The sequence below is a fragment of the Manis pentadactyla genome, chromosome 8 (genome assembly GCF_030020395.1).
Source record: "Manis pentadactyla isolate mManPen7 chromosome 8, mManPen7.hap1, whole genome shotgun sequence".
Lineage (NCBI taxonomy): Eukaryota > Metazoa > Chordata > Mammalia > Pholidota > Manidae > Manis > Manis pentadactyla.
In genome coordinates this window covers 41,595,151-41,667,239 of record NC_080026.1, presented here as the reverse complement: position 1 = coordinate 41,667,239, position 72,089 = coordinate 41,595,151, and the positions used below count along the sequence as shown (strand labels likewise).

The 72,089-nt window shown below is 40.3% G+C and overlaps 1 pseudogene; it reads right to left on the bottom strand.

Moving 5' to 3' along the window:
* Positions 1–25,812: 25,812 nt before the first annotated feature.
* Positions 25,813–54,011, bottom strand: LOC118912992 (dystrobrevin beta-like; annotated as a pseudogene).
* Between the last annotated feature and the right edge of the window lie 18,078 nt (positions 54,012–72,089).

Genomic DNA, 72,089 nt, shown 5'->3' with positions numbered 1-72,089 from the left:
AATCAGACAGACCTGAGACAGAATCTCAGTTTTGCCAGTTACTGACTGTGTGATTTGGGGAAAAATTTATTAACCTTCGTGAGCTCTGATTTTCTTATTCACAAAAATGGGGATAATTTCTTTCTCAAAGATTTTGTTTGATGGTAAATGGATTAAAATATGAAGGCACCTTTCATGCTATCCAGCGCATCATAAACACCAAGTAAGTGGTAGGATTTTCCTTCTCCTGACTTTCCCAGTATAATTTCATACCATATAATGTGGTTGCATTTAAATATACACAGGTATTACCCTATGGAAAAACATCACACTCAACACAAATCTCCTCATACTTCTCCATTTCTGTACAATTTGAGTTAATATTAGTTATGATTTCAAGGTATTTTAAGAAATGGACAGAACAAAAGAGAAGAGAGTTTTAGGGAAAGTCTCAATTATCTAGAAAATTTAAGTTAACTGGAATCTCTCATGCCTTGAGCATTGCAGTAAATTAACTGAATATTTAGCATTATTTCAATATCATATCCTGTTTCTAGGCTTTGCACTAATGTTTTTGGTCATTTTCACTTCTTTTATCTTTTTGGTGATGTTATCGTCTTCAAATCCTAAATTCAACATCTGAGATTTATTTTTAGTGTAATAATTTTGGAGTTCTTTTTTTTTATTAAGGTATCATTAATATACACTCTTATAAAGGTTTCACGTGAAAAACGTTGTGGTTACCACAGTCACCCATATTATTAAGTACCCTCTCACTCCATTGCAGTCACTGTCCATCAGTGTACTAAGATGTCACAAAGTCACTACTTGTCTTCTCTGTGCTACACTGTTCCCTGTGACCACCGCACACCACGTGTGCCAGTCATAATGCCCTTCAATTCCTTTCTCCCTCCCTCCTCACCACCACCCTCCCCCACCCCTCCCCTTTTGTAACCACCAGTCCCTTCTTGGAGTCTGTGAGTCTGCTGCTGTTTTCTTCCTTCAGCATTTCTTTTGTTCTTATACTCCACAGATGAGTGAAATCATTTGGTATTTGTCTTTCTCCACTTGGCTTATTTCACTGAGCATAATACCCTCTAGCTCCATCCATGTTGTTGCAAATGGTAGGATTTGTTTTCTCCTTATGGCTGAATAATATTCCATTGTGTATATGTACCACATCTTCTTTATCCATTCATCTACTGATGGACACTTAGGTTGCTTCCATTTCTTGGCTATTGTAAATAGTGCTGCGATAAGCATAGGGGTGCACCTGTCTTTTTCAAACTGGAGTGCTGCATTCTTAGGGTAAATTCCTAGAAGTGGAATTCCTGGGTCAAATGGTATTTCTATTTTGAGCATTTTGAGGAACCTCCATACTGCTTTCCATAATGGTTGAACTAATTTACATTCCCACCAGCAGTGTAGGAGGGTTCCCCTTTCTCCACAACCTCGCCAACATTTGTTGTTGTTTGTCTTTTGGATGGTAGCCATCCTTACAGGTGTGAGATGATATCTCATTGTGGTTTTAATTTGCATTTCTCTGATGACAAGCGATGTGGAGCATCTTTTCATGTGTCTGTTGGCCATCTGAATTTCTTCTTTAGAGTACTGTCTATTCAGCTCCTCTGCCCATTTTTTAATTGGATTATTTGTTTTTTGTTTGTTGAGGTGTGTGAGGTCTTTATATATTTTGGATGTCAACGATTTGTCGGATCTGTCATTTATGAATATATTCTCCCATACTGTAGGATACCTTTTTGTTCTATTGATGGTGTCCTTTGCTGTACAGAAGCTTTTCAGCTTGATATAGTCCCATTTGTTCATTTTTGCATTTGTTTCCCTTGCCTGGGGAGATATGTTCAAGAAGAGGTCACTCATGTTTATGTCTAAGAGATTTTTGCCTGTGTTTTTTTCTAAGAGTTTTATGGTTTCATGACTTACATTCAAGTCTTTGATCCATTTCGAATTTACTTTTGTGTATGGGGTTAGACAGTGATCCAGTTTCATTCTCTTACATGTAGCTGTCCCGTTTTGCCAGCGCCATCTGTTGAAGAGACTGTCATTTCCCCATTGTATGTCCATGGCCCCTTTATCGAATATTAGTTGACCATATATGTTTGGGTTAATGTCTGCAGTCTCTATTCTGTTCCATTGGTCTGTGGCTCTGTTCTTGTGCCAGTACCAAATTGTCTTGATTACTGTGGCTTTGTAGTAGAACTTGAAGTTGGGGGTGAGATCCCCCCAACTTTATTATTCCTTCTCAGGATTGCTTTAGCTATTCGGGGTCTTTGGTGTTTCTATATGAATTTTTGAACTATTTGTACCAGTTCATTGAAGAAAGCTGTTGGTAATTTGATAGGGATTGCATCGAATCTGTATATTGCTTTTGGCAGGATGGCCATTTTGACGATATTAATTCTTCCTAGCCAAGAGCATGGGATGAGTTTCCATTTGTTAGTGACCTCTTTAATTTCTCTTAAGTGTGTCTTATAGTTTTCAGGGTATAGGTCTTTCACTTCCTTGGTTAGGTTTATTCCTAGATATTTTATTCTTTTTGATGCTATTGTGAATGGAATTGTCTTCCTGATTTCTCTTGCTATTAGTTTATTGTTAGTGTTGTTTATATAGGAAAGCCATGGATTTCTGTGTGTTAATTTTGTATCCTGCAACTTTGCTGAGTTCTGATATTAGCTCTAGTAGTTTTGGAGTGGTGTCTTTGGGTTTTTTTTATGTACAATATTATGTCATCTGCAAATAGTGACAGTTTAACTTCTTCTTTACCAATCTGGATTCCTTCTATTTCTTTGTTTTGTCTAATTGCCATGGCTAGGACCTCCAGTACTATGTTGAATAACAGTGGGGATTGTGGGCATCCCTGACTTCTTCCCGATCGCAGAGGAAAAGCTTTCAGCTTCTCGCTGTTCAGTATGATGTTGGCTGTGGGTTTATCATATATGGCCTTTATTATGTTGTGGTACTTATCCTCTCTACCCATTTTGTTGAGAGTTTTTATCATGAATGGATGTTGAATTTTATCGAATGCTTTTTCATCATCTATGGAGATGATCATGTGATTTATGTCTTTCTTTTTGTTGATGTGGTGGATGATGTTGATGGATTTTCGAATATTGTACCATCCTTTCATCCCTGGGATGAATCCCACGTGGTCATGGCGTATGATCCTCTCGATGTATTTTTGAATTCGGTTTGCTAATATTTTGTTGAGTATTTTTGCATCTACGTTCATCAAGGATATTGGTCTGTAGTTTTCTTTTTTGGTGGGGTCTTTGCCTGGTTTTGGTTTTAGGGTGATGTTGGCTTCACAGAATGAGTTTGGGAGTATTCCCTCCTCTTCTATTTTTTGGAAAACTTTAAGGAGAATGGGTATTATGTCTTCTCTGCATGTCTGATAAAATTCTGAGGTAAATCCATCTGGTCCGGGGGTTTTGTTCTTGGATAGTTTTTTGATTACCGCTTCAATTTCGTTGCTGGTAATTGGTCTGTTTAGATTTTCTGTTTCTTTCTGGGTCAGTCTTGGAAGGTTGTATTTTTCTAGGAAGTTGTCCATTTCTCCTAGGTTTCCCAGCTTGTTAGCATATAGGTTTTCATAGTACTCTCTAATAATTCTTTGTATTTCTTTGGTGTCCGTTGTGATTTTTCCTTTCTCATTTCTGATTCTGTTGATTTGTGTTGACTCTCTTTTCCTCTTAATAAGTCTGGCTAGAGGCTTATCTATTTTGTTTATTTTCTCGAAGAACCAGCTCTTGGTTTCATTGATTTTTTTCTATTGTTTTATTCTTCCCAATTTTATTTATTTCTTCTCTGATCTTTATTATGTCCCTCCTTCTGCTGACCTTAGGCCTCATTTGTTCTTCTTTTTCCAATTTCAATAATTGTGACATTAGACCATTCATTTGGGATTGTTCTTCCTTCTTTAAATATGCCTGGATTGCTATATACTTTCCTCTGAAGACTGCTTTTGCTGTGTCCCACAGTAGTTGGGGCTTTGTGTTGTTGTTGTCATTTGTTTCCATATATTGCTGGATCTCCATTTTGATTTGGTCATTGATCCATTGATTATTTAGGAGCGTGTTGTTAAGCCTCCATGTGTTTGTGAGCCTTTTTGCTTTCTTTGTACAGTTTATTTCTAGTTTTATGCCTTTGTGGTGTGAAAAGTTGGTTGGTAGGATTTCAATCTTTTGGAATTTACTGAGGCTCTTTTTGTGGCCTAGTATGTGGTCTATTCTGAAGAATGTTCCATGTGCACTTGAGAAGAATGTGTATCCTGTTGCTTTTCGATGTAGAGTTCTGTAGATGTCTATTAGGTCCATCTGTTCTAGTGTGTTGTTCGGTGCCTCTGTGTCCTTACTTATTTTCTGTCTGGTGGATCTGTCCTTTGGAGTGAGTGGTGTGTTGAAGTCTCCCAGAATGAATGCATTGCATTCTATTTCCTCCTTTAGTTCTGTTAGTATTTGTTTCACATATGTTGGTGCTCCTGTATTGGGTGCATATATGTTTATAATGGTTATATCCTCTTGTTGGACTGAGCCCTTTATCATTATGTAATGTTCTTCTTTATCTTTTGTTCCTTTCTTTATTTTGAAGTCTATTTTGTCTGATACTAGTATTGCAACACCTGCTTTTTTCTCTCTGTTGTTTGCCTGAAATATCTTTTTCCATCCCTTGACTTTAAGTCTGGGCATGTCTTTGGGTTTGAGGTGAGTCTCTTGTAAGCAGCATATGGATGGGTCTTGCTTTTTTATCCATTGTATTACTCTGTGTGTTTTGATTGGTGCATTCAGTCCATCTACATTTAGGGTGATTATTGAATGGTATGTACTTATTGCCATTGCAGGCTTAAAGTTTGTGGTTGCCAAATGTTCAAGGTTAGCTTCTTTACTATCTTACTGTCTAACTTAACTCACTTATTGAGCTATTATAAACACAGTCTTATGATTCTTTATTTCTCTCCCTTCTTATTCCTCCTACTCCCTTCTTCATATGTTGGGTGTTTTGTTCTGTGCTCTTTTTAGGAGGGCTCCCATCTAGAGCAGTCCCTCTAAGATACCCTGTAGAGGTGGTTTGTAGGAGGCAAATTCCCTCAACTTTTGCTTGTCTGGGAATTGTTTAATCCCTCCTTCATATTTAAATGATAATCGTGCTGGATACAGTAATCTTGGTTCGAGGCCCTTGTGTTTCATTGCATTAAGTATATCATGCCATTCTGTTCTGGCCTGTAGGGTTTCTGTTGAGAAGTCTGATGATAGCCTGATGGGTTTTCCTTTGTAGGTGACCTTTTTTTTCTCTCTGGCTCCCTTTAATACTTTGTCCTTGTCTTTGATCTTTGCCATTTTAATTATTATGTATCTTCGTGTTGCCCTCTTTGGATCCTTTGTCATGGGAGTTCTGTGTACCTCTGTAGTCTGAGAGGCCATTTCCTCCCCTAGTTTGGGGAAGTTTTCAGCAATTATTTCTTCAAAGACATTTTCTATCCCTCTTTCTGTTCTTCTTCTTCTGGTACCCCTATAATGCGGATATTGTTCCGTGTCCATTGGTCACTCAGTTCTCTTAAAATTCTTTCATTCCTGGAGATCCTTTTCTCTCTCTCTGCATCAGCTTCTCTGCGTTCCTGTTCTCTGTTTTCTAGTCCATTAATGGTCTCTTGCATCTCGTCCATTCTGTTTTGAAGTCCTTCCAGAGCTTGTTTTATTTCTGTATTCTCCCTCCTTAGTTCTTGCATATTTCTCTGCATGTCCATCAGCATGGTTATGGCTTTTGTTTTGAATTCTTTTTCAGGAAGACTGTTTAAATCTATCTCCCCAGGTTCCTTTTCTGGGGAAGATGTAGCAGATGTCGAAGCTGTCTGGGTTATTCTTGTCTGGATCAAATTTTTTTGCCTTTTCATGTTGATATGTGCAGTGGTGAGCTATTGGTTTTCTGTCAGCTGCGAGAGCTAAGGCTTTCCACTTGCTCCTGGCCTCTTTACTGGGACAACTCCGACCCCTAGTGGCTTGTGTTGGGCAATTGCGTGTAGACTGGGTCTCTGTGTCTGGCCCAGTCGGTATGGAGGAAGCTCCCTTGCTGTGGGCGTGGCCAGCCTCAGGCTGCTGCTCTGCTACCGCGGGGCCCGGGAGGGGTAATGGACGGGGGGCTGTTTGGCTATTTATCTCCGTGAGGGGTCTCAGAGCTGTTGCCCAGGGGGTTAGTGCGCCCGGAGTTCCCTGGAATTTCCAGCTGCTGGACTGTGACCCAGAATGGTTCCGTCCAGCTGTGGTGTCCCTGTCCCTTTAAGACTTTCAAAAAGCACTCGCTTTTCTTTGTTACAGGGGCGCCGGCTTCGGGACCTGCTCACAGGTCTTGCTGCCCTGTTTCCCTAGTTTCCAGCACCCCACGCATGCACTGTGTCTGCGCTGTGGTGCGGATGGCTAGGGCTGGGTGTTTAACAGTCCTGGGCTCCCTCTCCCTCCCGCTCTGACTCCTCTCTTCCCATGGGGAGTTGGGGTGAGGGGCACTTGGATTGCTCCGGGCCGGGGCTTGTATCTTACCCCTTTCACCAGGTGCTGAGTTCTCGCAGGTGTGGATGTAGTCTGGCTGTTGTCCTGTGTCTTCTGGTCTCTCTTTTAGGATTAGTTGTATTTGTTGTATTTTCAAAAATATATATGTTTTTGGGAGGAGATTCCCACTGTCCTACTCACGCCACCATCTTGACTCCACCTGTTCTATAACAGTCTAACTTAACTTGCTTATTATGCTATTATAAACACAATCTAATGATTCTTTTTTCCCCCCATTTACTTCCTCCATTCTTTACGTATTAGGTATCATATTCTGTACTCTTTGTGTATCCCTTGAATGTGTGGGTAGCTGATTTAATTTTGCATTTAGTTAGTAATTGATTGGTCTACTTCCTTTACTGTGGTTTTATGCTCTTTGGTGACAGCAATTTAGCCTTAGGAACACTTCCATCTGTAACAGTCCCTCCAAAATACACTTTAGAGATGGTTTGTGGAAGGTAAATTCCCTCAACTTTTGCTTATCTGGAAATTGTTTAATCCCTGCTTCAAATTTAAATTATAATCTTGCTGTTTAGAGTATTGTTAGTTCGAGGCCCTTCTGTTTCATTGCATTAAGTATATTATACCACTCCCTTCTGACCTGTAATGCTTCTGTTGGGAAGTCTGATGATAGCCTAATGGGTTTTCCTTTGTAGATGATCATTTTTTTCTCTCTGGCTGCTTGTAATACTCTGCCCTTATCCTTGATCTTTGCCATTCTAATTATTATGTATTTTGTTGTTGTCTTCCTTGGGTCCCTTGTGTTGGGAGTTTTGTGTCCCTCCATGGCTTGAGAGACTATTTCCTTCCCCAGATTGGGGAAGTTTTCAGAAATTACCTCCTCAAAGATACTTTCTATCCCTTTCTCTCTTTTTTCTCCTTCTGGTACCCCTGTAATGTGAATACTGTTCTGTTTGGATTGGTCACCCAATTCTTTTAATGTTCTTTCATTTTTAGAGATCCTTTTGTTCTCTGTGCCTCAGCTTCTTTGTATTCCTGTTCTCTAATTTCTATTCCATTTACCTTGTCCTCTACTTCATCTAATCTGCTTTTAAATCCCTCTACTATATGCTTTATTTTGGATACCATATTTTTTAAATTTTCTATCTCTTTCTTGAATTTCTCCCTAAGTTCTTGAATATTTTTCTGTTGCTCCATGAGCATGTTTATGATTTTTCTTTTTCAGGAAGATTGGTGAGTTTAGTTTCACTTGGCTTCTTTCTAGTGTTTTTGGGATTTTGGTTTGTACCAGGTTCTTTTGATGTTTCATATTTGTAGTAATATCTTGGTGTAGGCAGTGCCTTCTTATGTCCAGAAGTTCTACTCTTTAGAGCTGCTCAGCCCCTGGAGCAATGTTGGGGGTGGCCGGCAAGTGGTGCTGATGCCAAGGAGACAGCTCTTTCTTGCTTCCCAGTTGTAGTGCCTGCTTCTACTGTCAGGGGCACTGGGATGCATGTGCAAGGAGAAGCCTCTTGCAAATGCCCCAGTAGTTGCCATAGGTGGGGCTGCCCTCCAGCTGGCCTGGAGCAATGGCAGGGTCACAGGTGAGCAGCCTGAAGGGAAGAGCTCTTTCCTGCTTCCTGGATGCAGTACCAACCTCCACTGCCAGGGTCAGTGGGCCAAGTATGTAGGGAGGAAACTTTATGCTATGCCCTTGTAGCTGCTGTAGGCAGGGCTGCTCTCTGGCTTGACTGAAGCAATGGCGGGGGCAACAGGTGTTCAAGTTGGTGCTGGCCATGAGGAAGGAGTGGCAGGCTGCATATCATGGTGTGGGACCTCAGAGCTGCACTGCCAGCTAGGGGAATGGAATGCCTGAAGCTCCCAAAAGTTCCTAACCTGCTGGGCTGAGTATGCTGGGACCATTTTCTCCACCTGTGCTTTCTCCTGAGCAGCAAGTTCTATGCTATCCTTGCCCCTTTAGCAGTCCTTTCTCTTTTGGGAAGTCTCTCAGAGTGCCCACCTTTCTTTTGTCCCAGTGCAGCTGGTTGTGGGTGCCTGTTCTCCACAGTGGTTGGAATCTTAGTCTCTCCTGGTATTCCATTTGTCTTTGTTTTCCAACCCCACTCATCTCCAGGGCACCATGAAATGTAGGTTACTGCCTCCACAGCAGATCTCCAGGGCTGGGTGTTCAGCAGTCCTAGGCTTCCATTCCCTCCCCGCTTTGTTTCTCTTTCTCCTGCTGGTGAGGTGAGGTGGAGCAAGGTCTCGAGTCCCGCCAGATCACAGCTTTGTTACTTTATCCTTTTAGGTGAGGTCTGCTCTGTTTTCCAGGTGTAAGCAGTCTAGGCAGTCTGTCTCAGCCTTCTTTCCTGTTGCTTTTTCAGAATTAGTTTTATTTGCTATATTTTCATATTATATGTGGTTTGGGGATGAGGTTTCTGTCTCACCTCTCATGCTTCCATCTTCAAGCCCTCTAATTTTGGGGTTGAAGTGAAAAATTAGTGCTCAAAGTTTGAAAAAAAATTAATGTTCAAAGTGTGGAAAAAATTAGGTTGGCCATTTAAAAAATCTGAGAGGGTGGAAAAATGTTTCTATGTATTTCATATTTTTTTCCTGGGTTACTTAAGAAATTATTCTTAAGTTTTTTTTCTTTTAATGTGAAAATATCTAAAAGAACACACATAGATTTGCTTGAGAGAAATCCCTCCAGTCTGGGGAGAAATCACTCAAGTCCAAACCATATGTGATATGCAAAGTAGCATTTTGAATATTCATATTCTGATGTGAAAATCAGATCCTCGGAACAGTTAAGTCTCACAGAACGAATTGAAATGAAGAAGGCAGTGTGAATGTAACTTCCCTAATGCATAATACTGCAGTTCTATCTAGCATATTTTTTTCCTAGATTGGATTGCTGGAGAACAATCATGCTTACAGACATGACAAACATGCCCTCATTCTAATTATATAAGCCATTTTGGAGGGAAAACAAATTTTAGCTCAATATCTTTGTGAATGAATTTTAATTCTGGTAATATAACACTTTTATTTCTGTCCATTCCCCTTGCTTAGCTTATTTTTGCAACATCAGCATGTCACTTGTGTTCCTACTAATATTTGAGTCTTGGTTGGAATCATCTCTAAAATGAATTGGATGTTTGTTTGTATCCTGTAAATTCACTTCTTTCAAGCTCCTGTTGTTATGTCAAATACTTCTTTCTCTACTCTCATTTGTCTTGTTAGTATCTCTGTGTTCAGATTTGTCTCAGAACAATCTAAATTTTGTTCAGTTTCTTTTAGTAGAGGGAGAAAAAATTGGACAGCTGAACAGGAAGTATTTTACCTCACTCATAGAATTTATTTCACATCCTTATTTTGGCACACCTGCTTGGTCCATTTTAACATTATCCATCTCCATTTATGCTGTTAATGGATTTTCAATTGCAAATTATCCACAGAATATACATCAGAATACTTTGTACAGCTGTATGAATTGATTCATATGCCCATGATATTCAATCAGCCTTTGGCTTGTATCAACAAGTTTTCTAATGCATGGATTCTTTGCCCCTTTGGAAGCAATTAGCTAATAAGGAGTTTCAGCAGACTATTGGTTAATAGTGATTCCAGAGTATTCTCTGTGTACATAGAACTAGAGGACTATTTTAGCCCCTTCAAGGGTTATTACACTTGAGTAAGAGAATTAGAAGCTGGAGAACTTAGGAATTTTAAAAGGAAATCTTTATAAATATTTTGATGCTCATCAAATGAAAGAATGGATTCAGCAGACAAAATTAAGAGAATGTCAGTGATCTAGTTATTATTATGTGGTTAAAGACTAAATGTCAATTCCAAAGAGAAACTAAGAGCAGGTTCCTTTTCTCTAAACCAGTCTTACTCAAAATGTGTCAATGGACCATTGTGTGAACTTTTTATTCACACAATATGAGTCCAGAAATTGAGAGCATTTAGAATCTGTCACAATGATTTTTGTTGCTGTGACAAGCAAGTTCATGACCGGTGTACTTGTCTTATTGAGTAAGATATATACTAGTTTGGATGTTGCTCAGTTTACCTTGTGTGTATGTATTTATCTAGTCATATTTAGTAGGCTATGTGTCAGACCAAGGTGGATTTGAAATAAACGAAATCAGTCCTTATGCACAGAAAGTGTGAGAAGCAAGCACTTTAAGCAAGTTGGGGGTGCATTATTCAGTAAACAAAAGAACACTTTAATATGGATTTCCATCTCCATAGAAGTGGAGAAGGGAAAAGAATGGGGCTTGTGGTCCAGGGAAGGGATGGGGTTGTAGCTTTCACAAATTCAGACAGTTCATGACAAATCCTGATGATGGAGGGAAATGGGTTGGCATTGATTAGGCCTCCATGAGAATTACAATAGGTCAGTCAGCTCTGTTCAGTTAGAGAGGACCAGTAGTTCTGTCTGCAGGTTCTAGCATGTGTGATCGCAACTGCATAGGTCCTGAATTGCATCATGGAGAAAAGTTGCTGCAGCATGCTGCAGGGAGCTTTACTGTCCTGGGGCAACCTGAGTGTGGTCATCAATCTCCTCAAGAACAGAACACAGGCATTGGGGCAGTCTCATATATGTGTTAACTTACCAGTTCTTTCACTGTATATTGCTAAAAGCTAATCACTCTTCTTACAAGAAAGTGTTGTATTTTCACCTAAATTCTAACTGCCATGCAATAATAAATTTATCCTTTAAGGCTTAAAGTTAACACCTACAGGCTTCAGTTCAGTTAGGATAGAGTCTAATCACTAGGAAGTCTTGTACGAGTGACCTTACTGGATAATGTACAATTACATTTGCTTTCCTTTTTCTCTAGAAACTTTTTAGGATTTTCTTCTTTGGAAATTGCATCATGAAGCTGTTTAATTTTTGTCCTAGGGATAATGCATTTATACATAAAGTTTTTTTAATCCATTTTCCATTTATCCATTTTTTCCTTAAATGGTCTTTCCTACAAATTCTGTACTTTAAGATTCTACTTTGTTCCCAGAGATGTTGAATAGCTTGAATATTTGAGAAAGAAAATATTTTATAACCCTTATTTAAACACCTTAGCTGATCATGTGTGTCTCAAAATTTTACCCTAACATTATGTCTTAACTTTACCCATGAAAACTGTGGCTAATACTGTTAATTAGCATTCTCCAACCCACTATCAATCCCATTCTCCCTTGGTACTTCTCAATATAGAGGCTGGACATTGAAATACTCATTTACCCAAGCTTTCTTTGCTGCTATGGATGGCTGTGGACCCAGTTCTGCCCACAAACATACCTAGAGTTCTGCTGTGGGCATTTCTGGGGAATCATTTGCTTTTCTGATTAAAAAAATCAGTTGGCTAATGGTGACCTTTTGCTCTTCTTCTGCTGTAAGGACTTGATGGCAGGTGCTAGAGCAGTCGTCTTACATTCACGTGCTAGGGGAAGAGAAACACCTATTTGTTAAAATCATTGTGGCCCAATTTCTGTTACTTACAGATGATTGACTTCCTAATAACACAGAAGCCTTATCCTTTGAATAACATATTTAAAAATATGTTATTCAAATTTCTGTAGCGCTTTTCTCAGGTTTCATTCCAGAATGCCTACAGATATGGTAGAACATGCGGACCTGGCCGTGTTAGGCCTTAATGAGTATTTTAACTACAGACGATCTAAAAAGTACAGAAGCAAGTGTAATTTCTTCTTATTCTTTCAAGGCTGTAATACAAATATTTCTACTCTAGTACCTCTTTCCATTTTACCCTACTTCATTTTCATTGCATATATCTAAGGTTCTCTCCCACGTTTTCCCAACTTGCGATATCTAAGATTTGAGTTGAACTAAATCAGAATTATTATTGTCTTTGTAGAAATATACACAGAAGTAAAGCCATTTATATTAGAATTTCATATAAAGTGTATTTATATTTGATGAAAATTATTACACTTTTCAGAATTTCTTATTCCCATATTGGGACTTAAAAATCAGAGACAGCATTTGAAGCACAGCAGAATGATGTTCTGGAAGTTTCTCAATGCAGCAGAGTGGAAAATAAAACAAAAGGTGACAAAACTATTCTGAGAACTTGGTTGGTTCAGGCAACAGATTCAAGGTGGTTCAGTGACACTTCTTACATCATCCTGTGCTGATAAATGGCTTCTTTTCCCCTCTGCTCACGTGTGCTCTGTATGTTCACCCACTCTAGCACATGCTACACCATACTGTAATTTCTTTGTTCACATGTGCTTTTTCCTACTAGGCTCTGAGACCTTTGGGGAGCAGCAACTCTTTCCTTGCATCCCTAATGCCAGTAGGGAGCCCGACACTTCTGGGGTGTCAGATTTGAAGACAGATGAAAGGAAGAAGGGAACATATAAGAACATTACAACTAAAGAACTGTTTATCTGGAGTACACCTGGGTCCAGGGAATTCAGGAGGTAAGTCATGTAAGTACATTTGTCTGCAAAAAACATGCTTCTTTCCTTTAACTCCCTCCAGGGAATGATTGGACTCATGAATATTCATCTTGATTTCTTTTTTTGTGTGTAAATGATTATATGTAGTATAAAATAAAAGACTTGGACTTGTTATGAAGCTCTCCACGTTGGGCAGCTGGCCTCTCTTATTCTGTTCCCACCCCACCTTACTCTCACTCCTCCCTACCTTCTCCTTTCTGGGAGCCTTTCGCTCTTATATTACCCCCTGCCTAGGGGGCTGTCCAGATTGGAGTACCCTGAAGACAAAACTGCAAGGCCCATAGTGTTTCTCTTCTCTCTTCTCATCAAATTTAGCCAGATCCATCTTATATCTCTTTGTCCCTTGTTCTTTGTTGGGTTTAATCTCATAAACCACTGTGGTTTAGAGTGTTAATGCTTATCAGTCAGCAAGTCTCTCTATGTTATCATCTTTTGCACTTGGAAAATATCGTTCAATCCCTTAACGCAGAGGAAGGTGTGAAGGATGCTCTGGTGCACACACAGGCCCCCTCCTGCACTGAGGAGCTCGTTCCCCATGCTCAGTGAGGCTGATGTTGGCTCATGGATGCATCCTTCTCCAAGAGCCACAGAGGCCACCTCGCCACATTTGGAGACAACTCTGAAAGATCCTCCTAGATGCAAAGCTCCCCATGGGCTTGGCTAAGGTTTGTGTTCCTGATGTACTGCAGTTCAGTTCTGTCTGCTCAGCTGGTTTCCTCAGAGACTTTGTGGCTGTTCACACTCCTCAATAAAACCACTGCATGTGAATCTCTGATCTAAGACAATTGGTACCAGAAAACGTCCTAAGAAGCAGTCTCTCAAATGGGTTCTTGGAACTAGATCAGTCACTGGCTAGCTGGCAAGGAGGACCCCATCATGTGCAGTAGGTTTGATTGCTAAAACTGGGATGAAGTATCAGTGGAAAGGAATGTGCTAGCTGGTGCAATACCAAGTTTGGAAGACACAGGAGAAGTAGTGTCCAAGGAATATTGAAACAGGTGGCTTTTGCTAAATGCTATCAATGCATCAGAGAAAGACAGTGAAAGGCTAAGGTGATTAATCACCAATTTAGGGTCAAATGTGACAAGTCAGAAGGCCTCCTTGGTCACATAAAAGAGTCTATAAATCTTTTGCAGTTGGAGAGCAGACAAGACTTGAGTATCAGGCCTAGGGTAGTGGAATTCCAGAAAAGGTTGAAGTTCAAGCCTTGGCAAGTCTATGCCAAAATCAGGACCCTGGTTTGGGTAGAGTGGGATCCTGAGACTTGGAGCAGTGACATATGTATCAGTGTACTCAGGAAGCTTGAAATCTTCCCTATTCCTGCTCCCTTTGGCTTGCAGAGATGACACACACCTTCCTTGGCAAGACTAAGAAGCCTTCCCCTTTGCTTGAGGACAATGCAGAGGCCTCTGCCTGCAGGCTAACATGTGCTGACCTCATGATGAAACTCTATTTACCCACTTGGCCAGCAGACCAATCAATATTGTCAAAGCATGACATAAATCGGTCAGGGAGATGCCAGGTCTACTAAGGGAGAAAAGGGACTACGCCAAATGCACTGCAGGACCTGGTATTTCATACCTGCAGAGCTGGGATTGTGTTTATGGGCTTGGATCCCTAGGGTGCTGAATTCAGGGGTGATAAAACAAACTTGGCTAAGGAAGAATGGATGAAAAGGAGGGCAGGATGCTCCTGTACTGCAGGATTTAACTCTCCCATGACACAGAAAAGGATCCTGGAAGACTGTGCTAATAGATGCTGGGATGACTCTTGGAAGCTTAGAGGAAGCGATGGGAAGTGGAGAAAGTGGAGAAAACAGAACAGCTGTGGCAGGCAAAATAAGAGAGGATCAACAGGTGCAGGAAAAGTGAACATGTCAGCGTGGATATGCTATGAAAAGGAGGAAAGCTGGCTGTGTTTTTTAGGAAGACCTGCAGGACACTCCATTTCCAAGGCAATTTTTTCCAAAAAAAATTCTTGCCTAATACCCTGGTGAGAGGGGAATCAGCAGCACCAGGAACAGGTCAGGGCTAATGGTAGGAGTTGTTGCTACAGAACCAGGCTCCCTGATTGCAAAGGGGATGATCAGACCCCAAAATAATAGAGGCTGGGCAGTGACACTTAATAAGAAGCCAAGCAAAAGGTAAAATTGTAATGAGTGGCAGGGCTGAAATGGCAGCTCAGAACATGTCCTCCAGATAGTTCTAGAAATGTAAAACACCATGGTGTCCCTAGGGCCAAGAGGTACAAGCTGAAAATGAGGTCCTGCTGTACTTCAGCCCATTCAAAATTTTCCCTGAAAGACATCAGGCAATGGGAAAACTTTTCAGGGGCAAATATTTGGGTATTGCACCCACTAATCCACCTTGCTTGGAAATAGAGTTGGCCCTGGATGAGAGCATACATATACTCATAGACACTGGTGAATGAATGACTTGGCTAGTTGATGAGGGGTCTGGAATGAGGAAGATTAAAAGATTGGGAGTATGACAGCATGTAGATGGACTTATGGGAGTGGGCACAAGGTGGGATCCTTGTAAGCCATGTCAGTGCCCATCTGTGAACATCCATCATGGAAGAGGTGCCAACAGCCACAGAGAGAGAGTCTTAGCCAGTTCATGTCAGCCAGTCTCTGTCATTAGCAACCTAAATACAGGTACAGTGGCTCACAAATGAGTGCCATGATGATAGAGATAGAAGCTATGAATAAGGCCAGCAGCATGGGCTTCCTCTTACCCAGGCTGATCTACCCGCTTCTGCCAAGTGTTTGACTTTCCCACAACAGAGACAGATCCTGAACCTCTGGTGTAAAACCATCTCTTGGGGGAGCAACCAACCATTTGGTGGTTAATTGATTCTTTTGGACCCCTTTCATCCCATAAAGATAGTGATTTGTCTTGAGTGGGATCAATGTATATTCTGGGTATGTTTTTCTTTCCCTACCCAGTACCTCTGCCAGAAATAATAGCTTAGGATTTACAGTGTGCCATTCATTGACAAGGGATTCTTAATAATACCATCTAAGATGAAGGGATCCACATTCCAGCAAAGGAGGTGAAGCAGTGGGTACATGATCACGGGATCCTCTGCATTCTCATATAATAGAGTACACTACTAAAATGCTTCCAGCTTGATAGAATGAGGAAAAGGCCTTTGAGAGGTACAGTTGAGTATCAGCTCAGAGGACCCAGTATATACTCTAAATCAACAACTATCAGATAGATTACAAAGGTCTGTAAAACAAGGAGTCAAGGTAGCAATGGTAGTTTGGTTGGGGAGTCTGTGCTTCCTGCCTCCTCTAGGCTCAGCTCCCAGAGAGGGAATGCCTCCAGTAGGGGATATAGTAAGAGTCCCAGCAAGCTTTGGTCTTAAGGATGCTACCTGACTGCTTTGGGTTGCTGATGTCAAGAAGCCAGCAGGCAAGTGAGATAATCATTCATTATTTGGTCGAGATCATGGACCCTGATGGCCAGGAGAAGGCAGGGCTGCTGTTTCATCATGAGACCAGAGAAAAGAGTTTGTCACCCAGGTGATCCACTGGAGCATCTCTTGTCAAATTTGACATAAATGGATACATGGAGAGTTTGAGAAGGGCATAATGACTAGGGGCTCAGACCTCTCATGGATGGAGGTATCAGTCACCCCACTATGTAAGCCACCTGGACCAGTGAGGGGCTAACCAATAGAGATGGAAATCTAGGATGAGTCACAGAAAAGAGAGACAATGAGTATCATTTGTGGCCTTGAGAACAGGTGTAGCAGCAGGAAATGGGGTTCATCCTCAAAGTTTCCCCAGAAAATAGAACCAGCCTGAATCCTGAAAGAGCTGTTCCCAAGTAAGGTGAATTTGTAAGAGGCAGCAAGCAGATACAAATGTAGTGATGCACTTCCCAGATGTGTTCCCCCATATGCCCACTCCATGGTTCCTCAGCTGCTGAGAATGTCAGCTGTTGATGGCCCAAGCTGTGTCCTTCTCCTGGCATTGTCTTCACCTATTTGTAGCTGCCTAAGCCAAATTCATGCCCTTTGCAGGGGGCTGCCTGCATCTAATATTGGTTAATGCTGGGGTGCAAAGGCCTAGCCCTCCTACCTCAACTGGCAACAACTCTGAAGGGCTATACAGCTCCAGACCTCCCAGCAGAATCAGGCCTCTTGCAAATTTACATTATGGTTCAATGCCTTCCTTTGCCCAACCATGCCCTCATTCCCTTACAGGTGTTGTTACTGAACATACTCCCCCAAAACAACCTACATATAAATTTTTAACTCAGAATCTGTGTCTAGGGACGAGCTCTGACCTAGATCAAGTAGAAGTTTCCTTCAAATCTTACCATATATATTTGTGGTTGCTCTTCTTTGTCTTACATGGGGTAAGCCCTCACTTAGGAAAAGGTTTTTCTTAGAAGAATGGAAACGAAGTTCTAGGAGAGAAGACACCTCAGCAGGTAAACCAGACAAGAAACTGGTTTAATTCCTTAGCAAATAGATACTGTCTTGATGATTATTATATTACTTTGTGGCATCTAATGAAGTTGAGAGGGTGAAAGAATTAATGTTTATTTTAACAAAACCAATGACTCATACTTTGAATCAGTTAATATTAATTTAAATTAATAGATTATATAATAACTGGTGAGAAATCACAGTAAAATGAAAAGAAACTGACTTTGGAATCAGAGAAACAGGATTTAAATTTCAACTGGCCATTTACAAGATGTGTGTTGTATAAATCATCTTTTCTGAGACTTAGTTTTGCTAACCTCTAAAAATGAAATAATATGTATTTCAGGATTGTAAGAATTAAAGAAGATAATATCTAGAGTGTTTCTAGCTTTGTAGCTTTGTAGCCTTTAGGCAGGACACAAGAACTCATCCTTTTGTTCAACATTTAATTCAGCACAAATCTTTATTAAGCAACAAACATTTATTATGTGCCAGGTCCTCTGCTAGGTACTTGAGGTCAGCAGATGGATGATCACAGTCCCTATTTTGAAGAGCCTCACACTTCAGACTAAAAGGCATACAAATAAAGAAGAAGGTGATATTAAGATTGTCTAAGTCCACTGGGTGGCTATAAGGGAATACCATAGATCAGGAGGCTTATGATAAAAAAAATTTATTCCTCAGTTCTGGGGGCTGGGTGGTCCCAGATTAAGGCACAGGCAGATTTGGTGTCTGCTGAGAGCCCCCTCCTGGTTCACAGAAAGCTCCCGTCTCATGCTCTCACATGTAAATGGGGAAGGGGCTCTCTGGAGTCTCCTTTATAAAGATGACAACCTCATTCATGAAGATTCCACTCTCATGGCCTAATCCCCTCCCAATGGTCTCACCTCCAAATATCATCACACTGGGATTAGGTTTCAACATGTGAATTGGGGGGAGGAGCACCCACATTCAGTTTATAGCAGTTTGACCAGCTTGATGGATGGTAAAACTCTAGATCTTCCAATAATTTTTTAGCAGTAGGCAGAACTGGACTAAGGATGTGGTGTTCAGATAGGTTCCCCAGGAGCCCACCTGTGAGGTATTAAAACATCCCTGAGTGAGTTGGAGAAGATTGTATTTTCCAGATCTTCTCCCAGGGAGAGTGGGTTCTACCCACTTGAGTCCAGAGCTGAATTGCTGGAGTGGATAATGGGGAGAATGAGCATGACTACCCCAGACCTCGCGCCTGATGCCTCTGCTTCATGGTGGTCTCCAGCCTCCCTTTTGTCCATGCCACAGACATTTAAAAAATAGTTTTGAAGGAGCACTTATTTTTGAGCATGTCGGGGGTGCCGCATGTCTTAATCCAGGCCATTACATCATTTTCAGTAAAGAAATGGAGGGTTAGAAAGGTTACAGCTGGTTTGCAGGTGGCCAGAACCATGCCAGGGACTCACTCGTATCAGTCCCCAGCTCATTTCGTCATGCTCTCTCTCAACATTTAAAGGCATGACTGAAGTGCTGGAAAAACATGAGGCATGTGACAGTGACATAAACTCTTAGCATGGATTTTATTTAAACAACGTTTGTGGTGGTCATTTTGTTGTCATGGTTGCTCCAATCAGTGAGATGGATGGGGGGTCTCGGGGCTGCAGCTGTTTGTCTGATCGTTTAACTTTCAGGAGCAGATTTTATTAAAGTGTTCCTGTTGCTGAAAATGAATTACAAAGCTTTCTTTTTCTGTAGGAAATAAGAGTGCCCAGATGAGATTACATGGCTTCCTATGATATCTAAACAAGATTAGTTTGCTGAAGATCACATTAAAATCCCATTAAAGAGACGGTTCCGCTCCAGCCCCCTTTTCCTCAGGCAAGTTCTGAGCAAGTTGATGAAAACTGCTCAGGGATGACACACAGGCTTTGAGCTCCCTGCGGAGGTGTGGGGGTGGGAGGCACCATTGCCCAGCTCTTTTCATCGCAGGAATAGGATGTGAGTACGTGACCCGCCCATTGCTTACAGACGGCAGTTCCGACTCTAAGGAGGGGAGACTTTAAGGGAGGACATGGTGGTAATAAGGTGAAAGGATCAAGGGTTGGAGGCACTGAGGTCACCCCCAGGAAACCATTAATTCAATTGTTTTTTACTGTGACAGGGATGATAATATCAATGCTTAAGCATTTATGGCCTTCCCTCAAACCTGCTTCTGAGGAGGAGGGATACTTTGCTCTCAAGGCTTTTGTTGTGCAGACCTAAGTATCTAAGTGACTTTGGATTGGTGCTGAGAAAAGTTTGATTGATTTTCATTAGAAAGAGATGGGGCAATTCCTACAAGGCCCAACAGGCCAACAGGGTGGCTGGAGTTTTGAGAGGGCCAAGGAGAAGCCTGGGAGAGAAAAAGAAGGGGAATTGGGAGGGGCAGTGCGGTAGCTGGGCCTTCGGGGGAGTCCAGCAAATGATTGGATCTGCAATGTAATTATCCTTTTCATCTCTGCAAGGGGGTTCTTTGAAGATCTGAAGTGCTTTATAATGATTCTTTTGGGTATAGAACTGAGTCTCTGAAGGGCCATGATATAGCCAAGAAATGGCCAATTGCATTTGCTCATTAATACAATTATTAGATTTCCTTGAGTGCTATGTTCATTAGAGATACAGAGAAGATGGTAGAGACCACTTTGCTAAGGGGTTCATAGTGAAGTTATGGGGACATGTAAATGAATAAACACATTCATTACAATTCAGTAGAAGCGAGCACAGAGAGCAAAGGAGATATTAGGAGAGGTGCCTTACAGAGGAGTCCTGGGCCATGACAACTCAGAGGGTCCATCTGCCTAAGGCTCATAGGAACTTATTCTTGCATGTTTCCAATTGACTGAAGAAGCAACTTTTACTGTCCTGGTTCCTCCTCACATCCTGTGGAGGCTCAACAACCAAACTTACTATGACTTTATCTGCTGATGGGAGATGGTGACTTTTATCAAAAAATAAAAGTAAAAAGGACTGTCTGTAGCATCTGTTGTCCCTAATGATCTTTGTCTTGAGGACCTTCATGAGAACAGCACCAGTGAGCTTTGTCTTAGGTCATACTGGGGCACATATTTTACTGCTCAGTGAACTTCTTTATTAATACCAGCAGCTTTTGTTGTTATTACTAAGATGGGAAATGGTATCAGATTCAGTCATTTGGAATTCTTTGCCTTGTTTTCTCTTTTTATTTTGAAAAGAATATAACCTGCATTGTTAAGGGTTTTATTGAAACACTTCAGCCCTTATTTTTTATAGCTATATAAGCGTGACTTAATGAAATATAATACAAAGTAATAACAGATAGGATGGGTTAATTAAAAAACTAGCTCTTTAAAAGTACATATGTTCTTATAAAAAAAATAAAAGAACTCAAGCCACACACAAATAAAATCTATTAGTAAAAACACCAGTTTGGAAGGGGCACTGTTTTGGGGGAGAGGAGCAGTGGTTCCAATTGGGGTGGGGATGAATTTTCTTCTTTACATTTTCTTAAAGTTCCCAAATGGCTAACAATGAACATGTCCTATCACTCTGATAATCAGAGAAAAAGATAAGCAAATCTTGCTTAATATAAATTTGACACAAAGGGTCAACTGGACGATTAAGTGTGTCTGCTCTTTAAAAATTCTAGCTCATTACCAAACGTTTTTATTTCACTGATTTTTCATAGACTACTTTTAAGAGTTGAAATTAGGCCATAGATATTTGACTTTCATGTTCAATTAAGCAACAGTTAATGAAATGGTGGAAATATAGACTCACATCATGCATTTTCCAGTGTGGTGGTGATGGTGGGTATGATGAAAATGGCGGTGAAGATAGTCACTTCAAAAGGCTGCTGATCCTTGCAAAGTGAGATGGGGTCAGCTATAAACTTTATTTTAAAGATAATTAAATATAAATTTAGAGGTTTGATCAGAGATATTTATTATCTTCAAGGTCAACCACCAGAGATGGAAATGAACCAGAACTCAAGTCTTCAGACTTCTATTTAATTTCTCTGTTCACTACCTTAAGCTATTATTGTTATATTATTGTTAATGTTTCTTTGCCTGCCTGAAACTACATTGATTAGTTTTCACTGTGTTTGTTCCAGCCTTTACAGATTTTGATGTTTTTGCATGTGTATGCATGAATTCAGGTGGTTAATCCTACAAAATGAATTCCTCCTCCTGTTTTTTTTTCCCCCCTTGCGGGTAGCACCTGGTAGTACTAGTTTTCTTTTGTAGCTTTGATTTTTATCACTTTCAATGAAGACTGGGTTTTTGTATTTATTTTTAAGAAAACTTTATTTCAATCAGTTTGGTGGAAAAAAATAATCCAAAATCATAGCTCTGTGTCATCTCATTGAAACTGCTCTTTGAACTCTCCATTTTCAACTAATAGTGTGATTATGTAGACCTTATTTGGGTGCAGAACTCTGATCCGGTTTGTAGTATAGGGATGAGTGTGATATTTGTGTGATGTGGGATGTGAATGTCATCTATTTTAAGTCACAAAGGAGCTCTGAACAGGAAGGATAAACATAATCAAATGTATTCAGAGAACTTAAGGTTCCCAGATTTTGTTTTTGGAGAAACTGAAAAGAGGACTGATACAAAATTAATCAATTTTCTGTGGTGTAATTCAACCGAATAGGTCCTTAAGATTTGAGTAATAAAGTGTAAGCAGTTGAGATTGCAATCTTGACCTTGCTTTATCCTCATTAAAGATTTTGACTTTGGAAAGGATGCATGTCAGATATCTTCTGTTTTCATTAGTACCTCGCAGTTGTCACTAGATTGAATAATTTGTTTCATCCTTACTTTTCTTACTGTGTTTACCTTCAGGCAGATTAACTTTGGTTAGGTATTCTGTCCTTCCTGTGTTAAAATGGACAATTTTCTGTTATTTGTTTTATCTATGAAAATGAGTTTGACCCAAATGTAATGTATTATTGCCTTTTATTTATGGATAATTTAAACCTCAGTTTCAGAAAAAGAAAAGCCCAACCAGGTTAAATAAAGGCAAATCAATAATGAATAAATACTTTTAACAGTAAAAATATAATAAGCATTTTCTTTGGAATTGAAAAATATCTTGGTTGACTTCCCTACCAGTAAGGTGACAGACATAGTTCTTAATGCATCTATAGGTGTCACTGTTGAGATACACTATTGAATAAGCTATGTGCAGCTTTGAATCTAAAAAAGGGCTTCCAGGATGGATTTTCTACAGTGGTTTTGACTAACTCTGGTAATATTTTTTTCTGATATGAACATAGTTCTTAAGTTTGGTTTTCTGCCACAATTAAAGTAACTAATTGAACTAATTGAATGTTTACTCTTTGGGGTCAAGGGAATCACTTTGGACAAGAACATTTAGGTACAGAGTAGAGTAAAATATAGGACTTATTCCTTAAATTTTTCCTCAATATTTCTAGATTAGTAGTTTGGAGAAATTAATGTTTTCATGCTTCTTTTATTCCCCTTCCCACTGTCAGTGCACAACAACCAGGACCTTTGTTTATGTGAGACCTTCTGTGTGCAGGGGTTCACTCCAGATGGCATGTTTTCTTCATCAGAATGCTAACGAGGGAATAAAAACAGCGTTTAACTAATAGCCCCGATTTCAGAAAGGAGTTCCTAAATCAGAACCAGGGTGTATTTCAACATATTTGAAATCTAAGACTCTGACTTTATAAGAATTCTCCTCTTAACTTACTTGTTCATAAAATGATTTGATAACTTGGGAAAATCTTTTGGCAAGCTAAACCTTAGGAAACTGTTAAGGGATGATCTATGTTTCATGCATGTGGGTGTGATTCTGTTTCTTATTTTTTCAAGCTCCCGCCAGCAATATTTGAATTAAATTATTAATTAGTTACTGCTTTTCTACTGTGTACATTTCATTTTTCTAGAAGTTAGCAAAACAGAGAAATATCAGAAACAATCCTCACCTTCAATAATCTTCACATTTAATAGCAATAAGAGACAAAGGAGTGGACTGTAAGAAAGAAAGTGAAGTGATCAGTTGTGTAGAATATAAGGGGAAGAGCTGCCAAATTTGCTTGGGGATCTGAAAGTGTTTTAGAGAGAAGCTTGTGAGTCAAGCTGAATGCCGTTTACTGTGAGTGGTGGGAGAGATCAGGCCTTTTGAGGTAGATAGAGCATTACTATGAGGGAGGCAAGCAGGCACAAGACACCAGGTCTCTTAGGGAGCAGTGAGTAGTTAGATGTGGTGAAAGGATGAGGATGAGAATGAGGTGGGGAGGCAGTTCTCCTTTTCTATGGAATACGCTTAGCACCTCACTCTCTTAGAGGTTAGTGCCACAGAAGTGTTTTCTTTTATTTTTTCCAACAAACTTAGCTGCTCATATGCAACTCCTTCAAAACAGAGTAAGGTGAGTTTCTGGATGGATGGTTTCTATGTTAGAGGTGACAATTACTGTTGGGTTTGTTTTAGATAGTAGTTGTTTTGATTACTTATTGGTCTTGGCAGATGAGAAGATAAAATGGAAAGATTGTGTTGCTGGGTTTTCTGTGACTAATGTGATTAACTAAACTATTTCTGCCACAAATGGATATGAGGTGTCTTTCTTTACATTGAACATTAGTCTGTCCTTTGTAACTTATATAAAAATACCTGTTACTTATATAGTCCTTCCTGTGTGCCAGACACTGTTCTAAATACTTTATATATATCAACTCACTGACTTTTTCTAACTACCTACCCTGTGAAGTAGGTAATCTTTTCATTCCAATTTTGTACATAAAGAAATGAGGCACACAAGATTAGAAGACTGCCTCAAGGTCATACAAGTAAGAGGAGAAAGAGCTGGGATTTGAACCTGAGTAATATGGTTAAGGTTATCCATTATCTAGTAGTTGGATATTGTATATTAGCTTAATTGCACTATATAATAAGGGGCTTTCAGTAATTTTTATTTTTTGGGAATGAGGGACAAGTGTGAACCTTTAATTTGGGTGGATTTCTGGAACAGCATCTAAGGGAAATTCATGGCCAGAGAAAGTGGGATGATGTGACTGTTACCTCTCTGATCAATTCAGGAAGGCTCCCTGGATGAGTGATATATTTATTTTTGGAGGATGACTGAGACAAGCTCTGGAAAGAAAGCAAGAACTTTCTGTAATCATCTTAGAAATTAATTTTTAAGTAGTGGCTAGAAGTAATCCCAACTAGATGTATCAGACTAAAGAAGTTTGACAGAATGCACATAACACACTACAAATATTCCTATTCTATTTCATGTTTATGGATCAAGAAAAGAATCCTTGGGGCTGTACAGATTCAAAAAGACATCAGTCTTGCCCTCAGGGTTTACAGTGAAAACCATCAGACTTGAAATATTTTACTAGTTTCAAACGTTTGAGTGCTACATTATCACTTGCCCCTCTCTGCCTCTCTCCATTTTAAATTAGCACATACTCCCTGGGCAAGTGACACTCCAATATCAGTCACACTGATTTTGGTCAATGCTTTAGTCAGAGGAAAAGTAGAATGTACCTAATGTATTTTTTTCTCTTCAGCAGTTATACATCAGAAATGATATTCAGCAATTTTTATGTATGTGCAGTCAGCTGTTCCATTAGCTTTCCCTGTTAAGCTGAAATGTAGGATCAGGAGTTGAGGGGATGAGAAAGAAGTGCTAGGAAAATCCATTTAATTATAAATTCACCATTTGCAGTGTTGAGTATATATGCCTGCACAGTAAGTGATTTAAAAGTTCCTGGCATTTTCTGGGAGCCTGTTATGGACAGGAAGATGTTTCAGTGTGGAGGAAGTCGCTTTAGACTGGTCAGGCTCTAAATGAACCAGGCTCATCCCTCTGCATGTTTTAGATCATTTGATCTTCCCAGCTAATTTGGAGAGTAGATAGTATTTTACAGTTGAGGAATCTGAGACTTAGAGAGATTACATGACTAGCTCAAAGTCACACAGCTAGGAGAGGCACGAGACTAGAAACCTTGGGTGGCTCCAAAGTCATGCACTGTCTGTTTTGGATGATGCATGCCCATCAAAGCTAATACTGTACTGTTCTTACATCATCCCACTGGCTACTCTCACTAGTTGTCTTGTTATACTGCCTCCTTTCTAAGAGGCAAGACATCAAGATTACTCTGCTAGCTTTCCCCAGTAGTTTTGTTAAACACTTGACAACTGTACCTTTATCATTGAAATTTTCATTTAAATTCAATGTTGTGATTTGAACCTTCATTTTTACCCTCTTTCAAGAGAAGGTATGAAGAAGATGACATCAGTTTCCCCAACTTCAGAGCCCTTACAAGACATTCAACTAGCAGCCATCCATAGACAAGACAGTACTGTGAAATCCCAGAACCTGGGGAAGAGGCTGAAGCACCTTATTGGGTCACAGAGACTCAGAAGGACCTCATTAGAAGAGTAGGAGGAGCAATTTATCTTTGACAGCATCATTCCTCCCACAGACCAGCACACTGACACTGAGAGGGTCCCCATGTGACTCTGGATACTCCACTAGGAAGTGGGAAGCCAAGGGGGAACCCAGCTCCTCCAGCATTGTGAGACATTTCCCGTGGAGCTCACTGAGCTCTTGTCTAATGGGGATCATTGAAATCTGCAGGGATTGACATTCAGAGTCAGATAGGCACAGAGAAGGAAGGCAGGGCTTATTGGAACCAGCACCCAGATCTTGACAGACTGCATTCTTGCTTGCAGTAGTACCCTACCCAACCACAGAGCATAGTCCCCAGCCTCGCTCAATGTGGGATACTGTTAGAGAGCCTGTCCAACTAGAAGCCTAGGCAGTAACCTCACTCAACAGTGGGAACAGACAATGGCCTATATGATTGCAAAGCCCAGCCTGTGGCTCTGCCTGACCATGAGACCCTACCTGCCAGTCCATATGAACACAGAGTCCAGCTGTGACACTGTCTGGTCAGGGAGGGAGCACAGCCTAAGACTCTACCTGACAAGGAGTTTATGTGGCCCACTGCCCACAGACTTGACCAATTGTAGAATCCAACAATGGCACTGCCCTGCCAAGGAACATAGTCTGCAACCTCACCCAACCAGAGGTATTTGCAGAGCCCAGCTAGTCATCCCACCCGCTGAAGAGCACAGCTATCAGGTCCACCCTACCATGGAACCCAGCCAGCAGCACCTCCCCTGTCTCTAAGTGCAGGCAATGGCCTTGCCCAACTGGAGACCTCAATAGAGAGCCCTGCTGCTCAGAAACTCTCCCAGGTGACCTCTCTGGTACCCCAAGGTGAACTGATGGATGAAGGTCTTTCCCTGCTGATATGAGCCTGTAAAGTCTGAAAGAGGAGACTGCTTACTCATATGCACAGATACCAATGCAAGGAATTCAGGGTCACAAAGAATGAGGTAATGAATAAGGAGAATGAATTAGGGATTAAATCCCAACAAAGAAAAGCCCAGAACTGATGGTTTCACTAGTGAATTGTGACAAATATTTAAAGAATTAAAGCCAAACCTTTTCAAACTCTTCTAAGAAATTGAAGAGAAGGGAACATTCCCAAATTCATTTTACAAGGCCAGCTTTACTCTGATACCAAAGCCAGATATCTAAGGACAGTGCAAGAAAAGGCATCTATAGGCTAATATCACTGATGAATATAGAGGCAAATATCCTCAGCAAAATACTAGCAAACTGAATTCAATAGCACATTAAAAGGATCATACATCATGATCAAGTGGGATTCATCCTTGGGATGCAAGGATGGTCCAACATGTGCAGATAAATGTGATAACATTAATAGAGTGAAAGATAAAACCTTATGATCATCTCAATAAATGCAGAAAATACATTTGACAAAATTCAACATCTTTTCCTGATCAAAATTGTCAGTAAGTTGGGTATAGAAGGAATGTACCCTAACATTAAAAAGGCCATGTATGACAATTTCACAGCTAACAATGGTGAACAACTGATAGCTTTCACTCTAAAATCAATATCAAGAAGGGGCACCCACTTTCACCTTTCCTATTCAAAATAGTACTGGGTGTCTAGCCACAGCAGTTAGTCAAGGACAAGAAATAAAGTGTCCAAACTGAAAAGGAAGAAGTAAAATTGTATGTTAGCTGATGATATATACAGAAAATCCTAAAGACCCCTTCAAAAATCTGTTAGAACTAATAAACAAATTCAATAAAGTTGCAGGATACAACATCAACATACAAATATCAGTAGCATTTCTATACAATGAACTGCCTGACAAATAGATTAAACAATCCCATTTACAGCAGGATTAAAAACAATAAAATACTTGGGAATAAATTTAACCAATAAGGTGAAAGACCTATGCATAAAAAACTATAAGACATTGATGAAAGAAAGTGATGAAGACATAAATAAATAGAAAGATATCTCATGTTCATGGATCTGAAGAATTAATATTAAAAATTTCCATACTACACAAAGTCATCCATAGAGATAATGCAATCCCTATCAAGATTTCAATGACATTTTTTAAAGAAACAGGAAAAAATCCTAGAGTCCTTATGGGACCACAAAAGCTCTTCATAGCCAAGCAATCTTTAGAAAGAACAATTATGGAGGCAACAGGTCCCCTCCTTTCACACTATGCTACAAAGCTATAATAATTAAAACAGTATGGTACTGAATAAAAATAGACATAGAGGAATGGAACAGAATCAAGAGCACAGAAATACAATGCATACACAGTCCACTAATATTTGACAGGGGAACCAAGAACACTCAGTGGTGAAAAGATAGTCTTTTCAATAACTGGTGTTGGGAAAACTGAATATTCACATGCAGAATAATGAAATGGATCTTTATCTTACACCACTTACAAAAATTAACTCAAAATGGATTAAAGGTATAAACTAAGATCTGAAACCAAAAAAACTATTAGAGAAAAAGACAGAGAAAAGTCCCCTTGATATTGGTCTTGGCAATGATTATTTAGAACACCAAAAGCACAGGGAAGAAAAGTAAAAATAAACAAGTGGAACTACATTAAACTAAAAGACTTCTACACAACGAAAGAAGTGATCAGCAAAATGAAAAAAGCAACCTAGGAAGTGGAAGAAAATATTTGGAAATCATATCTGATAAGGTGTTAATATCCAAAGATATGCAAGGAACTCATTCAACTCAATAAAAAAAAAATCTGATTTAAAAATGGGTAAAGGACCTGAATAGATTTTTTTTTCCAAAGAAGATATACAAATGTCCAACAGGTACATGAAAAGACACTTAACATTGCTAATCATCAGGGAAATGAAAATCAAATCCTCAATGAGGTATCACCTCACACCTGTCAGAAGAGCTTTATCAAAAAGACAAGAGATAAGTGTTGACAAGGATGTAAAAGAAAGGTAATCCTTGGGCAATACTGGAAGGAATGTAAAGTGGTACAGTCTCTATGGAAAACAGTATAGAAGTTGTTAAAAAAATTAAAAATAAAGCTGCCATATAATCTCAAAATCCCACTTCTGGGTATATATCTAAAGGAAATTTGTTCATTTTCTTGAAGATAGCTGATTCTATTTTTATTACAGCATTTTTTTATAGTAACTAAAACAGAAACAATCTAAATGTCTGTCAACAGATGAATGGATAAAGAGAATGTGATATATATATATAATGTAATATTATTCAGCCATAAAAATGTAAGGGAATTCTGCCATTTGTGACAACATGGATGGACCTAGAGGGTATTATGCTGACTGAAATGAGTCAGGCAGAGAAAGACAAATAACTGTATGATCTCACTTACAGATGGAATCTAAAAAACTGAACTCATAGAAACAGAGAGTAAATTGGTAGTTGCTGGTTGATGGCTTGGGTAGGTGGTCAAAACATACAAACCTCTGGTTATAAGATGATAAGTTCTTGGGAGGTAATATACAGCATGGTGCTATAGTTAAGAGTACCATATTGTGTACTTGAAAGTTGCGAAGAGTAGATCTTAAAAATTCTCACCACACATACACAAATGGTAACTATGTGAGATGATGGATGTGTAACCTTATGGTGGTAATCCTTTGCAATACGTACATATGTCATATCATCACATTGGACACCTTAAACTTACACAGTATTATATGTTGTGTGTATGCACACACCCACACACATGTAAAATGGTAAAATGTCAGTTATATCTCTAAAGCTGGAGAATGGAAAAAAAAAAGAGCAAATGAGAACCTCTCCTTTGTCCTGGACATTGCCCCATGCTTTGTTCAAGGGTTGAAGGTGACATTTCCCAGATTCCTGAAAATGAAGGACTGCTTACATCAGGGAAGGCTGGTAGAGAATACACAGCTTTATAATCAATTAAAATAGTAGTGGGGATTGGTGGGCAGCCGTCTGAGACTGACAATGGCTCAGGACTTTTTAGCATTACAGAGACTAGACAGTGACCAGGTGACTTCCCCATCTAGCTGGTTTCTTCTGTGACGAGCAGAAGTCCCTCTGTTGCCATGAAGAGCTTGCATGGCATTGACCTATGACCCTTGAGGTTTATGGTATTTGGTTTTAATATCCTGTTTTTTTTTTCTGGTGATAGCATAGCAGTTAATCCCTGTTCCTATGTTGGGCATCAATAATTGTGCCTAAGTAATTTATAATTATCTGCTCATGCATTTAAAAGATATTGTTCAATCTTCGTCCTACAATCGAATGTGAAAAAAACCCACCATTAGCTGTATTGATTTCACAGATGAAACACTGGAATTAATATCAGTCTTGAAAAAGAATTGGCTAGCTTCAGAAGTTCCAACAACTTGTAATATAAGTGGTTCATTGATTTATTCAAGAGATTCAACAAATATCCATTGTGGACAGGGTGCTTCACTGGGCACTGCAGCTCAAAGTCAGGGGTGATTTGTTCCCACTGGGAAGAAGTGCTAGGTGAATCCACTGGATTCTGGTTTTTTAAAAAAATTATTTACATATTTCTTACTCTTGAATGGTCACTGGGAGATTTAAAAATCTCTGCAAGTGGACATTCGGGGCATAATTCCAACTTCTCATTGTGTTAGTGCTTGGCAGGTGACTAAAGAGTTCAAGAGAAATTCAGGATCAACAGAGATAAAAACCTAACAACCATGATCCTGAGTTTTGAAGGGCGAGTCCAACAGTTTCAGAAAGAGTAATATATATGTTCTAGAGTGTTCAGACATGGTGGTATAATTTCATGGAGGTTGGGAGTAATTTTGCCATTAACTAGCTGTGTGCTAAGGCAACGTCTTAATGCTGGGGCTTCGGTTTCCTTGTCAGAAGCAGCTGCTATTAGGAAAGGCCCTGGCCTCACATTTGCTTCCTGTCTCCTGGACCTGTCTCCTGTCTTCTGCCTTCCTTGAGGACCGATGAACCTGGTGTCCCTCTTTGTTCTCTGGCTCCCACCCATTCTCCCCCACCCAAGGGCATTCACTGCTCCAGCGATCATCCCCCCTCTCTTCCACTCAATCGGTTTTTTCCTTCTGGATTGCTCCCATGAGCCCACAGCCTGCTTTAATATCTCTCATCTTAATGACACTCTTTCTCCAATCTTCCCAGCTTCCCTTCTATTCTGCTTTACAGCACAGACCTCCTCAAAGTGTAGTCAACACTTCCTTAACTCCTCCTTTTTCTTGAAATAACTCAGAGCAGGTCTTTGTCCCTGGTGCTGCAGAGAGAGCTGCACTTGTCAAGGTCACCGATGCTGAAACTTGCCCCTGTCCAATCAATGCTCAGTTTTCTTTTTCATCTTAGTCAACCAGTTCCTAAGCATCATTTGAAATTGTCACTCCCAGCTTCCTTCTCATGACTTCTAGGACACCCTCTTCCCTAGATCCCTGCCTATCCTGTTGGCTCCCTCCTCACCTCTCCCAGAGTGCATCTCACTCCCCTTCTTGACCTTTGAAGGTGAGAAGGTCCCAGAGCTTAGTCCACCACCTTCTTGGTCTTCTTTTATGTCTCTTTTCATTCCCTGGGTGAGTGCATCACATTCCATGTGATAAAGAGCATACTCTGAAGAGTCCTTTAAAGCTTGGAGTCATTACTGACTATCCCTTTCTCACTCACCCCATATCCAATCCATTGGCAAGTGCAGATGGCTCCTACTCTTTGGCATATGTCTGGAACCTGACCAGCCTTTATTCCCGTTATCTGGGCCACCTGGCTCACTTCACCTTCATTCCTCACTGGGACTGCTGCAAAGATGTCCTAACTGGTCTCCTTGTTGCAACTCTTCGTCCTTCTATGTAGACTTATTCTCCCCATGGCTGCCCAAGAAATATTTCAAAAGGTAAATCTGATCATGTCACTCTCTTGCCTAGAACCTTCTAGTAATTTCCCACCACACTTAGAAAGAAATCCAATGCCTTACTGTGTTGTGTAAAGCTGTATATTATCTGTCCTCTGACTGCATAACTGATTTCAATTTCCATGTTCCTTGAACCTGCCGAGGTTCCAAGAACCCATAAGGGTTCTGGACCTGATGTCTTCTCCCTTTGGAGCGCCCTGACCATATATGAGTGTGTGGCTTGCTCTCACTTGGTGTAGATTTGTGCTTCAGTGTCACTCAATCAGAAAGATCTTCTGTGGTCCCTCTATGTGATACCACCCCTATTCCTGTCTATCCACTTACTCTGCTTTATTTTGCTCCCACACTAATCACTCAGACAACATATGTTTATTTGTTTATTGTCTGTCTCCCCCAGTAAGATAAGAGCTTCATGAGGTCAGGAACTTGACTTCACTCAACTTATCCCTATATCTTCAGCACTTAGAACTTTGCCTGGAACAGAGGAGACACAATAAATCTTGACAGAATTAATAGATGAGAGGTTTAATGAGTAATTGGCTTCAACAGACTTGGCTGGTAGAGAATGAGGTAACATATTTTGGATCATAATCTCTAGGACTGGGTAAATGGGTGGATAAAGGCTGACTCAGAGGCAGCCTTTCAGATTAACACTGATTCACAAATAATTATAATTGCTAAGATTATCCAGTGCTTACTATCTGCTGAATGTTCTACACATTAATTTTCACAACAAATCTATGGAGATAGTTCTGTTATTATCTCTATTTTACAGATGAAAAAACTGGTGCCTAGGGAGGTTAAGTAATCACTCAAAATCACACAGCTTCTAGGGTGGAGATTTGAACCCCCATGGCCTGACTCCAGAGGCTGTGATCTTAACCACTCTGCCATGTTGCATTCTTGGACTGAAAGTAAGTGGCTCACACAGGCAGAATCTCCAGAGGTTCTGATACTGCTGACATAGGAGTAGAGTGGTGGCTTCAAACTTGTTTCTCTAACCCACAGTAGAACCTTAACTGGATGCTTTTTTATTATAGAGCAGATATGATCAGGGCCATCTTGGCTGAATCAGGGTGGTGGCTGGGCCTTCCCTTCGTACACTGCATTGGGCCCTGACACATCTCTTTGGAATAACGGGACTCAAGATAGTCTCCATGCCATGAGGCAGTAACAGCATGGATTTGGAGTCAGATAGGCTGAATCATGGACCTGCCTCTTTCAGGCTCTGTGACCTTGGCAGAAATCTTTCTTCTGAATCTCAGTTTCCTCTTCTATAAAATAGACTTAATAACCCTGACCTTGCCCAGCTGTCATGAGTTTGGGTATTTATTTATGAAAAGTACAGTGCCTGGTGCATAGTAGGTACTCAAACAGTCATAGATATTATTATTTACAATAACAACCTTTGACAGGATTTTCAACATGGAATGAAAATTACTTAAGGTGCTCTTTTCTTTTTCCTTTGAGCCTGCTGCTCTGGTAGGGTGCTATTGCTCTCAGTTTTCCCCTGGTGGTCTGGTATTTCCTACTCTACCTGATCCGGATGGGCCCTTCCTGGATGGGAGTCCCTCTGCTGTTCTTGTCCCTTTTCCATGACAAGTTCAACCTAAAAGTCCTCTGAACTTTGTAATCACTGTCCTAGCATCCAGTGGTGCTCCCTGTAAGATAACTCAAATCTTAATCACATTCACTTATGTCTTATCTTCCCAACTTAAATATGTATTTGTCCCTGGTCCCTAGAGGGCAGTTAATAAATAGTTGTTAGACAATGAAGGTATGACCCTAAATAGTGCAATTATCATAGAACTTGCTTCCATTTATTGGTCACATGTTAGATCAGACTCCATTATTTATCTCAAGTTCTCACAACCAGGATGGTATCTGTTTATCTTCTTTATAAGATGGGTAAACTGATGCTGAGATATCAAGTGGGTTTCTAAAAATACTCCAGTAGTCTGTCAGACTCTGAGTCTATGGCTTGCCCCTCAGTCTAAATGGCAGAGAGAGTACCATCTCAGCTCTCATCTGCAGTACCTTGTTGGAGAGCTCTCTTGGTTAGATCAGTGTTTTTCAGAGTGTGGGTCCCTAACCGGAAGCAATGCAATCACCTGGGAACTTGCTGGGCATGTGACTCCCTGGCCCCACCCCTGGCCACTGACTCAGAAGGTGGGGTAGTGCTCTGTTCCTGTGCCTTGGCAAGCCCTCTGGGTGATTCCAGTGCTCAGATTTGAACTCCTAAGTTTATGTTTGTCTCCCAAGACTGCCATTCTCTCCTTCTTGGGCTCTAAGTTATCTTTTCTCTTATTTCTTTGTCCCATATATTAGAATTTTCTATGTTCCTCAAAGCCCAATATAAACCCTTCCACCTTCATGTAGCTTTCTCTGCTTACCCAGTCTACAAGGATCGCCTCCACTGATTGCATTTCCAGATGGTTTTCCTTTCCTGTGTGAATGTCCTCTGTCTCTGGGCTATCCTGGAAGCTTCTTGCTGTTTGTGCACTTATTTGTAGTCCTTGAAGTTCCTTGTACATAAGAAGTGCACAATAAATGCTTGTGGTGACTGATGGAACATTGAACCTAAATATTTTATTTCTGACTATCCATCACTTTGCATGCCTATGTGCAACATAAAAGAGCAAGAATTCTTCTGGTACCAAAGGGGAAATCTGTTTTTATTCTGTTATATTGCTTCTTGTCCCAGAAAGGATTTAAGGAGGCTTGAAATGCAGCAAAATAACAAATGTTAGAAATAAGAAAGAAAAAAAGGCAAAGCCAGGTTAGAGACATAAAATGGATCCAGGAGTGAGACTGATACAAAAAGTTACTATATAGTACCGTACACTCTCTGCAACCCCAAGATTTAGCACTTAACTTCCTTATCAGTGATTTGGAAAATAATGACTTTTAAGCCCCAAGCAGAAGTCAGAATAGATTTGCCTTTCATGAAGTCACTTAAAATTTCATGGTACTTCCCAGTTCCTTGCCCTGCATTTGGACTGGCTAAATAACCACAAGATGCCAAGAAGCCATCCTGAACCTTTCTGAAAGGCGATTCCAAGCATGATGGTCCTCAGCTCTGCAGATGGCAAGGTGACCATTACTGTGAACATATGCAGCAGGACATTTTACCTTCTCTACCTCTGAGGGGCTGAGAAACATCCCTAGGGAAGCTGCCAGAGGAGGCAGGGGGAGCTGGCCTCTGCAGAGCCGCTGCAGAGCAGAGGCATGGCCTCTGTCCTGGGTATTGTCTCCATTGTCAGCAGTAGCATTTATTAAAGTAACTGAGTGCCCATGTGTTTTAAAGCTATTTTTGGATGCTAGAGTAACAGAAACTCATTGGAACTGGCTGTGACAAAACTTCCAAAATGGGAATTTATTATGAGGATAAGGAGTGTTTTCAGGGAATGTGCAAAGAGTCTCAAGAATGGACTAGAACCAGATGATGGAGAACTGTAGGGAATACTTTCATTTGGTCCCTGTCATCTTTACTTCTGTTGCTGTGCAGCTGTTTCTTCATTAGTAAAAATGTTACAAATTCTAGTTACCAGAGGGAACTACAGATTCCACTTCATCCCAATTCCAGTGTCTTCAGGAGAGAACTCTGGGTTAATTGTCCACTCCTGGTCCACTAGATAGAAATGGATAGAAACATTGCCCAGTAATCTGTATAGAGAATTGACACCCTAACTTCTGGAGAAGTTCCAGGTCTTGAATTGAAATCATGACAGCATCTCCTATGGACAGTAATTTTCCCATATGTCACCTCATATTATTATTACTATGTTCCCATAGGTGTAGGGGGATGGAGTTCTATCTGTTTTATATACAGGGAAATAAAAGCCCAGAGAATCTAAGTGACTGTTTCTCAGTCACACAGCTGGGTACCAGGATGGATGGACTAGTCAAAAGCCCATTTTGGTCCTGTCTCTACTGCTCACTGGTTTGTCATGTGGACAAATCTAACCCATTCACACTTTTCTTATCTATGAAATAGATTAATTATTCCATCTGAAGCCAGCACACAGAGTGGAGTGGTTGTAAGAATCAAATGGGTGGATCCTGAATCTGATTGATCATTAGATTTACATAAAGAACTTAAAAAAATATACAGATCTCAGGACACCAGCCATGTATATTCTGATTCAATAGAGTTGTGGTAGGACCAAGTATTTGTATAAAAGTCTTCAGGAAATTGTGCTGATTGGTTTGGATTTGCCTTCAACAGCTTGAGAAACTGGTCCATCATTTGCCCAACCTGGTATGAATATATCATGAGCAAAGAGTCAGAACAATCTCCTCTGCATTAGGTCCTATACTAAACGCAAACTTCTTTCTCCTTCAATATTATTTAGAGAATTTACATGAGGAATAGTGGGGCCGAATGGGCACCCATTCTAGGAGAGGGCCATGTGTGTCTGTGTGAGCGTGTGTGTACATATGTGAGTGCATATGTGTCTGAGTGTACATGAGTGTGTATGAGTGTTTGTATATATGTGGGTGTGGATGTTTGTGTGTGCGTGTGTGGGTGTGTGTGTATGGGGAGAGGGCAACAGTGATGTGTCGAGGTGTATATTGCAAGACACGCTTCTGCCCTAGATTGAGGAAGCTGAATATTTCCTGAGTTCAAAAAGATAATGTATCTTAGCATTTGTGGTGTCTTTAGGGCAACCCATGCATTTTAGACATATTATGTGTGATTTCTCAAACAAACATGTGGTATAGGTATTATTATCTCCACGTTATAGAACAAGAAGCTGAAACAGTTTTTCTTTTGTCTGAAGTCAGACAGATAGAAAGTGGTGGAGCTGGGATTCAACTTTAGAGAATGGTTTGATTAGATTTAGAGAACTTTTCAAGTGACAAAGGTTAGGAAAGATACTCGAATAACCAGAGAATGTTGACAGGAAAGTCTTCACATCACCACTAGGGTCCCTAAGCAAACTGTTGAAGGTCACCTCTTTCTGCTATCACATATTTTACCTTTGCTTGGTCTGACGTTGGCTGTCTTGGGTACTAAATAATAATGGAGTGTTGTCAAATCAGGCTGACATTTTAGCCAGGGCAATAATAATATTAGTAGTAGTTGCCAAAGTAGTACTGATAGAGGTATCTGCCATTTAATGCTCACACCTTATGGATCAGGCACTGTATTGGAAGACATTCACTATTACAGACAGTGACTCTACAAAGTCGCTATTGCATTTTACAGATGAAACTGAGGCTCTGGGAAAGCTAAGTAAGTAGCCTGGGACCACGATGTTCACAAGTCCCAGAGCAAGGGCCCATTAGAACCCAGGTCTGCGCGGCTTTTGGCACGTAACGGTGTGGAGCTGCCTGTGTGTTCCTCAGCTTCCGCTGTCCCCTGGGTGATGGGACCTCGCTTAAGGAACTCACATCTGCTTCTCCCCACCTCAGCAAAACTCTCTCTTTCTTCCCTGGATGGTATTTTTGTTTCTTAATTCAGAAGGTGAAAGAGACATCAGCTCTCCTTATGTGGGCCCCTTTATAAGCAGAGAGTTTCAAAATGTAATAAGTGTCTCCTGGAGTTAGTCAAGGAAGTAATTAACACCAGGGCACAGAGGGCACCCTCAGCCTCCAACGCCTGGTGTCAGGAAAGTCGACTGTTCATCATTAGCACATGATTAAGGAGTTTATCATGGGAAGGCAGTACTTCTGCAGTGAATGCACTTAATTGCTTTTTATTTGAGGACTGATTTGGTTCTCATAGGGTCTAGAGAAGCTGGGGTAAGGGGCTGTCTGCAAAGGCAGGCACAGGAGGTCTCAGGTCTATATGGGGACAGGTGAAGGAGTAACAGAGACTGGAAGGATGGTGTCATATATCAAGAATAATGACACGGGGAGATAGTTATATCCACATTTTTGTCCAGGTGAACGCTGAAAATCAGAAAGAAAGTTATTTGCCCAAGGTTATATGCGTAGTAAGAAAGGAATAGTGTTTTGCTTTAGTCTGGCCCTGAGTTCAAACTGTTATTCCTTAACACTCTTGGCAGGACATTGAGGCAAAAATCAAGACTTGGGAGTAACCAGACTGCCATCAAAATGGAGACGGAACTGGAAGGGGAGAGGTCAGAAGGCTGCCCAAAGGAGAAAGGTAGGTGGCAGATTGCAGATTCTAAAGGTGGCCACACTGTATCTACTCCATCCCACCTGCTCTTCTTAAAATGTAATGTTGAACTTCACTATCTGGAGGCAGCGTCTATTTCCCTCCCCTTGAACCCTGGATTCCTCCCTCATTCTTTTAACATAATCTTGGGATCCCTGAGCCAATAGAGGAGTCTGACTACCCTAAGCCACCTTGTGATAAAAAGCCACATAGACATAAAAGTTCTTGAAAAGCTCCAGCTGTTTGCATCTTCCCAGCTCAGACACCAGACATGCGAGTAAGAGAGCTTCCAGAAGATAATCTGCTAGCGCCTTGAGACTGCCCCATCTGTTGTGGAGCAGAACAGGACAAGTTATCCTACTGAATCCAGCCCAGGTTGCAAATTTGCGAGTAAAATGAATGTAGTCATTGTTTAAGCTAGTAAAGTTTGGGGTAATTTATTACACAGTCATAGTCATTACTGAAGTAAATTCACCAAAAAATTGGTGAAGCATAATATTTAGAATCTAAGTTCATGAGATCTAAATATCTACCTAGGCATCTCTTTTATGCAGGCTCAAGTGCAGTCTTAAATGAGCCCAGAGGCCACACAATTTCTGGTATTTTTCTGAGGAGCATTCAGAAATGGCTGTCTTCCTGTGACCCCCAGGAGTCCTAGCAGTGTGTGGTTTCAGATCGCTCACATGGCAATGTATTGCAAGAGGAGGCCAGATGGCTTTAGATTGGGACACCTGGGGAAGCCTGGCAGAGCAGCTGAGATTTGAACTAAGTCCTGAAGTATTTTATTTGGCACAGCATCAAGCAAGGCACCCCAGTCAAGAGACTGATCCAGGCAAAGACATGGGGTGGGCAAGTATATGGTAAGCTTGTGGTCAAAGACCAACCCAGCCAGAGGGAAGGGTCCAAACTGGGGGAGAGGCCAGGAACAGCTTTGAAACATTAACCTACCTGAGAGGATTTCAAAAAAGGGCATTGAGGTCTGAGTCTACAGGAGAGGGAACAGACAAGATCTCCTGAAGAAGGAATATGAATTCCCTAACATTCATTCATTCACTCAACAAACATTCCCTAGGATTACAACATTCCCAGTGCCTGCTCTGAAATCCTGAGGGATACCATTTTATTTCTAGAAGTTAGAAGGAAAGGCAAGGAAAGGTCTGAGCTGACTGTAACTTCATTTAAGCCCTAGAGGGCACCCCTTCTGGGGTCTTCCAGATTCTTGCTCTTAAAATTAACTCCTCTTCCTCAAGCTCATTTAACCCCTCCTCCACAGCTTTAAATGCATATAGCATAACCAAAGCTAGTATCTTTTTCTCCTTCCTTTTACTGACATTCTTTTTGAACAAATGCATCTATTGATTTAACTACCTCTTCAAAAAAGCTTCTCTTAGCTCCCTTTAGTCCAATACCAAAACACTGACCTTCAGTTGCCTACATATTTACTATGGCAATATTGATCTTTAGTGATGTTCCTTCTCCCTGTTGCATTTGAGGATGTCATCCCATTTCTCCGAAGCAGCACCATTCCAAGTGGCCTTTCTTCATGCCTGCCAACTACAGGCTCTTGTCTTGTGCTTATCTGTTTCCCATGCTGCTTCTTTCTTCTCTTCCTGAATGCAAGTTTTCCAAGGTTTTTAAAAGACCTCTGCTCTCCCTTATACCTTCTCTACCCACAACCCATTCACACTCACAGCCTAACTATCATTGCTAAGTGAACAGTAAATGCCCATGATAATGACAACAGCCATGTTCCCTGCATACTGAGCATTAGTAGGTGCTGGGTACTATGCTGAGTACTTTATTCCCATTTAATAAGTCCCTGTGAGATGGTTGTTCTCATCATTTAACAGGTAAGCACACTGAAGTTCATGGAAGTTAAATAGCTGTGGCTAATCAGAACCCAGTGTTGACTGATTTTGAAGCCAGCACTCTTAATCCTGGGCCTGAAATGGCTCTTTTTTCTCCTGAGCACCCTCATATCAACTGTCACTGGTCATTTTCACCTGGATGGTTTCAGTCATTTCTAGCTTATTTGTTCACAACTAAATATTGCCTACTCAGAACTGCCTTGGGTCTCAAAATCAGAACTTATTCTAAACTTCTTAAACTTTCTTGTCAACCACCCTGCTATTTTTCTCAACAAAATGACTTTCCACACCAGCAGGACAAGGACAAGCAGACCACTTTGAGGAACAGTGATCACCAGCAGTGGGGGAGATGTGTGAAAAACTCTGTCCCCTCAGGAGTGATGGCCACCACATGAGTCTGGGAGTCAGAACATGGACTGCTGCACCAGAGGACATCTTTTGCTGCGCAGCTGTGCAGATGTGCTTCCAGTGGCTGCAACAGATGGTCGCAGTGTGCAGTGTGCAGATGTGATGATGGGCCTGTCTGATGCATACCGTTCTAGAGCAGACCAGAGGAGACTGGCCCGTCCATCAGCCCCAGACCATCAACTGTGGTATGCCAGAACTATGCCCAACCTCAGCAGTGATTTCATTCTAAGCTCCTTCTTTTAGAGATAAGGAAATAGGGGTTCAGAAAGGTGGGGTGTGACCTCCTCCATGATGTCTGTCCCAAACACTGTTAAAATGGCTGAATATTTCCTTCCCACACACCTTCCAGACTCTTCACCCTGTGTTTCTTTTCCTTTTCCCACAGCTAGTGTGACCATATAGCCCAGTGCGCTTAGGATAGCTCTGGTTTGTAACTGCTATTTCAGCGTAATTATTAACAGTGCCCCTTTTACTTTTCAGTATCCCAGTTGGAGGATAAATTATCTAGTAACCCTTGCCGTAGCTCCTAACATCTTCTAAACACCATACCATTTACTTGTTAATGTCTGATGCTCGCCTCCAGAATCGAAGGTCCATGTGTGCAGGGATCTCTGCTTTTTTGATTGCTGTATCCCTCATAATTAGAATAGTGAAATGACACAGCAAATAAAACTGATAGGTAGGCTTCTGACCTCCCCTGTTCCCTCCCTCCAGCTCTACCCACACACGTGGGGCTGGAGCATGGTGGGCTGAGAGATGAAATGAAGTAAGTGGAGTTCAGTCAAGCACAATGCCTGCATCTCCAAAATGCCAAGGAGTGAAGGACAGGATGCAATGTGTGGCTCCCATCTCTGTAAAACCCCTTTATTTTCCAACTCTGTGAGAGATGCAGAAGAAAGCAGGGATGGAGAGACAGAAAGAACAACCTTCTATAAAAACTGTATTTCTTCTTGCTCATTTTGCTCTTCCATCCCCTGGGTTCCTACGCAGTTCCCTTGCCCACCCTTGACCTTATATTTGCCCTCCAATTTAATAATTATACTTAATTTCCAAAGTTTGGAGTTATGTAGGGTCATCAGTCAGTTGTAGAGATAAAAAATAAAACAGATGCTTTAAAATCATCTTAAGCCCAAAGAAGATTGTAACTTATTAAACTGGTCTTTTAGGTTTTTTTAAAGGAAAAAAGCAAGAGTGAATCTCCACCCTCCTTCCCTCCCCACCTATCTCCAGAAGGCTGCAATCTGTCAGAGACAGAAGGAGTGGTTATTTTTGCCAGGAACATATTTTTGCTTTCATTCCACTCCTGCAGATCAAATGTGGGAATGTTGGAGGTTACCAGTGGTACAGCAGGCTTGTCGCCCCCCAACTGTGAGATCATACTTTTGCATTTAGAGTCAAATCATGGAAAGAATCGGAAAGGATTATACTGTCAGAGGTACAGGAAGAAAGTAAACAAATGTCTTATTAAACAGCCTCTGTGGAGCTTCCAGGTGCAGGCTGATTTCCTGTCAGGGGATGGAAGTAAAATCCCTGGCATTTTCTGGAGGACTCTGGACACTGAGGTTGCTCAGTTACCTGTTTGTACTCTTGTCAAGCAGGGCCGTGGTGTCCACATCACTGACACAAAGATGATGCATGTACAGCTCCGGCCTTCCTGTGTTTCTGGAGGTCCACAGTAGGGGGGTGGAGACGAGGCAGGGCAGCTTGAGGCCCCGAGGGGACAGTCACTAGGCCAACATCCAGCTGGAGGGATGAATGGACTCTGGGCCTCACAGCAGCTGCAGAACACCTTCTGCAAGGATGAGGCAGGGTTGGGAGCAGGGAGGAGAGTTTCTTTCTCAAGCTTGGTGTTTTATCAATTATGACCTGAATGCCATGTATGTTCTCTACCTTGTGCTTCTTCTAGAAAGCCCCTTTCTGCCCTTAGCTTGTCTGATTTTTTTCCTTCATGGTCCAGCTCAAAGCCCACCTTGTCCCAGTATACAGTGGCCTCTCCTTTATTGTTCTTTTGCTTATACAGCTTATTTGTTGATGATGACAGTTGGTGTTGGATTCTGGCCTGGAAGGGGATGTGGAGACCATTTTGGGTCAGCCTCTTCTCCTGCAGAGATGAAAGTCAAGAACCAAATAGATGAAATACTGTGTTAAAAATTACACAGCTGGATAGTGGTAGTGCAAGGGGTAATATGTAGGGTTTCTGTATTTCAGAAAGTTTTCCTTCATTAGGCCACTCTGAGCAATACTTAAAACGTGACAGTTTTTGATGATACAAACTTATTATAGACAGGGAGTGCCCTAGCTCTGTGAGGCTGTCTTGATGACATTAAATTATTTTGCCCTTTATTGCATTAAACTACTATATTTTTGTGTCTGTGTCTTTATTCCATCAAATTATCATAATCCTTGTGAAAACTGCCCATCATTCAGGTAGTTATACAGACACTTAGCGCCATGCAAGGAAGGTGCTACTTCCTCACATGTAATGGTTAGGATACTGCAGTGAGAAAGGAAAAAGAAACCAGACAAAGCAGCAGGAGCGGGGAAGAAGCCAGAGGGGCTGAGAGTTAGAGGTGAATGTCTGCAGGCCCAGGATGGGAAAGAGAGTGCCAAGTCTGATAGGCCATTTTAAAGGTTTTCATTCTTTTAATTTTTAGATGAACTGTTTTGACACAGGAGAAGTGACTTTGGGAATATGATCAGATTTGAATTTTTAAAACATTTCTCTGCTTTCAGTATGGAGGATTGGTCAGAGCAAAGCAAGAATGAATGCCAGACATCCTGGCAGTGTGCTCAGGGTGGGGACTGAAACAAGCCAGTGGTTCCTGTCAAGAGATATCTAGGCATTAGAACAGGCAGGAAGTGTGAAGGTTTAAGTGTAGAGTGTAAATGAAGTGTCAAGAATTACTCCTAGATTTTTAGTTTTTGCAACTCTTTGAATGATTCCTTGAAATGGAGAGCTGAGGAAAAGAACCAGGTTTCTGGGAAAAGAACATTGATTTGGTTTTGGATATGTTGAATTTAAGATGCTTGTGAGCTATTCCAGTAGAGATGTCAAGAAAAATGTGAATGAATGGGTCTGAAGCTTAGAGGAGACATTAGGAGATGTAGAGACATAATCTGGGTATCAAAAGTATACAGATGTCATTGAAAGCATTGCTAAGGTAATACAGCCAGTGAAGAAATTATGAAGGGAGCAGAGAAGACCTTGCACAGAGCCTCTGTCTTCTGGATTGAGGAGGATATGAATGAAACAGAGAGGTTGCCAGGAACATAAGAGAGGAACCTGGAGGAGATGGTGAGTGGAGCTGAGCGAAAGGGATGCCACCAGCTGGGCCTAATTCTTACATATTCCTGCCACCTAAGTTGCCAACTTATTTGAATCTATCCAAATATTCTGTCTTTTTTCCTGTTACAATAGATTAACTCTCCCTTCTCCTCACTAAGATAATTCCTTCCCTGTGCCTTGCACCACATTGCCTTTTGTTGGTCTCCGTTTGCTCCTGAAGTAGCAACAGTAGTGCCTACTGTTTTCCACTTACTGTGGTATCACTTCCATAAGCATACAAACATGACACAATACTTCCATTATTAAAAACAAAGTCCATTCTTGACCCACATTTATTTCCAGCTACTCCCATCCTTCCATTTTTCTCTTTTTGGGAAAATAAATACTTGATAGAGGTAGAGTCCTTGTTATACATTCTTTACCAAAATCTTTCACTTTACCTACTTTACTCCTCTTTGAACCCACACCAGTGAGATTTTCTCTCTGTTCCTCTACTGAAAGGCTCTTATCTAGGCTACACTTGACCTCTACTTTGGAAAATCCAAGTACATTCTCAGTTCTCATGTATTTGACTTGTCCTTTGGAAATACTTTCTGTTGAGGTCAGTCAGTAGTGAGTGCTTGATGAGGAAAGAAGGAAAATAAGAATAGAAAACTCTTTTAAGGAGTTTGGCTTTGAAGGAGAAAGAGACTGGGTAATACCAGAATGACATGTATAGCCAAGGTAGCTTATTGGTTAAGATGGATTAGAATTGGAGATGTTTAAATGTTGATGGAGAAGATTCAGTTTAGAGTAAGATGTTAATTATATCTGAAAGAGAGATAGCCAACAGTGGGATGTCCTGAGAAAGCGGGCATGCTGCCTGAGTATAGGTAGGGGGTTTGGTTGCTGAGAGGAGAAGGGGTGCAGATGTAGTCGGGGCTGGAAGTCCTTGTCTCAAGATTTCTTTCTTCTTTATGGAGTAGAGAACCGTGTCATCTTCTGAGGCTGAGAGGGTGAGTAGAGTGAAGCTTAGGGTATGAGGAAATTGGAGGTTTGTAATAGTCACTGAGGAGAGTGGGAGCTTGAGTTCACCAGAGCAGAGCAGCGGCTTGTCAGACAGTGTGGGGGCCCATTTGAGGTGAGTGACCAAGAATTGATAGAGACACTACTCCACTCTGTTATTTCTGGCAACATTCAACTGTTCTTGTAATGGTGTGCAGAAAATGGAGGAGATGATCCCTGTCAGTGAGAAGGCAAAAAAGTTAAGACATCTGGGTGCTATGTCAACTATTTTCATAGACTAGCCATCCATGGACTTGTTTAGAAAGAGGCACTGAGCTGTGGTGTCTCAAGAGCTAGGCTGGGATTGCTGCCATAGTTGTATTGGCATATATTCCTATTCTTCTGCTTTCTATTTCTCATCAGGTCTCAGCAAACCTGCAGATGACAGTGGTCAAGGAGTGGAGGTGGGTAAAATGAGCAAATGGCTTTTATTTCAAAGGAGAAAATGTAATTGTTTGGAAAGACAATGGGGAGAAAAATGTGAGACAAACAATAGCTTACCCAGACAAGAGAAAGCCCTGCCTTCAGCAGAAGCCAGGATGCAGTGGCAGTTCCCAAGGTCACAGCGAGAGTGTGTGCAAAGTGTGGTTAGAGTGGAGAGCTGGATAAGTCAAGGAGGTACCGAGTCTTCCTGGGGATGATGGTATGCACAGCAGAAAGATGGCCAGGTGGGCTTTCACTCCTCCACTCACCGAGGGAAAGAGAAATAAGTGGCCTTGTGCACATGGTCTCAGTAGTGTCTTTAGAAAGGGTGGTCACTGGATCCTACGGCTAGAGGCCTCAATGAACAAATCCTCAGATTATATCTATTTTTGCAGCTATGGTCTAAATGTACAGAATAGTTAGAGAAAGAATGAGATTTATGAGTTAAGAGAGTCAGACATAATGATAAAGAAAAAAGTCATGGTAATGGGGAAGATTTTTACGGGACTGATTTTCATGCATTTGTCACACAGGACCATGTTCAAGACAGTTCTGAAAACAAAGGTTATTTTTGCTAGTGTTACATATCTTATTCAAAATGTGAAAGTAGTTAATCTCAAACTATTCTATTTTTTTCTCATTACCACTGGGGAAAAATCTCAGTTTACTGCTTTGCAATATGAAAAGTGAGATGTTTAATTTCACAGCAAATATGTTTTCTATTTTCAGATAGTATTTTCTGAGGTAATTCTTTTGAGATTTCCTATTAAAGACTTTAAAACTATGTTGCAATATTTTTTCCACAACAAGTCATGAACTATGCTTCTTAAACTCTGGCCACATGTGGATGGAGTTGTGTTGAGGGATGGACTATCTCTGCTTTGCACAATAGGTATTGAATGTATAGGTTTTTTTGGTTCAGCGAGCTTGCCATTACACTAGACATCAGTCTATGGCATTTGGGAATATTAATGCACACAAAAGATTGATTCATTAGAGCACTATTTACCAGAATTGTTAGCATCTTTTCACATTTACAGAATAAATATAGTAACTATAATAATAAAAATAACTGACATTTGTACTGACTTTGGAGTTTCCAAATGCTATTGTGTATTATATTTTCTTTGATCCTCAGAAAACCTTGTGAGTTAAGAGGGATTATCTTAGTTTTAGAGCAATCTGAGTCATCTTCAATGACTTATGCTAAGTCGCATTGCTGATGAATAGTGGAGTGGGAATTCCATTTCACCTTTTAAGTCCCAACTTCTTTTCTGTTTTCCTTTAAAATATTACAGGGAGTAATTGGGTATAGTTTTAGCATTAAGCTTAAATATAACATTTTTGAAATTACTTTGATATGATGATATGGATAGTAAGTATTAGAACAAAATAGTCAATTATCCATTCTCTACTCTGCTAAGTCACAGAACACTTGCTCTGTTATCACATATGAGTTCAAGTCAGCTTTGTGATAGAAAAGCCACTAACGTGCCAGACTGTCTTGGGCAAGCAATTGGCCTTTGAATATTTACTCTTGACCAAGTGCTGGGAAAAAACCCACAAGAGGTTTTGGCTCCTTGTGGAAATTATTTATCTGAGGCAGGGCAGTTACCCAGCATATTAAGTGAATCAATGTTCTGATTAACATTTGGGGACAGGTTCAACTTGCTTATTGGTTCAACAAGGACCTTTATTTCCTTCATGTTTGGAGGAATAAAGATATTAACACCTAGCTGCCTTTAAACATAATTTGGTCATTTAAAAAAGTGAGACAGGTGAAGAAACAAAATAGTATAATACTCAAAGACACATATCACACACCATATACACGCACACTCTAACACTTACCCATACAAATAAACTACCACACATCTCACCCTTTACAACACACACAATCCTGCCCAGCAAATATATCTCCAGTATAATACTCTGTCAGCCCTGGTGTATAAACAGACACCCCTAGACAAGGACACACAGATGTATACACCTTCACAACACACCCATATTTTAAACGTATTCACTAACATGCAAAACCCCTAATGCTCACTCCCTTCCACCTGCTAATGTTGGATCACAAGCCTTGGGATGTGTTTCCCCCAAATCCCCACACTTGTATCATGACCACACTCACATGCAGCATATCTAATGATTAATACCAACAGCTGAAACACTGCTCTGCCTCGCCCCCCCATACACGGATGCAACATGTTTTTTAATTCCCATGTCTGAAGTCGTCTTCCTAGAAGCTGCTGATGTTTTTTAATTCATTTCATGTAACTAATTTTCTATTTTGCAAGGACAAATCTCACTTAATCTCTTCTAATTTAGAGGATGCTGTTATCAGGTAGGAAGGAAAAAAGTATAACTAAGTGAGTCTCCTCCGTTTTTCATTCATGAGTTCAGTCTGTGTTCCTCAGTAAGTAGATTAAGTGAAGGAGTTTAGGGGAGTCTTGAAGGACAAAGGGGACAGCAAAGGGTTTGCTCATTCTCTGTGGTGTGAACCATAAAGTACAGTATTTCTTTAGTGAGGCTCTTTTTTTAAAATTAGTTTTTGATGACTTCCAAAGAAGGTGTGTAATATATATGTATGGTATGAGCATAACAGTAATTCACCATCCAAGTTCTTTAGCATAACCAATACTAATTCTTTGCTTTCTCAAGTCATCTTTTTTTAACTCCTTTGGTAGAAGAACTTCAGGACATTTCATGTCTGATCACATAACCACTATAAGTTGTTTTTTGTCCTTTTAAGTCCTCAAATGTGGTATTATTTTATTTTTAATATTTTATAAGCTGCATTTGATTAGATTTATATACATGTTAAGCATCTTTTTTTTTTTTTTTCTTATGTCTCTGGTCATGTTCTTTATTCAGGAGCTTTTTAGGTCATGGAATTCTAAGTTTAGTGATTTTTCACTCACCTCTTTGAAGATATTATTCCACTTTTCTGGCTTCTGTTGTATGATCTTTGTATGATCCTTCTTTTTCCTCCATGGCTTTTTAAATGTCTTCTGCTTTGTCTGTCTTGATATTGTGTTTTCAGTTCAGCGTATCCAGTAAGTATTCAGATGTGGATTTCTTTATTTATCCTGCTGCGAATACAGTATGTTTCATGCTAATTAAGTTATCATCTCTTCAAATATTATCTCTTACCCATTTTCTCCTTTTCAGTAATCTAATTAGTTTGCTGTAAGACCATCTTATTCTGGTTTCCATATATCTTAATCCCTAGTTCCTCTGTTTCTGTTGTTTTCTTTTTTTATATATATATTATTTTAATTTTTTATTTTTACATAATTTCAGTCTTACAGAAAGGTTGTAAGATGACCAAAAAATTCCTATTTACGCTTAAGCCAGATTCCTCAAATGCTAACACTGCCGAAGAGATGCCACTAACCCTTAAATACCTCAGAATATATTTCTTAATAACCAGGGTGTTCTCTTACATAATTTAATACAAATATCAAAATCAGAAAATTAACATTCATGACAATATTATCTAGTCTATAAGATTTACTTAGATTTTTTTTCAGTTGCCCCAATAATGTCCTTTATAACAAAAGAAAATCCCGAAACATGAATTGTACTCCATTTTCCTATCTCTTTAGACTCCTGGAATCTGCAACAGTTCTTCATTCTTTTTCTGTCTTTCATGACATTGACATCTTTAACACACACAGGCCAGTTATTTTGTAGAGACCCTTCACTTGGGTTTGTTGGATGTTTCCACAAGAAGAGACCCAGGCTATACTTTCCTGACAGGAGCACCACAGCAGAGACATAGTACCTCTCCAGGCATCCTATCAGGAGGCAGGGAGAACAATTCATCTCTTTTGATGATGTGGGCTTTAATCACTTGGTTAATGTGGATCTGACAGATTTCTCTACTGAAAAGTTACTATGTTTCTTTTGTAATTAATAACCATCTTATGGGAAGATACTTGCAGAATATGTCAATCTCCTACTTCCATTAATCTTTTGCTCAGTTGTAATATACATTTTTTAAAATTCCCCGATTTCCAGAACTTTCTAAGTTTTAGCACGAAGCTCCTTTTATCTCATCTCGACCTGAATAAATGCTCCAGCCTCCATCCACTCTGCTCTGAGTCCTTCGAGGCAGTTAAAATCTCAGGAATGCACTCACATAACCTCTAGGGCAGGACCACAAACGGACTCCCACAAACGAAGAGGAAACCAAGGCTCTCCTTCTTCCACGTGAAAACAGCAGTGTCCCTTGAGGGGCTCTGAACTGGCAGCTGAAAATTGTACAGCATTCCTTGTCTCCAGTGCTCAGAAAACAATGATCCAGTGTTGTATAGAGTTTTATATCAAAATTCCTGTATTAATTTGTTTAAAGAACTCATTTAGGAGAGTAATATACGTCTGGCAGCAATAATATAAACTTTATCTTCAACATTTTTCTTTAAAATTTTAATAACTTGAAATATTTCAAATATTAGCATTTCTCAGCAGAGACTCCCCTTTCCCCCCCCAAAAAAATTTCAGGTGCACTTTTCATCCTCCCTTTTCTGCACCTCTCCCACTTAAAGTTCCTTTTCCTTCCCTACTTAGGACCTCTCTAGACTGGAAGCAATCTGATGAAATCTGGTAAAAGCTGGAAGGATGGATGAGCGCTCTTCTAGTCCTCGATTCTACAAAACTGTCCTTACCTGCTGTGGAAAACAGGTGCGGACTCAGTGCTCTGTGTAACCAAAAGATGGCCCTTCAAAGACAGCTGTTGGGAACTTCAGAACTGGTCAAACTTGCGAAATACTATTAAGCCATTGGAATCTGATGTCTGGGAGAGAACATATCTTAATTTGTCCAGCATTTTTGCACCACACATGGTTGCTAACACAGCTTTAACTAAAAATACTGTCAACTTGCCTCGGCCCTCACTGTCATACGCAGCAATCATAAAGTTGAGGAGGAGGCTGATGGACTGCTCCATGCTGATTTGGTGAGTAGAAGGAAGGCGCTTCTTCAGCTGGTAGTAGATGGACGAGATGACCGTTTCGAGGCGGGACACAATGATCTCAGTGGTATGGTCCAGTGTATTAAGGCCATTGTCTCGGAAGGCTTCAATCATGTTCCAGATATCAGCAAGATGGAGATTGCATCGTTTTTGTACAAATTGTAATTTGCAAGCTGTTCTGTAAATTGACAGACGTATCACCTCAAAATTCTGAGCACCTGCTTGTATCAGCTGTATCAAAGTCTCTAGGGGAAGAACTGGAATCTTCATTCTAGAAGGTGCATTTCTATGAACAGCTGCCTCTTCTCTGCCATGGTCTTCTGCTTGTTCCCGCTTGTTCCCACTTGCCTCAGTCATCTTCCCGGCAGGAGCTGGGGGCGTCGACAAGGTCTCCCAGCCCTGCAGTCTCCTCTGACGTGGCCCCGTGGCTCAGGTGGCGGTGGTCCTGCCCAGGCCCCGGAGCCGCCCCGGCCGCAAACGTTCTCAGGCTCCGGGCTCACGCCGCTTCCCCTCCCGGCGCATACAGAGAGCCCGCCCCTAGCGCGACGGTGCGAGGGCGCGAGGGCGTAGTCTGTTGTTTCCTTGATCAGTTAATTTACTATACTATTTTACTCTTCATTATATATAATCTGATATTTAACTCAAACTTTGATTTTTTTGAGCAACTTTTTTTTTTCATTTCGTGCTTGGTTATTTTTAATATTTTCTTAATTCTTCCTCATTTTTATGATTTCAATTTGTATTTCCTTGTGTTACAATCATAATTGTATTATGGCCTATATTTGGTAATTCCAGGATTTGAAGTCCTTAGAGATCTAAGCTTATAGTTTGTTTTTTTCTGTTGAGTGTTACTTATGGTTCACTTTCTTGTCTCTTTTGTGATGTTCGTACTGAATTGGTTTCATTTTAATTTCTGGGAATCCTCTAGGCCTAAATTGTAGATGATTTCCTTTAGAGAAGATTTGGTTTGGTTTCTGTTGAGGGATTCTCACAATTTGAGGTTCTTTGGCTTCCCCTGATGGTCTCTGGCTTTATTGTGAGCACTTCAGTCTCAGCATCCTCACTCTGCTGCTGTCCAAAGATAAGACCTCTAGATTTCAGTGTTGCTATTGACATTTGCTCTCAGAGCAACCCACCCTTAAATTTGCTGACTCTGTCTAGATCTATCTTCTGTTTTTCAGAAAGAGTAAGAGCTTTGGAGATTTACATTTCCTCCTGGAGGCCTAACAGTGCATTAAAAAGTATACTTTATATGGGACGTAGCTGTTTCAGTATAATAGTTCTTTATACTATGTTGCTTGAGACTTTGCCAAAAATGGAATTGCAAACTCTGATTTTAGTTGATAATCTGACCATTCTACTGACACTGAAAATTTCCCAGTAGGATCTCTGCTTATAAAAAGACTTTGATAAATATTTCAGGGGATATGACCATGGGAGTGTAGAGGCTGATGCAGGAAATAGGCCAGGCGTGCTTAAGAATATGTAGCCAACAAAGATAGAGTCATCTCTGCTGAAGATTGAGAACTGGTTTATACATGCAGCAGGGAGCACCTCATGTTCAGTTTGTGTTGGAGGTTGCTTTGCATTTTTATTGTTATGACATCATGATAACCTCTTTAATGAAGACTTCTCTGACTTCCCTCAAGCACTAATCTCCTGCCAGCCCCAACTCAGCCCAACTGCAACCTGTATCTCTCTGTGCATTTATTTGAAGTTTCTGGTGACTCAGTAAACTCCCTGAGTTCAGGGGGTATTTCACATGTTTGTCCCATCATCCTAGTACATGGCATAGTGCCTGGAAAACCACATTCACTGAATTAGTTAATTCTGTTTTGTAACCATTTATACTGTGAGTATGTAGACTGAGCCTTCTATATCTTTGTATTATTTCAACACATAGCACAGTCTTAAATAAGATGGGTATTGAAAAATAACTGATTGAGGTAGATGTTAAATAGATATGCCTTTGAATGCTGAATAACTATTGTTAAGTCCTTATACTTTTATTGAAGGCATTAATGCCTATAAGTAAATGAAAGGTCCAAGTACATGTGACCAGCTCATCCTGAACTTCCTGGGGAAGGTTCGTAGTGAGCCACTCATGTGCTGGTCTTTGTGCTTTGTACCACAGACAATTATTTTTCAAAATATAAGAGTAAGTAGAATTTAGGATTCTAAATTTCCTGTTCTTGCTTTTAATCATTATGGGTAATGTAAAGGTCATAAAAATTTATTTCTCCTTTTTATGAGTGTCTGAGGGATTGGCTGGAAGGGAACAAAAAGGAATGATGTGGGTACCTCCTGAGGAATCCTGTCTCTACCTGAATTAAGTCTAAAGGAGGCTGACCATGTGGTTTATCTGAGGGGAGCATGTAAGTTTAGAAAGAAATATACAACTGAGGTTATAGTTATTCGTTTAATCATTCAGGAAATGTTACAGACTTCCTTCTGGTGCTAGGCATGGAGGCCCACTAGATCCACAGCTTAGGTGAAACAAACCAAGCAACACAGTCCTTCAGTAAATTCTGAGACCATCAAAGACCTGTTTTTCCCACTCATGGAAATGCATTCACTTTCCTGCAGATGTGTAAATCACTTATTAACCTCCCTGATCACTTTGGATTAAGGAGGGTGCATGTGAGGAAGCCATCCTACAAATGATTTTTTATTATTTTACTATATTTTTTAATCCCTTGTTTGGGGTCATGTGTTTAAGACTTGCAGCCAATCTGTGCTTTTTTCTTTGTGTCACCTCGTTTCATGGTCATCCCTGCCATTTGCTGTGGATGAGAACCTCCACCTTGACCTTCTATAGCTGGATAAAGTTCATGTGAGGCTTACTATTTGAAACAATAAATTGCTTTCTTCTCTGAACTAAAGTATAGTGTTCTCTCTAATAAATGAAGCCTACCAATTCCCACCTATCTGAAATTGAAAAAGAAGGGGCATCAGATTACCCTTGAACTCCTGTTGAGAAGGATTCTAAAGGTGGACCTTACTGACTGTATCTCAAATCTTCAGAATATTCCATCAAGCGGTTTTCACAGGGCTGTTCTGTTGTCACAGATTTTTACTAGTTATAGTTTACAAAGGAACAGGTTTGGATCATGGAATATTCATGTGTTCTGTATTATCAGTCTTTTCCAGATTGGAGAAAAAAATGAGGCTGCTGGCTTTTTGAAGATTTAACTAAGGCAGAAAGATTTTACTTCCATCTAGGAGGAAAAAAACTACGTTGTCTTGCATTTAATGTCTGTATATCCAGATTTGAAACAGAGACACTTGTACTGGCTCAACACTGACATTTTCTTTCCAGATGGACTTGGTATCTATTTCAGAAAGATTTGTAGAACTGTCTGTCTTTTAAATTATGCCAGGCTCTGTGAGAAAGGCAAGAAAGGTTTGTTACATTGTCTCTGTCTTCTGAAGATTTTGTTTCTGGTTCTTGACAAAAGAAACAGAAAAAATCCAGAAATGGTGTGTGCTAAATGCTAATGTTACCTGGGTCCTAGTCATTTTGGAGTGCCTTCATTGGTATAGGTGGTAGTAAAGGGCCATAGGGCACATCTGTTCTGGAAAAAAACTGGCTGGCCTTGACAATAATCTTTCAAATTCTGTCTGATTTTAAAGAGGATCTGTCATGGCTCAGTTAGGGAAGCTATCTCAGAAGGGAACAAAGACTGCTTTCATTGAAGCTGTCATTTATGATGACCTGATTTGCTTCTGACAGAGCCCTCAGAACAACTGGGGGCAACGTGCTGAGGTGAGAAGTAAGAGCTCTTGTTTTTTATAACCACAAAGAGAAACTTTTTTTGTAGAAAAATTATAAAATTTAAGAAAGGAGAAAACTAATAAAAATCACATGAGATTGGACTAGCTAGTGATAAAAATTAACTTTTTGACTGTTTTGCATTTCTATTCTTAACAAAAATAGTTATGACTGAAACATATCTTTCATTGTTTATTTGGTTTCACCTTATTCATTATCTTTCTGGAAACACCAATTATCTGTAGTTTGTACCTGTTTTGTTTATTTCTTATGTATGTTCACTGATATCCTGCCATTTTCTGTAGCATTGTATAGCACACTTTTTTTTTTCTAATTCACCTTGAATTTCTGCAGTGGTATTATTTTTCTCCTTATTTTTCCACCTTAGTTCCTCATACTTCTTTTCACCCATTCTGTGCTCTCATTTTTGACCTTTTTTAAAATGAAGTCTTAATTCTCTTTAATTTATTTGAAAGTTCAAAGCAGTCATTTGCCTAAGATAGTCTTCATCCTTCAGAGAAAGCTCTTTTTTGCATTTTCTTGTTTTTTTCCCTGTATTTGTCTCATTTTTATTGTTGCTAGATTTAATGTGGATGTTTAAGAAATATTTTCCCTTTGCAGATAATTTTTTTCTGCCCAGTGGAACTTATGTTTGCTGGAGTTTTATCCCATTCAAGACAATTATTTCTCAATTACACTCAATCTTTCTTCTGTTGTTCCTAGCAAATTGGGTTGACTTTTCTTTCCTGGCACCATAGTGCATTTTATACTCTGTTGGAGAAAGGATTCGAGTGCATTATGCACATGTCTCTCTTTGTTCACCCATCTCCCTAGTCTCTATGTTACAGATGAAATAACTGAGACATAGGGAAGTCAGGGGCCATCTTAGTTTATAGAATCAGTGACAGGTAAGGACTTGGTGACTGCTTCTCTGATGGACTCTTATCCCTGAGTTTATGCTCCAAAGCATGCTGAGCCAGAGCTTCATGAGGACTTTGACTTTTTAGTTAAGCTAGTCAGCCATCCAAGACAGATGACAGTTTTGTGTAGATATCAAGTTCTAGAACTGACACTACTTAGGAAACTTGTCTCTGCTTGGGTTTACTTATAATCATAGTGGTTTAGTTAAAGGATAAGAGGTTATCAAATATTTCACCATACCCTAACCTGGGCCACTGTTTTCTAGCTTTTTATAGCAGATTTTCTGTCATTCTTCCAGCTTTGTATAACACTTTCTCATGATTTTTCCAGTATTCTAAAAATTTCCTCAGTATTTGTAGCTTCTTATTCTGTTTGGGCTTCTAAAACATTTCTTATCAGCAACAGAAATTCCTCGCAGTTCTGCAGGGTGGAAGTCCAAGGTCAAACTGTGGTTTCTGGAGAGGACTTGGTTCCTGGTTCACAGCTGGCTGTCGTCTCTGTGCGTCCTCATGTGGTAGAAGGAATGGAGAGCTTTCTGAGTTCTCTTTTATAAGAACACTAATTCTTTCCATGCGGGCTCCACCCTTATGACCTGAATGCTTTACAGGCGTCATCTACTAATACCAACACATTGGGGTTAGCATTTTAACACACAAATTTTGGGAGAACACAGACATTTAGTCCCTAACCCACTTTGTATAACAGTTTTCTTGCTGCTTGCTATCTGTTCCTAAAACCAATTCCATATGCTAAAGGTTATTGTTCTATCAGAACTAACTTTCAGTATCAACTCTTTTATCAGTTGTCTACTGGCATGATATAGGGCTTCCTAACAAGCAGGGTGCTGGATGACAGGTGATTGGTGTCAGAAAAGGTAGCCATAGTTGATTAATTCAATAGTCAGCCTATATTAAGCATCTCCTAGCAATTCCTAAGTATTGTGCTAGATGCTGAGATTACTCTTTGAACAAAATTGATGATGACAGTTGTCATGGCGGCGAGAGGAAGTGCTGCGGAGGAGGAGGTGGAAAACCCAGACAGCCACAGCGTTGCCGAGGAAAGCCTGGGAATAAAACCCAGCAAGCAAGCAGCTTCTCAGGCACAGTCCTCCTGTACCGCAGCATTGCGAGCCTTCTCTTCACAGAGTCACACAGCAGAGACTGTTCCCAGGGCCCTTTCCCAGAGATGCCCTGTTCTTGCTCTGACCGCTTCTTGACGTGCTTAGTGTAATGTCCTTTCTTTCATTCCAACTCAAGAAAACATTGAAAACTAAGTAACTAAGGATTATGGGTATCATTATAGTACTAGCTTTGAACCTGTAGTTTATAAAAAGAGTTAGTCATGCAAAAACCTTAGTTAGTTGAGCTTTGATTAGGAACATCTTACCCTTAGTTGATCTATTTCATTCTCGGTGAAATACCAATTTATTTCCTGGCTGGCAAACACATGATGGAAAATGTCTTCTGATGAGACAAAGTGCACATTCATTAGCATTCACTGAAGCAAGACCCTCCGTGGCATCATCTCTGCTTGCCATTTCCAACCCCCAATTTAATGGTTTACTCCTGGTTTATCAAATGGGTTGTAGGAACAACATGGTGTACAATGTCGTATTTCTAGCCTATGTGCATGTTTTCCTGCTCAGCTGTCTCTCTGAAATGACTACTCTCTTTCTTCCCTCCTCCTTAAGCCAGTCAGCCATCCAAGACGGATGCCAGTTTTGTGCAGATACCAGGTTCTAGAACTGGCACTACTTAGGAACGTTGTCTCTGCTTGGGTTTACTTGTAAACATAGTGGTTTAGTCAAAGGATAAGAGGTTATCAAATGTTTCACCAGTCCCTAGTTAACTTCAAAGATGTTTTAAGTAACTGATCCAGCCACCTTCTCCAGGAAGTTCCCTTGTCTCTCCTAGTATGTTTCCCCTCTCTGAGGTCTCATACCATCCCATGCATACCTCTATCCTTACCACATACTATACTTTATGTACTGGACTAAGGGTAAACCCAATTATCTTTCTCATGCTTGGGCTTCCAGGAAGACAGAACACAGTTCTTTGTAGAGGCCTTGATTCTATTGCTTTCCAGTTGACGGTGCTGCTGATTTGATTATCTTCTAATTTTCCTGCCACCTTTTTTGTTTTTTACTTAATTAAAAATGCTCAACACATAACTATTAAATTGTTAATAAGCAGGAATAAGTATGTCATTAATTTTAAAATACTTCATTCAGAGGATGGACTTGCTGTGAGATTTCAGTGGTGTCTGCACAATAACTAATGAATTTAATTTCCAGTGCTAAATACAGCATAATTTGAGACTGAGTTTATGTGCTAATTGCAATTAGGTCCAGAAGAAAGCATATTTTCTTGGGCTGCCATCATCTGTTTATTTTATGTTTTCCTTTAGAAAAGGACATTTCCTAAAAGTGAACCTTCTAGGAGGTTAGCAAGCACACAAACAAGTTCGTGTTTGCTGAGGATCATGATGGTTGGCTCTGATGCAAATGGATTTGTCTGAGGGCCACTTCAGCTCTTGCCCCTCATGTGACTTTGAGCGAGCTATTTCATCTCTCCGAGCCCTCCTTTCCTCATCTAATAAAATGCAAGTCATAACTAAATGAGGAATGTTTAAAGATCTGGCACATAATAGATGCTCAATATGCTTGTGCTAATGTTACAATTTTCACTACAACGGAACTGAAGCTCTTTATGCCAGCTGCTGGCTAAGTGCTGAATACATTGAGATTAAGGCCTACCTCTCCAACTCCCCCACAGCCTGTCACCTGGCTTGAATGCTCCAACTTTGAACTGTTATTCTTATAGCAACTTGTCTCTTACTACCCTTTCCATCCATCACCTGCTGCTCCTGAGGTGTGAAATGAGAAGAGCTGTCATGTGCAAAGGCTGAATCACTGCCGGAGGGACCCTGCCTGCCCAAGGGCTCTGGCCTTCACTTGTTTGACCTACCTGTGGCTCTCTGATGCTTTGGCTTCCTATTAGGAGAACCCATTTTCAAAACCCCAGAATAAAGGCATGCCAGCCCAACTCCCCATCCTTCATTATATATTTTTCCTGTGCTGCCTGGAATTGCTTTCGATGCAGCAAACTGAGGAGAGGAGCTGTGATTGCAGGCAGGAGCTGTGGCATTTGATTCGCATAGCTGCCTGCTACAAGCCAAGTGCTCAGCAATGTGCCCACTAATTGCACACCACATCCACCAGAGGAGCCTCAGTACATCCCAAGTCTGAGTTAGCAGGCAGCCTCCACCTTCCCAACTAATTGAAAGGCAGCTTAGGGGACGGGCTGTTCATGTTATCGTCCATAAAAAGCTTCTGGGGTTTGCATTTGCCATTCTCACTGAGAGAGCCATCATCTCAGTTCCGGACACTGTGTCTGGATTTAATTAATTAAATGTTTCTTATCAACTTGAAGTCAGGAGGGTTTTTAGGTCAGCGTGCTTGGGAGGCCATTTTTGGTTTATTGGGTAATGAATTTGGTAAATAATAGGTGGAGACCCCTTTAGCTGTGACAACATGAAAGGTCCAAACTAAGGAAAACACCATTCAACTGGATTCCTCAGTTGACTAAATTGTTTTGTTTTCAGTTTTAGGAGGAAAAAAGGGAAGATGACACTGCTCCGGTGTAATACTGTGATTTCTCTCCAAAGAGGAAATACCAGGCTATGATCTAGAATTAGTATACAGTTTCTATTTCCCTTTGTAATAATCTCTAATGTTCTGTGCAATAAGTTTAAGACTGTGATTCTGATTAATTAAAGGAAGACTGATTATTTTCCATAGGTTGAGATGAGACCACCTTTAGCTGTAGGCAGAGAGTAGTCTGGCGACTGGTTATGACTTCCAGGTGGTAGAAATATGCCTCCTCTTCATTTTCTTCTGTGTTTACTGTGTCTTTAACTGGAAAGAGAGCCTTTTATTTCTCATCTGAGATAAGGCTTAGTCACAAATCTTATGTAAAAAAAGTAACCCTAGATTTGTGCACTCTGCTGTAAATGACCTTTTGAGGTCTTTTCCTAGTCCGGCTGAGGGGAATTAAGTGGAAAGCTTTGGACACCCAGAGGTGGACAGGGAGGCACCTAGTGGTAGACTGGAGGCAGTTGCAGAAAGGAAACAGACAGCCCTGGTTCATTTTCTATTAGGCTTTCTCAGCTTCTCTTTAAATACCCAAGTTTCTGTTGGCTTTCATTACTCCTGCCAGGATGAATCAGATGGCAGTGCTAGCAGATATGATCTCAGAAGCAGTAGTTTCAGAAATAGTTATTGTTTGAGGGGATATATAGGACAGAAGATTGATGCAAGAAATGATTTGGGAGCAAAATCAGGTATCAAACACCTTGAAAGCCTTTGGGGAGGTAGTCAGACTAGTAATACATGAATCAGGCACTATTATATCCTGCAACTGAGATTTAGAGAGGTTAAATAATTTTCCCGAGATTACACAGAAAGACTTGAAACTGTGGGGTTTTTACTTTGCCAACTGCTTCTAGAGTCAATTGCATGGTCTCCAGGTCCTTTGCAGCACACTTGTGAGCACCACAGGACACTTGTCTTTGAGTTTCTTAGGTTTCAGGGTATTCTGTGTTTCCTTTGGACTATTGGTGTACAGGATTGAATCTTGCCTTACACCAGTCGGCTAAATGAAGCCTGCTCCCATTTTATTCCTGTTCACTCTGCATTTTCCCAGTGTCAGTCTAGCTGCTCTTCGCTCTTGCCTTAAATTCTTTTGGGTTCCGACTTGGTATTTAACACAGTTACACTTCTCACTTTCATTTTCCTCCAAAGCCACCTTCTTGACATGGACATTTTGAGATTTCTGTCATTCTGGATCCTGGTTTTGACACCAGTGGGGAAAGGTTTGACCACTCCCTGTTGACATTCCTGTGCATTCCTGGAATTTCCCTTGTTTTTATACATGTCTCTTGCTGTATTCCCTTCCTGTTTACAACTATGCCAGCTCTGTTCTGGGCTTAGAAGAATCACTATGTTCAAAGCAGCTCATTACAAGGAAAATACATTTCCAAAAACACTGGATGAAATAAAATTTTCAATTAATTTACAATCTATTTGATCAAAAGTTTCTTTCTGTTCTCTGCATATTCCAGCCCATTGGAGCTTTGCTCTCATGTGCCAAAAATACAGGAGCAAAGAACGGAATGATATGAAGCGTTCTTCAGACGATTAAATGGTGCTTTTGACCCTGTGAGTTTGGGCGTCCACTGTATGGAGTGAGAGAGTTGGGCCAAGTTTGGGTATTATAAAATATCACAACCAGTCTTAGCTTTTTGGAGAAGTTGAAGAATATCACTCTTGAAGATGAGGCATGAGACGCTTGAAGCCCTACACAGCAGAAAATATTCACCATCTCCTTTTAGGTGAGAAGGAAGGAGCCTCATTAAAATTTCAAATTTACATTTCCCTCCATCAGTCAGCTTTCCAATTGTGCCATGGTCTCAAATAGTTCAAAGAACCCATGTCTTCAGGGAATGAATTGTGAAGGAGTCCTTACAATGTGAGATTTTTCCTAGGCTGGGATGGCTGGGAAAAGCTTGAATGCTTTTTTGGACAGGGGATGCAGTTCATTTCTGCTCAGGTAAGGAACCCAAACCTTGCAGAGAGGCCTACACATACAGTAGTCACTTGCACCAGTGCACTTACAGGTAGATGCCTCTTTCTCCCTAACTTAGAGAGCTTAATTGGCAAGGAAAAATAATAGAGAATGCTGACTTCATCTATCTCAATCTCCTAATCTCTGTACCATAGTTTTTTGAATGAACTGACATTTTTATATGGGAACTATATTTCATATACAAGGAGGCAGACTATCTATGTCAGCCCTCTCCCACTCAAACAAGGTGCTTCCCTGAATATACAAGTTCAGTGTGATGTGCAATTTGTGGGCAGTGATTTGTAGCTTACCCTTCTAAAATCATTTTCACAGTTTAGTATTTAATTATTCTACTTATTTCAGAGATGCCTGACTCTATTCTTTTTTTTATTATTTTATTTTGGTATCATTAATATATAATTACATGAGTAACACTGTGGTTACTAGATTCCCCCCATTATCAAGTCCCCACCACATACCCCATCACAGTCACTTTCCGTCAGTGTACTAAGATGCTATAGAGTTACTACTTGTCTTCTCTGTGCTATACTGCCTTCCCTGTGCACCCCCCACATTATGTGTGCTAATCATAATGCCCCTTATTCCCCTTCTCTTTCCCTTCCCACCCACCCTCCCCAGTCCCTTTCCCTTTGGTAACTGTTAGTCCATTCTTGGGTTCTTGATTCTGCTGCTATTTCGTTCCTTCAGTTTTTTCTTTGTTCTTATACTCCATAGATGAGTGAAATCATTTGGCACTTGTCTTTCTCCACCTGGCTGATTTCACTGAGCATAATACCCTCTAGCTCCATCCATGTTGTTGCAAATGGTAGGATTTGTTTTCTTCTTATGGCTGAATAATATTCCATTGTATATATGTACCACATCTTCTTTATCCATTCATCTACTCTGATGGACACTTAGGTTGCTTCCATTTCTTGATTATTGTAAATAGTGCTGTGATAAACATAGGGCCTGACTTTATTCTTCGTTCAGTTTAGAATTTTCTGCATTTATTAAACATTTATTAAATATTCATCAAAAAATATTGGTTAAGTGCCTCCTAGGTATCAGGCACTAGGCTGGGTGCTTTGGATATAAATATAATCATATAGTTCTTGTCCTTAAGGTTCTCTATCTCTCAACCCTTCAAGCAGCTACATAAATAAAGAGGACACAAATGTGTGTGTGTGTGTGTGTGTGTGTGTGTGTGCACGCATGCTCCTGGAGTGCCAAGAGAGAACTTAACCTGGATTGCACAAATGTGCTCATCCTGAGGGAAGAGAGGAGAACAGGTAGTTTTCAACTGTGGTCCTGTTACAAGCCTTCTAGGAGAGCTGGTAAAGACGCTGTGGAAGGGGCAAAGGGTTTGGATGTTCATGGAAAGAGACAGAAATGGAGACAGAAAGCTAGAGGCAATGAGAAAGACAGTGAGAGAAATGGAGACAGAGAAGAGGAAAGAGAGGCAGAGAGTGAGAAAACAGAGGTTCAAACCCAATCTCTAAGATGCTCACAACTGAAGAATGAAAAAACAACCTGTTGAGCAGAGAAAAAGACAAGCAGAACAGTAACATGAGCAAAATGCTAAGGGGAACCCCTGGAAGAGAAAAAAATCTGCCTTCGAGTCTCATCGCTTCTGTCTCATCTTGGGGAGCTAATCACATGTGACCTGGTCATCAAATTCTGCCCGGAAGCTGGAGGTGCTGGCTGCGGAGTCTCACACGTCCTCTCAGAATGCTCGTCCGCGGCCATGGCTGGGGATGATCCCGCCGGCCCGACCGGACAGTTCTGTCTGCGTGTGAGGGCCCACGCCTGGAGACCTGCTCCTTTCTCACTTTTGTTCTAACATCAGAGGGTCTACTTTAAAAGTCTTGTGACTTATTTTGTGTACTGTTAGGTCATGTTATGTTATTTTTGAAAATGATTTGTAATCTTTCCTCTAATTATTGTTTTAAAAAGTTTAATTTGATTATTTAGGGACAGGCCATGTTTTGGTACCACATTCATTCAGAGAATGTTAACCTTCCCATCTGGAAATCAGAAACTTGGTTTGATCCTCCCTCCTTACTTTGCCTTTTGAATCCATGTGATCTCCTGATCCCTCTTGCCAGGCCTTGGCTGAGACCTCCCACCCCCCCGCCTGCCCCCACTCTCCCTGTCCTTCCTTCCTCACCTGTGTTAGGGCAACGGCTTCCTCATGGGCTGTCTTCAGTTTAACCACATCTGCAGATTCAGTCTACTTTCTATCTGTAGCATCTCTGATGTCAAAGACAACGTTAAGACTGAGACAAAATTAACACAGGGTGTTTTATTCGTAAACTTTCTCACTGGTCTTTGATACATCTGGCAGTCTGGCTGCAAGGGGGCAAGCAAGTAGTTTGGAGACATTTCAAAAGACAAGGGACTGCTAAATAGTATGGGCAGAGGGTTTTCTGTGGCCTCTTTCCTGGAACAAAAGGATTTAGGGTGGGGACTTTTTAGGGGAATGGTCAGTCTGAGCTGCCAACTGCCAGCACAGGCAGTTTCTCACTGCTAATGTCATTCATAGGCTTAATCTTCTTTGGTGGCTTCCCTTAACCTTCAGTAAAAGACCAGTTACCTTGGCTTGATATACAGAAACTTCTTTGATTCTTCAGTCTAATGAAGTAATTAATCTGCAGTTGCCCAGATACATGTAAACTCTCTTTACCCTAGGACTTTACATGTATTTTTCCTTCCTTCTGGAATTTTCTGCTTCACCATCACTAGTTCTACACCAACATATACATGTGTGTACACACACATGTGCACACACTCACACACATGCACTGTCTTCACTAGCTAACAGCGCTCTCCGTTAGGAATCAGATAAGTGTCTTTTCCTATGGGAAGCTTAGTTGGCCTCCTCCTTCTCTAGTCTGTGAATGTCCTCTGCCCCAATGGCACCCTAGTATTTTAGGCATTATCACATTGCACTGTCATCCTCATTATTATTAGTTGTTTTCTGTGTGCCTTTCTCGCTCTACCATATATTCTTAAAAGAAAGAACTTAGAAACATGTCATCATCTTTGTAGTCTCAGTGATCAGCACATAGCCTGAGCTTAATACATAGGGGTGAGCTGATGAAACACTATTAATTTTTGCTTGGAGTTTTCCTTCTGTGCTGAACTTCATCTCAGTGTACCACAGAAAACTTGCTCAAAGGAAGTGAGGACTCAGGGCTGAAGCCCTGGATTCTTGCTTTCTGCTCAGACACCAGCTGTAATTTCAATAGAAGCCATATTAAAGTCCCTCACTAGGTACCTTTTTGTAGCAAAAACATCCCCTGTATGCTATGTCCTATACACAGCAGTCACTTAATGTATATGTGTTTAGTTTTTTTTTTTCCAAGACTGATGACATGGTTTTTATTTGCAAAGACAGATTCCAGCAGAAACAATTCAAATCTCTCACAGAAGAGGGGGCAGTAGGTGCATTTCTGAAAGGGTTCCTAACAGACTCCTTTTCTAATTCTTTTGGATACTGTGTCCCCACACACATCAATCCTGCAGCTAATAAATCATTAGGAATGAAAGCAGTCTAACTACCAGCTTTCTGACAGGATTGCCTACAAACATCATAGCATTAGCTCAAATGTGCTTGTAGTTTGGGATTTTTTTCCCTAGCAGGTGCTAATGTGATTCTCTTTTCAACATTCACTACTTAAATATTTAAGACCAAGTTTCCCTGGGTGCTGAGTAGGTGGCAGAACCTCCACATGGAAGGAAAGAAACATGGAAGAAAGGAAACCAGTTGTGCTCCCTGGCTTCTCTCTCATGACTGACCGGTCAGCTTCTAAATCATACATGGTCACATGAATTTTGTATCTACTTTTTGCCTTCAGTACATCAGAAAATACTATTTTATAAACTGAGTCAAAGGGAAATATTAGCTAACCAAATTCAAGGTCATTAAAAAAATACATTTAGGTTGATTTCAGAAATGTAGAGAGTTTTAAACTTAGGAGAATCTATTAACATAACTACATAACTCATAATATAATTGAGCTAAAGAAAAGAAGTGTGATTATCTTAAGAGATGCAAAACAAAACATCATTTGATAAAGTCTGACATTTATTGGTGAAAACACTTAGAAAACTCTGACCAGAAGGCAATTTCCCTAACCGGAAAAATGTCAATGCACAACAATCTTACATAATGGAGAAACCTGATATATTGCTTTCAAGAAACAAGATAAAAGATGAGCCAAGAATGCCTGTTATCACTCAGAGTTCTTAAGATAACATTAAAAGTCCCAGATAAATAAGTAAGAGATGAAAAAATAAAATTTAAAGATTAAAGTGGAAGAGAAAATTTATTCCTTGAAGATGATATGTTTATTTACATTGAAAACCCAATAGATTCTACATGTATTGTTAGAACAAAACAGAAGTCTGAAAGGTTGTCAGATCCAAGATGTATTAAGAAAAATCCGTGGCATTCCTTGACCCCAGCAAACATCATCTTTACAAAATAACATTCACGAAGTCATAGTCTCAATGACTAAAAAAAGCAACAATACTACAGATTCATAGTTTTTCTTTGCAGAGAAAAATTAAGGAGCATTTAATAAGGTCAGAGTAAATGAAGATTTAAGCTGGATTTACAATGGAAAGACTTAACCTTGTATAGATGTTGTCTCTCAGAATTAATTTATAGGTTCAAGTCAATTTCAGCAAAAGTTCCAGAAGGAATTTTTTAGTGACAAACATGTGAGAATAAACTTCTATGTGAGAATGAGTGTTCACAAACAGCTAGGTCGATTTTGAAAGAGTGGAGCAAAGGATGGTTCTTGTTATACTAGAAATGAATGTGTATTGTAAGTTATCATGATGGAAACAGTACAGTATTAGTACAGAGGTAGATGCATCAATAGCAGAAACAGAGATGATAAAACAGACCCACTTGTACATGCAATCTTCACAGATGATAAACATGGCACCAAAAATCAGGAGAAGGCCAGTGTGATACTGTGATCTATGTATTTTTCTTTTCTTTATTTAAAAATTTTTTTATTAAGGTATGATTGATATACACTCTTATGAAGGTTTCACATGAAAAAACAATGTGGTTACTACATTTACCCATATTATCAAGTCCCCACCCATACTCCAATGCAGTCACTGTCCATCAGCAAGTTGCCAGAGATCCACTATGTCTCTTCTCTGTGCTACACTGTTCTCCTGGTGATCCCCCACACCATGTGTACTAAACATAATGCCCCTCAGTCCCCTTCTCCCTCCCTCCCCACCCACCCTCCCAATCCCCTCCCAATTGGTAACCACTAGTTAATTCATGGAGTCTCTGAGTCTGCTGTCATTTTGTTCCTTCAATTTTACTTCATTGTTATACTCCACAAATGAGAGAAATCATTTGGCATTTGTCTTTTTCCGCCTGGCTTATTTCACTGAGCATAATGTCCTCCAGCTCCATCCATGTTCTTGCAAATGGTAGGATTTGTTTCTTTCTTGTGGCTGAATAGTATTCCATTGCATTTATGTACCCCATCTTCTTTATCCATTCATCTACAGATGGACACTTAGGTTGCTTTCATATCTTGGTTATTGTAAAAAGTGCTGCGATAAACATAGGGGTGCATATGTCTTTTTGAATCTGAGAAGTTGCATTCTTTGGGTATATTCCAAGAAGTGAGATTGCAGGGTCAAATTGTATTTCTATTTTTACTTTTTTGAGGAATCTCCATATTGCTTTCCACAATGGTTGAACTAGCTTATATTCCCACCAGCAGTGTAGGGGGGTTCCCCTTTCTCTGCATCCTCGCCAGCATTTGTTGTTCTTAGTCTTTTCAATGCTGGCCATTCTTACTGGTGTGAGGTGATATCTCATTGTGGTTTTAATTTGCATTTCTCTGATGATTAGTGATGTGGAGTGTCTTTTCATGTGTCTGTTGGCCATCTGAATTTCTTCTTTGGAGAACTGTCTCTTCATATCCTCTGCCCATTTGTGAACTGGGTTATTTGCTTTTTGGGTGTTGAGGTGTGTAAGTTCTTTATATATTTTGGATGTTAACCCCTTTTCAGATATGTCATTTACAAATATCTTCTCCCATACTGTAGGATGCCTTTTTGTTTTGTTGATGATGTCCTTTGCCGTACAAAAATTTTTAATTTGATGTAGTCCCATGAGTTCATTTTTGCTTTTGTTTCCCTTGCTCAAGGAGATGGGTTCAGGAAGAAGTTGTTCATGCATATATTCAGCAGATGTTTGCCTATGTTGTCTTCTAAGAGTTTTATGGTTTCATGACTTACACTCAAGTCTTTAATACATTTCGAGTTTACTTTTGTATATGGTGTTAAACAATAATCCAGTTTCATTCTTTTGCATGTAGCTGTCCAGTTTTGCCAACACCAGCTGTTGAAGAGGCTGTCATTTCCCCATTGTATGTCCATGGCTCCTTTATCATATATTAATCAACCATATATGGTTGGGTTTATATCAGGGCTCTCTAGTCTGTTCCATTGGTCTATGGGTCTGTTCTTGTGCCAGTACCAAATTGTCCTGATTACTGTGGCTTTGTAGTAGAGTTTGAAGTTGGGGAGTGTAATTCCCCCTGCTTTATTCTTCCTTCTCAGGATTGCTTTGGTTATTCAGGGTCTTTCGTGGTTCCATATGAGTTTTAAAACTATTTGCTCTAGTTTGTTGAAGAATTCTGTTGGTATTTTGATAGGAATTGCATTGAATCTATAGATTGCTTTAGGCAGGATGGCCATTTTGAAAATATAAATTCTTCCTACCCATGAGCATGGGATGTGTTTTCATTTATTGGTATCTTCTTTAATTTCTCTCATGAGTGTCTTGTAGTTTTCAGAGTATAGGTCTTTCACTTCCTTGGTTAGGTTTATTCCTAGGTATTTTATTCTTTTTGATGCAACTGTGAATGAAATTGTTTTCCTGATTTCTCTCTCTTCTAGTTCATTGTTAGTGTATAGGAGTGCCACAGATTTCTGTGTATTAATTTTGTATCCTGCAACTTTCCTGAATTCAGATATTAGATCTAGTAGTTTTGGAGTGGATTCTTTAGGGTTTTTTATGTACAATATCATGTGATCTGCAAACAGGGACAGTTTAACTTCTTCCTTGCCAATCTGGATGCCTTTTATTTCTTTGTGTTGTCTGATTGCTGTGGCTAGGACCTCCAGTACTATGTTGAATAGAAGTGGAGAGAATGGGGATCCTTGTCTTGTTCCCGATCTTAAAGGAAAAGCTTTCAGCTTCTCACTGTTAAGTATGATGTTGGCTGTGGGTTTGCCATTTGCGGCCTTTATTATGTTGAGGTACTTGCCCTCTATTCCCATTTTGTTGAGAGTTTTTGTAATGAATGGATGTTGAATTTTGTCAAATGCTTTTTCAGCATCTATGGAGATGATTATGCGGTTTTTGTCTTTCTTTTTGTTGATGTGGTGGATGATGTTGATGGATTTTCGAATGTTGTACCATCCTTGCATCCCTGGCATAAATCCTACGTGATCATGATGGATGATCTTTTTGATGTATTTTTGAATTCGGTTTGCTAATATTTTTTTGAGTATTTTTGCATTTATGTTCAGCAGGGATATTGGTCTGTAATTTTCCTTTTTTGTGGTGTCTTTGCCTGTTTTTGGTATTAGAGTGATGCTAGCCTCATAGAATGAGTTTGGAAGTATTCCCTCCTCTTCTATTTTTTGGAAAACTTTAAGGAGGATGGGTATTAGGTCTTCACTAAATGTTTGATAAAATTCAGCGGTGAAGCCATGTGGTCCAGGTGTTTTGTTCTTAGGTAGGTTTTTGATTACCAGTTCAATTTCATTGCTGTTAATTGGTCTGTTCTTCCAGGAATTGATTTTCTGTTTCTTCCTTGGTCAGCCTTGGAAGGTTGTATTTTTCTAGAAAGTTGTCCATTTCTTCTAGGTTATCCAGTTTGTTAGCATATAATTTTTCATAGTATTTTCTAATAATTCTTTGTATTTCTGGGGTGTCCATAGTGATTTTTCCTTTCTCATTTCTGATTCTGTTTATGTGTGTAGACTCTATTTTTTTCTTGGTAAGTCTGACCAGGGATTTATCTATTTTGTTTATTTTCTCGAAGAACTAGCTCTTGCTTTCACTGATTCTTCCTATTGTTTTATTCTTCTCAATTTTTTTTTATTCCCGCTCTAATCTTTATTATGTCCCTCCTTCTACTGACTTTGGGCCTCATTTGTTGTTCTTTTTCTAGTTTCATTAATTGTGAGTTTATACTGCTTATAGGGGATTGTTCTTCTTTCTTGAGTAGGCCAGTATTGCAGTATACTTTCCTCTTAGCACAGCCTTGGCTGTGTCCCACAGATTTTGCGGTTTGAATTATTGTTGTCATTTGTCTCCATATACTGCTTGATCTGTTTTTATTTGGTCATTGATCCATTGGTTATTTAGGGGCATGTTGTGAAGCTCCATGTGTTTGTAGGATCTTTCATTTTCTTTGCATAATTTATTTCAAGTTTCATACCTTTGTGATCTGAGAAACTGGTTGGTATAATTTCAATCTTTTTGAGTTTACTGAGGCTCATTTTGTGGCCTAGTATATGATCTATTCTTGAAAATGTTCCATGTGCACTTGAGAAGAATGTGTATTCTGTTGCTTTTGGGTGTAGAGTTCTGTAGATGTCTGTTAGGCCCATCTGTTCTATTGTGTTGTTCAGTGCCTCTGTGTCCTTACTTATTTTCTGTCTGGTTGATCTGTCCTTCAGAGTGAGTGGAGTGTTGAAGTCTCCTAGGATGAATGCATTGCATTCTATTTCCCCTTTTAATTCTGTTAGTATTTGTTTCACATATGTTGGTACTCCTGTGTTGGGAGCATAGATATTTGTAATGGTTATATCTTCATGTTGGATTGTCCCCTTTATCATTACATAATGTGCTTCTTTGTCTCTTGTGACTTTCTTTGTTTTGAAGTCTATTTTGTCTGATACAAGTACTGCAACTCCTGCTTTTTTCTCTCTGTTTGTTGCATGAAATATCTTTTTCCATCCCTTCACTTTTAGTCTGTGTCTGTCTTTGGGTTTAAAGTGAGTCTGTTGTAGGCAGCATATAGATGGGTCTTGTTTTTTTATCCATTCAGTGACTCTATGTCTTTTGATTGGTGTATTCAGTCCACTTACACTTAGAGTGATTATCGATAGGTATGTACTTATTGCCATTGCAGGCTTTAGATTCGTGGTTACCAAAGGTTCAAGGTTAATTTCCTTACTATCTGAGAGTCTAACTTAACTCACTTAATATGCTGTTACAAACACAATCTAAAGGTTCTTTTCTTTTTCTCCTCCTTTTTCTTCTTCCTCCATTCTTTATAGATTAGGTATTATATTCTGTACTCTTTGTCTATCCCTTGATTTACTTTGGGGATAGTTAATATAATTTTGCATTTGCTTAGTAATTAGCTGTTCTACTTTCTTCACTGTGGTTTTATTACCTCTGGTGACAGCTATTCAACCTTAGGAACACTTCCATCTATAGCAGTCCCTCCAAAATAGACTGAGAGATGGTTTGTGGGAGGTAAATCCTCTCAGCTTTTGCTTATCTGGAAATTGTTTAATCCCTCCTTCAAATTTAAATGATAATCTTGCCAGATAAAGTAATCTTGGTTCAAGGACCTTCTGCTTCATTGTATTAAACACATCATGCCACTCCCTTCTGGCCTGTAAGGTTTCTGCTGAGAAGTCTGATGATAGCCTGGTGGGCTTTCCTTTGTATGTGATCTTATTTCTCTCTCTGGCTGCTTTTAATAGTCTGTCTTTGTCCTTGTTCTTTGCCAGTTGTATTACTATATGTCTTGGTGTTGTCTCCCTTGGGTCCCTTGTGTTGGGAGATCTGTGGATCTTCATGGCCTGAGAGACTATCTCCTTCCCCAGATTGGGGAAGTTTTCAGCAACTACCTCCTCCAAGACACTTTCTATCCCTTTCTCTCTCTCTTCTTCTTCTGGTATCCCTATAATGCGATATTGTTCCATTTGGATTGGTCACACAGTTCTCTCAATATTCTTTCATTCTTAGAGATCCTTTTTTCTCTCTGTGCCTCAGCTTCTTTGTATTCCTCTTCTCTAGTTTCTGTTTCATTTAACATCTCCTCCACCATATCCAACCTGCTTTTAATACCCTCCATCGTCCCCTTCAATGATTGGATGGATCTCCGACCGGAATTCATTCCTGAGTTCTTGGATATCTTTCTGTACCTCCATTAGCATGTTGATAATTTTTATTTTGAACTCCCTTTCAGGAAGTTATAAGGTCCATGTCATTTAAATCTTTCTCTGGAGTTATATTAGTTTTACCCTGGACCAGGTTCCTTTGGCGTTTCATATTTGTATATGGCGCCCTCTAGTGTCCAGAAGCTCTACTTTGGCACTGCTCAGGCCCTGAAGCAATGTTGGGGGTCACAGGGGAGTGGTATTGGTGTCTGGGGTGAGGAAAGAGCTGTTTCCTGCTTCCCAGCTGCTATGCCTGCCTCCACTGCCTGAACCAGTGGGCCAAGCACACAGGTATAAGCTTTTGTCCCAGAGAAGCTGTATATGGATCCCTGCTTTCCACAAGCAGCTGGAATCTCAGTCTCTCCAGGAATTCTGCCTGTATTAGCTTTCCAACCCTGTAATCACACGAGTATCATGAAAGCACTATGACATGTAGGTTTGTGCTCCCAGAGCAGATCTTTGGAGCTAGGTATTCAGCAGCCCCAGGCCTTGCACTCCCTCCCTTCTCTGTTTCTCTTCTTCCCGCCTGTGAGCTGGGGTGGGGGAAGGGCTTGGGTCCCGCCAGGCCACAGCTTTGGTACATTACCCTGTTCTGTGAGGTCTACTCTTTTCTCCAGGTGTATGCAGTCTGGTGCCATCCTCTTTCCTGTTGCTCTCTCAGGATTAGTTGCACCAACTATATTTTCTAATTGTATATGGTTTTAGGAGGAAGCCTCTGTCTCTTCTCTCATGCCACCATCTTTAATCCTCAAAACGTTCTATGTATTTTTCATATATATCTGGAATTCACCTGCCTCTGGCTCACAGGTCCGCAAACCCTTGGGATTTCCTAAGTGTTGAGCATGATAACCTATCTTTTGTTATATTAATGAGGCTACTTTTGGAAAGCATTTAAAGATGGTTGTTTGATGCCTGCAGGACCCAGCATGGGATTAAAGGGTTGGAACTTTCAGTGCCACCTGCTGTCCTGTCAGGAAGGGAGAGGAGCTGAAGTTTAAATCAGTCACCAATGGTCAATTATTTAGTCAAATCAGAACTATGTAACGAAACCTCCATCCAGTCCCAAAAGTACAGATCCTGAGAGCTTCCAGGCCAGTGAACTCGTTCTGACTTAGGGACAGTGGCCTGATGAGAGTGAGTGTGGGAGCTCTGAGCCCCTCCCCGTGTCTTGCCGGGTGTATCTGTTCTGACTGTTTCTGACTTTTTTCCTTTTATAATAAACAGGTGATCTAGTAAGTAAAATATTTCTCTGAGTTCTGTGAGCTGCTCTAGCAAGGCCATGGGTACTTCTGCTTTATAGCCAGTCCATCAGAAATACAGGTAACAACATAGGCTTGCGATTAGTATCTGAACTGCTGGAGACAGTCTTGCAGGACTGAACCTTAACCTGTGGAATCTGATGCTACCTCTTGGTAGATAACAACAAGGCAAAAATTCTGAAATATCCTAACATAAGTGACATAAGGGCCAGAGAATGAGGTAGAGAGACAAGGGAAGGACAGCTGCAGGTCATGGTTAATGAGAAACTCCATGTTCCTGAATGGAGTAATTTCAAGTATCACCTGGAAGGGGCCCACAACAGCCAATCTACAAGCCTTCTCTGTGGACTAACCACCTAACCTGTTTCCCTGCTTCAAGTTAGTCAAACTTGCTTACCTGTAGCCAATGTGAATTTAACCAACTTTCCTCATAAATGTGACATTTTT